Consider the following 51616-nt stretch of genomic DNA (forward strand, 5'->3'; position numbering starts at 1 on the left):
GCAGATATGTTGACACTATTCAACCTTCAAAGCCATGTGCCCATGTACAATGTACGTCGTTGCACCGCTTGGTCTACACCGTTTTGTCGGACTGTGTACCGTTTTCAATCAAGCGCCTATAAACTTCCCTGTTACCTTAACACACTTGAACGGAATAACATCTCACTGGAAGAAATATTGAAAAACAAGTTAGTGTTTTGCAGCTCCTGCACTAATGTATGGTGTTTCGTTCTGTTTTTTTTTTGTATGTCGTGCTATTGTTTCTTACGTCACACAATGTTAACAAATGCACTAAGGATGTTCTCAATTTTGTACGTATATTTCCTTACTGATCACTACTGTATTTTTGCCCTTTTTTCGCAATCTATTCCTATGTTTCCAGTATTTCTCCGCGTTTGTCATGACTAAGCTGTTTTCTCGTCAGACTGTCAGTCGGGCGACTGTCGTGTCGGGCGTATATATATATATATATATATATATATATATATATATATATATATATATATATATATATATATATATATATATATATAGATATATATATATATGTATATATATTATGCGGGTATACTTCTAAAGACCACCCATCCTCCTGCCTTGGCGAGCTATTGATGCACTCAAGAACCGTTTGTATTTATCTTCAGACACGCGACCTTTCACAATCATACCTTTTGAGGAGAGGTCTAGTGATGTGTGAGCCTCTATGAAAATCCTGACAGCCTGATCGCTGTTGCTATCAAAGTGGCTTTGCAGCGAAACAAAGTGTAATCATGCGATCACTGCGACGTGTCTACAGAAAACCTTGCATCTCCAGGCTAGAACGTTATTCTAACATTTAGAAACCCCTTATTTTTTAAAATTTTATTTTACAACTCTGAGTCCCGCAACTCTGAAAAGACAACAAGACAGGAAAAAAGGAAAAGAAAAAAAAACTCAAAGCTTGACTTTTTCCTGCCCCTTGCCAGTTTCTCACCGTGCTCAAACAAACAAAAACAGTCCAAAACTCTCTTGCCGCCCCACTCGCGCCGCGCTACAGTTTGGACTAAGAGAAAGAAAAAAAAGGGGGTCTGGCCTTCAACACTTTGTGCAGTCATCAGGGGACACCACCTCCGTGGCCAGGGGCGTCACTCATTTCTTCTTCTTTACCTTGAGAAACCGTGGCAGCAGCTTTAACTTCTTCTTCTTTGGCTTCTTGCTGGGGCTGTTATTGTCGCCGTCGCACGTCACCATCTGCACGCCAGCCTCGATGGTCTTGCTCGTCGCCTGCACGTACTTGGATGGCTGCGGCTTCTCCGCGCCGTCCGCGCACTGCAGCGCGCACCTGCTGCTTCCGGCACCTTTGTCGCTGGGGGCCGGGTTGTTGATGACGGTCACCTCGACCAGGTCGGCCTTCACGAGCGGCGACATTCGGAAGTGGTCGTCTCCGCTCGACTGGGGGCAGTAGTCGCGCAGCGAGGTCTGGCTCGCCTTCTCGTCGACCGCGTGGCTGCTGTTTCTCGCGGGGCTCCAGCTGGGCGAGGCCCAGATCTCCTTCTCCTCGGAGCGCGCAGTCGAAGAGGCGGCCATCTTGGATGCCGCAGTGCGCTGGCTGCTACTCTGGCTGATGCTGCCTTCGCCCAGGTTGTTCCGGAAAGGGGTCGTCGATTCCGGGTGTGACCGCTCGTCCCAGCTAGAGCGCGACTTGATAAAAGCCTCGTTCAGGTACTGCTGGTCCGCGTCTTTGGGCGTGGAGCCGGCCAGCGATATGCGACTTCCCCCTGAAGACAGTCCCGACGACGCCGGCCCACTGACCATGGGGCTGCTGCTTCCTGGAGAAGGGTCTTCGGGCAGCGGGGACGTCTGTTCCTTCCAGAATGAGGGCAGGCCAGAGGCGGCAGCTGTGGCGCCGCCGACGCCGGACGATGACGCACTGGACTCAGACGAGTTCAATATGCCCATGACCTTGGCGGCGGCAGCCTGTTCACCTTCGGACGTACTTTTTTTGGCTGCCTTCCGTTCGCTGGATGACTTCTTCTGGGAGGCCGCTGCCGTGCCTCCGCCATCCGCCTTGGGCTTGTGCAAAATGGTGTACGGGTTGTTCGCCTCGTGAATGTTTCGCTCGATGTTCGCGACAACCTTGGAGAATTCCGGAGCGTCCGCGATGCCTCTCGAGGCCTTCGAGAAGCACGGCGTGTCTGCTGGCGTGGAGCACTCTTCTTCCAACAGGCCCGCCTTGGATTCGCTGTCTTCGTTCTTGTACGCGGGGAACTCTTTGACCACGGTCTTGTCATCGCTCCGGCTAAAGATGTTCCACAGCAGACGCCGCTTCTTTTTCTCGGGCACCACCGGTTCGACCGGTTCCTCCACTTGGATGGTCGTCGACGGTGGCTCCAGGCTTGGAGCGGCAGCAGTCTCCGTAGTCACGACTTCGGACCTCTCGATGCACTCGATCGTCTCGACGTTGTCGCTCACCCTGTGGAACTCTTCGTACGTTGTTCGCAACACACGGCTCTCGTAGCAGCCGTACGCCTGGTGACAGCTCACCGTCGTTACCTGCAGGAAGACCGTAGAATACACAGTGCCGTACTCCTGTACCATGCTTTTTTGAGCTAATATACGCAAGAAACCTCTTGACGTACCGAACGAGAGTATTCACGCCGGAAGTTGCAGCATAAAGTTGTGTGGTCCGTTTCCTTACCTCGCCCGGTGTCCTTGCGCTGTTTTGACTCTGAATGTATTGATATGATATGATATGAGCCTCGAAGTTCTAAAGTTGGTCCCCAGTCGCACCAACACGCACGAAACAGGTACGAATCCTATATCCTTTTACCTTACTACCTATCAGAAGCCATTTCAAGCAATCAGGTCGCACTTGAGCGCAATTATGCTTGTATTAAGCGAAGGACCTCGACAGTAGGGACGCTATAGAGACCTGCGCAATCATGTAAAACGCATGAATTAGCATATATTCAAGCTTTAGAAAAATGCTGCGCTAAGCCACAGCAACTCGGAAGACAAAGCATGTTGTTCTTGTTCACTTGAAAAAATCTGCGTTATATGGGGCGGCGTTCTTAAACCTCGAGGCCCTTTCCAAACAACCCCGAAGTCGATCTCGCCGAGCGAGCTCACTCTGCGCACCTGCTCGCACTGGCTGGGGCTGTCGAGTCTCGTCGACGAGCGGCTGCACGCCACGGCCGCGGGCACCAGAGGCAGGAAGCCCGAGGGCAGCGGGTTCCGCGCCGGTGCCGCCGCCGCGGGCCACGTGTCGTCGACCTGGCTGCGGAGCCGGGGCGACGAGAACGACCCACGCAGCGTCGTCTTGGCGCTCGTGCAGAGCCAAGGATCCGAGCGCGTCACGCTCTTGACCGACGGCGAAGGCGGGTACACGGCGGACTTCTCTTCCACGTACACGGGAGCGTGCGTCTCGAGCCTGGGCTCACAGAGCCGGCTGTACGGCACCAGCGGTTCCCAGGGGCCCTCGGGCTTGTAGAACGCCATCGCGAACGTTGACACCACCAGCCCCATGATGATGAAGAGGAAGTACATAGCGTTCGTGGTGATGGCGAGCGTGACCGAGATCGCCGCGAACACAAGGAATGTTCCCATCCAGATGAGCACCGACATGAGCACCACGCGGAGGTTGAGCCGATATTTTTGAGGCGGCGCGATCTCGTTCATGGTGGCCGCCTCCGGGGATGCCCCGCCACCTCCTCAGGCCCGGTTGGCAACAGTGCTGGGAACTGCAGACGGTGAACGCAGCGTGGTGGCCTCACTAGGCTGGCGCGTTAATGGCATCATCATCAGCCGCAGCCTATCTTTATGTTCAACGGTATGGGACGGAGGCCTCTCCTGGCTATCTCCAATTACCCCAAAAAAAAGGTGAGGCGTGCAGACAGGACACAAGAGACGAGAAATGGACAACACGAACGCCGACTATCAACTGAAGGCAGCACAAAGGCGAAAAAAGAAAGAAGACACAATACTCATCTGCGCAATCCTTACCAATTAGCTCAGCTTTCTGTCGCCCTAAGCTCCAATTACCCCTGTCTCGCGGGTAAGGGCGGTGGCATGAAGTGGAGGTCGAACATCGGATGTCTACGCTATGGCATACAGGTGACTAAAAATGAAACGCGATCACGACTGCAGGCGCTCAGTCACTTGGTGTATAAGCAATCACGGAACCGCCAATTGGAGGGCTAGGTGAGGTTCGGGTTGCAATGTTTCCTGGACGTTTTAAGTTCTCAGACTGCAGCAACGCATCCCACGCGTGCTACCGCATGTAATCGTGATTCTGCTTTAGTCTTGGGTGTTCATACTTAGATGCATCTCTGCTACAGCACAGGCGGCGAAAGGAAAGTTAAATGGCAACACAAGTAAATCATCTTTCACTCCGGCACTCTGGTAGAATCCGTGCATGGAAGGCTATGTCACCCACTCATTCGTTGATATCCTTAAATATATAGTACGAATGAACAAATTTTGTTGAAACTAATCCAATGTGATGGAAAAGAACATTATGCCAAATATTGCCACTTCGTCAGTCTTTATACTCCGAACACGCGTACAGTACAATATCCTGCGCTAGCTGATACCGAACAGTGCCAGCTTGAATTCAGATTGTTCAATATCAACACTATATGATATCTCAGTGATGTGTACCCTACTTTTTCTGTCATATACTCTGACTGTCTCATTGATAATGACAGGGATGGGATGTAATACCCTGAAAGGGACCCTTATGTCCTTATGTAATACCCTGAAAGGGGTTCTTAAGAGACAAAAAATTATAGTGATCGCAACCTCTGATGGATGTGGAAAGCTGGTGTCGAAGCAAGCATCCAGGTTCGCTCTACCATTGCCTAGACACGAGTTCTGGTGTGCACGCCAAAAGAAAATGGCGCCTGTTGGAGTTCCGAGAAGTTTCAAGAAATTATTCACTTCAAACGCGTAACTGCACGAAAGTCAGCGTAGCTGGAGAATCGAGGATGCTGACGAAAATAGCTGTGTTAGACAATATCGAAGCTTTAAAGGGTGGCAGCTGGTTCTAATCTAAACGTACACTAAAACAACGTATCAAGTTATTCGTTTAGAAGATCAGATTACACGCCTGAAGTAACTAATAGGTCAGTTTTCTGGCACTTTATTGTCAGAAGTTGGCGAAAGCAACATGATTCAAACATAACACAGTGTACCCTCCCTTCTTGTGCTGCATGTATTAGTGCTAGTAAATTACAATACTATTGTCTAGCAGTCTAACAAGATTATATTTTGAATTACACAAGCAGCTTTAGCTCAGAATATACTATTAAAGACATGCCATATGCAGGTACGCTCCTGTTAAGCAACGGCTGCATAATTAAGAGAAAATGAGATATCCACCTAATCCTAGCAACTGCTACAAAGGAACCCCCATACGGGTTCCTTGAAAGAAAAGCCTCGCAGGTGAAGAAAAATTTGCATGGTCCGGGACTCGAACCCGGGACCACCGCCTTTCCGGGGCAGCCGCTCTACTATCTGAGCAAACCAGGCGGCTAGCAGATGGCAGGGTTAGGTCGAATTTGTCAACAACTCGAAGCAAAGGCAAGAGTTTGACGAAATAGTTATGCGGAAACCCGCAAGATAGAGAGAAGTAATTAAGGGAAAGTGAGACATCCACCCAATCAAAGCAACTGCTCCAAAAGAAATCGACGGTTACTTCTCTCCACCTTGCGGGTTTCCGCAGAACTATTACGTCAAACGGCTGCATAAGTTTAGACAGTATTTGGTGAAATCTAAAAGAAAATGTCAAGTTCTTGTAACTCGTATTTGCGAAGTTCTTATTCATGCGCTCAGATATTCATAGAAATGAATGAAAATGACCCCTTAAAAACATACCTTTTCAACTCTGCAAAAACCTTGACACGCCATATTTACATCTTCATGATTCTGCAACAAGAATCTTCTCCGTAGCTGACCGAAAATTTAAAATATTTAGGCGTTTAATACATGTTTTTAAACTGCATCGGTATTTCCGTAAAGTAACTTTTTTAGGAAGCCTAACCTTAATCATGTAAGCAGTAATACATGGTATGCCTGCTGTTGAGTAGCTTTAGCTCGGGCCCAAATCCAACGCGGCCTATTCAAATACATGTAAAACGCAAAAAACGTTTTTGTGAGATAACTCCTGGACCGATTTTAATGAAGTTTGCTGCATTTGAGAGAGAAAATTAAATTCTAGTGACTGTTGGAAGCGGAACTTCGATTTAGGGCCAGAATTTTGTTTAAAAGATTTTCAAAAATTCGAAAGTTTGAAAATAATAGAAGCACGATATTTATAAATTATTAGCTCTGCATCAAGAACAGATATCGCAGTTCTGTAAACGGCATCTATTAGAACATTCAAAGCGGACAAATTTGATACGTCATTTTATATCTTACGCGAATTTGTTAAGCTGTGGACAAGGGTTCTGCAAAAACTGTATTTCCGTATTACCAACTTCCTTCAGATTCATGTGTAAAATATCAATCTTGTGAACTTTAGATTTACCATTAGATGTAATTCACAGAATTGTGATATCATTTTTCATGGCTGAGTTGGAGAGTTGTAAACTTGATAGTTTCGTTTTCAGAAAAATTTGCGATTGTTGGCCCATTTTTAGTAACAAATTGAGGACTTAAATAAAAAATTCGAAACAAGCAGTTATTAGATTTTATGTTTTTCTTTTAAATGCAATAAACCTCGTCAAATTTAGTGCAGTGGTTGCTGAGAAAAACGAATTCTCCTTTTTCCTGTATTTATATGGGAGCACCCGAGCTGAAGCTTCCTCTTACCGGGTACCAGCGCAATAGCAGTATGAACAAGTTTTATGTCAATCGATTCCAAATCTGGGGTCTTACGTGTAAGAACCAAGATCTGATTGTGAGGCACACCATAGTGTAGGACTCCGGAATAATTCTGACTACCTGGTGCAGTAGCGTAGCTAGGTCGTCTGGCACCCGGGGCCCTTAGCTCTTCTGTCACCCCTCCCCCCCCCCCTCCGGGTGTAGTCGAGGAAGGCGAGGATATCGACAATTTTCGGGTGTCTTCAGACGTGTATGACACCCCCCCCCCTACTGTCTCCGTGCACCCAGGGCCCACGCCTCCCCCCCCCCCCCGGGCCCCCGGCCGCCCCTGTTGCTCGCCACTGACCTGGTGTTCTTTAACGGGCACCCAATACATGGTACACGAGCGTTGTTGCATTTCGGTGGCATAGAAATGTGGACACCGCGGCCCGCCTTCGGCCCACGACCTCCGTGTTCAGCAGCGCAACGTCGTCATCACTCAAGGTCATGGGCAAGGTCATGTCAATATCCGGATTTACATGAGCACTTTCTCATATCATGAGGTATCACGTGCGTGAGAAGGATTGGAAGGTAGCTAGGATCGAACAAATCTTAGAACACTCTCAAAATTCATGTAATCTGAAGATAAATTTTCGTTGGAAGAGGTGAGAGAGCTGTTCAGGAGCTTCAAGTTGGCCGTGGTTTTCTACCAGCTGAAACAACAAAAACCGTGCGCTGCGTATTGAAGGATGTCGCTCTTAATTCACGCATCGTTTCCGCAAAGCAGTGGCCTCTGAATGTCCTGGTTCCTAGGCTATCGTCACCAGTCATTACGCCGAGGAACCTTGCGTTATCGACAACTCCTCGGGAGATGCGGGGAGAGTAGCTTCTCCCGATCTTGGCGATCCCCTTAAGCGAGGCCGGAATCTTTATTCGGGCTGAATTTGTCCGCGAGCGGCCCCGACTGGCTCGGTAAGCCCCGCTCCGCCTCCACGAAGCGCCTACACCGGCTCCGACACCGGCGCACGGGGCCCCCACCCGCGAGGCACCAACCAGGCCGACGCGATGCGCGCAGGTGGGCGCCGAGGCGTCGCGGCGAGGCACTCACCGCTTACGACGTGGTCTCCGGCGCCGCGATGGGGCCGCGAAATCTTCATGGCTTGTGGCACCGGGTCGTTGTTTTTCGCTGCGTTTTCGCTACATCGGCTCGCCCCTTGGAACTGTATCGGCGCGTCGCGAGCGATGCGACACTTCGACTTTGTCGGTGCCGGCCCAACGCTGAGCTCGCGTGTGTTAGCAGCTTCGCTATTATCGGCATCGGGTGCGAATTTTATTTTCTTTCTTGTTCCCTTCCTTATTGCGTGGGCGTTGTGCGCAGCCATCGGTATCGTGGATAAATAAAATACGACAGCTGGGAACGCATACCGCCGGTCTGTGCGGAAAGAGCCGCCGGCTTCTCGGCCAATCCCCCCATAGTGGGTGAGCGCCAGAAGTGAGTCGCAACAAGCAAGCAAGCAAGCCGGCGCCGGACGCATCCGCTGATGGCGTCGTTATTCGGCTGCAGTACTGATGAATGCATGCACGGCCTTCCACAGTGAACGAACATACAGATCAGTGCATGCGCCGGAAAAACGCCAAAAGTAATTCTCCTAGCCCCAAGGGGCGACCACATGTTCTCGGGAATAAACGCCTGATATGAAAAACAAATGGCGGAAATGTTTTAGAAAGAGAAACTTAATCAGGATTAAAATGAAAAAAAAACGAGCGAGTGAGAAATGTGACTAAATGAGCAAGAAGAATAAAAGGAAGATTTTAAGTTCGAGTATGGAGTTTAATGGGGGAAAGGGGGAAAGCCAGTTCTCGCCTATGGTTTTATAGTTCGATAAAGAAGAAACGGTTGAATCCTCATATGATTTCCTTGTTATTGTCTGCTGGCTTCAAACAATTTTCTTTATGTAATATTAAAGGAAAATGCTTAAATATGGCAAGACCGGAATGCTTACTTTGTGAACCCCTCATGCACTTTGTTGCAATGAAAAGTCGAAGGAAGGAAGGAAACAGACTTTATTTTTCAACTAGAACCTTACGCTTTATAGCAAAAATATGCGATGGCAGTAGAATCGTTTTTTTTTTAGTTTCGTGCCCTAACCACATCGACAGTGACTTCGGTACTGGTGTTTGCAAGTATTCCATCGGTATTTCCCATATTTGAGTTTCTCTTGAAAGTCGTAACCAGAATACTTTCTGGAGTACAACGTGCCAAAACCTCGGTCTGATTTTGAGTCGCGCCGTAGCAGAATATTCCGAATTTGAGCATCTGCAGTTTTTTTATTAATATTTTATTTTTATTCTTACTTGCAGCTAAATCTTAGTACCCGTGTGTTTTTAACGCGAAGCATTCTTTGCGAAATTCGGGTGCTTTGAGTGTGTCTGTCTCTCTATCCAACCTCCTACGCCGCGGCGCTACAGCGGTGCCTACCATATAGAGTTTCTGACTATATTACCTAGAGGGAAATCCGGCGCTGCTGCGCTGTGGTATGCATGGGAATGCCGGTGTATTGTGGATTCGGATTGGCATCGTTCTCGGAGAGCCAGGATACCTTGAAGACGCGCCTGGCAAGCACCGTTCCCTCCGTCACAAATATTCATTTTCTACTAAAACAGCACGTAAAAAGTTGTTTTAGCTTCATTATTACACAACATCATGTTTTGTTGAATAATGAGAACTTGTTATTGTATGTACAATTATACGAAAATGGAATGGAACGGAAAACTTTATTGGTTCTTTAAGATATTAGCGAGTTGAGGACGAAGTCTTCATTCTTGAAAACTTTGGGTCCTCTTCAGCCTCGGGTGGGCCCCTAGTCCAGGGCACCACTGAGCCGCGGTATCCCACCTCACTTGCGTGTGCAATGAGGGCCCTTTGGACCCCTAGCTCGCAGCTAAAACTGTAGGACAGACGACAAGATTCACGCTCGCTTTGGAACAGTTTGTCGTCGGTCCTTGCTTTTTTCGCTTGGTTATGCATTGCAGGTGAGTGAACTGCACTGGAAGATGTAATATGCGTGAATGAAAACCTTTTGTGAAGATTTTACTTTAAGAACGCGTTATTTGTGCAGCCATATCCACGTTTTAGACGAAGCCTCTTACAACACTAGCCAACAGAAGCCTTGCAGACACATATACCATCATTCCTACGACGGCATAGCGCCCCTTAGGAAACTCCCATATACGGTGGCGCCAGATTTCCCTCTAGGTGTTATAGCGAGAAACTCTATGATGCCTACCAACTTGAGCCGTTGGTTATAAGACGGCTGCTGGAGGAAGAGGATACAATTGTTTATCCAGCGACCGTGGTTATAGGCTCGTGTATGCGATGCCATCGCGATTACGATTCCGGGCTATAACGGTGCAGCTATCAAGCTTTGAAGTGCTGGTGCGCTTTTTGCAGGGCGTAAAAAGTGTAATTGCAAAAAGAAAATTGCACTCCACAGCTGGACAGCTGTACCGTTATATCCCGGAATCGTAATCAACGGACAAAGTTGATTATCAAGCCGAAGTCGATATGTGATTAAATAGGAAAACGTGTCAGTGTAGCGTGTAACTGACGTTGTGAGAAAAGGAATTTTGATTTTTGGATGTCTAAGGAGTGCAATGAGCACGTCAAGTGTCACGTGTGTAAGTGTATTATAAGTGACGACCGCATAATTCAATAAGCGAGTTGAAAGTAGAGTTATACGTGTCTCGTCTTCACTCATCGTCCACGTCTTTTAGGCGCATTCACGTCGCCGTCATGCCAAACCAACTCGCCCTTCTAAGTGCACTGGTCCAGTGCGCACAACCACAGGACAGCGTTCATATTCGCCGCAACAGCCATTTGATCGAAAGCGCTGCGATCTGAGCTCCCATTGCATTCTCACATGCGTGTTGGATTATTAGATTCGTTCTAGCATTGATCAGTAGGCTCACCAGCGTTCCGGATTAGTGTAACTCAGCAGAAATATTAGTTTGTAACGTCTTTAAAACGGCTGTTTGCTCGTTTGTAAGTTTAGCTAAGATTAAACTGTTTGTTCTCAGTATGCACTGGCACTGCGTGGTATTGATGTAGTTCCACCTTGGCAATAATGTGTAAGCAATTAAAGCGTTAACGGTCCTTTCATACGTATACTGAAGTATTTACTGTGTTAATGATAAATCAATATTACCTAAGCGTTTCCGCACATACTCAAGCTGTATGAATGTTCAACCACACTGCTAAATGTCTTGAGAAATGTTGAAAGAAGGCACAGCAAGCTACAAGGTGGTTGATGTTTTTCCTAGAAAATGTAAATGGGAGCATGAAAATGCCGTCTGAAAATTAGTTTTTCCAAAATCTGCGGCACATTTGGATAAAGAGCTAATGCGAGTTTCGCCTTACGTTTATCGATATCAGAAAGCATAGCGCAATTACGCTCTCTGAGTAGTCACTGGCGTGAATCCTTTGTTTCATAATTTCGCGCCACTTGGTGTGGTTCCCGTAATATTTCCGCGGTATAATGCTTGGTCCAAATATATTTATTTAAAAGGGTGTGTACTATTGTTTATCCTTCATTGGTACAGGAATGCAAGCTTTTTTGCACGCATGATTTATAATATTCAGCAGTCATCGAAATTTGAACATTTAGCTTAGGCGCATCCTTCTGTGTGGGACCCAAGACGGCGGCGTCGGTGGCGGTTGAGTGAGTGAAGTAACTTTATTTTGGTGCAGAGAAGACGCAGGGAAGACCCCTGCGCCTCCCGGCTAGTCCCACGTAGGGACCGCCAAGCCGAGCTTGACGGCCCGATCGCGGGCACTCTGGACGGCCAGGGTTTGGTCGTTGAGTTCGGGGCTGCCCAAGAGCGCAGCCCACCTATCCTCGCTGAAGGAGGAGCCGATGGCTTCACACTCCCACAACACATGGTCCAATGTTGCCCTTAGTCCGCAGGCAGGGCAGTCCGCACTGGGATATCTTTCAGGGTATATGGCATGAAGAACCGCGAGGTTAGGGTATGCACGGGCTTGTAGAAGTCGAAGGGTAACCGCCCGCGCCCTACATAAGGCGGGGTGCGGGAGGGGGAAGACCCGCCTTGACAGATGTGCATAGAGGTGGTATTAAGCACCCTAAGACTGCGAATTATTATTATTATTATTATTATTATTATTATTATTATTATTATTATTATTATTATTATTATTATTATTATTATTATTATTATTATTATTATTATTATTATTATTATTATTATTATTATTATTATTATTATTATTATTATTATTATTATTATTCACACCCCCGATGAAACAGAGCATAGACAAATAGCCACCTAGCGTGCTTAATTTAATCAGGTTTTACTGCATCTATCGCCATCTAGTCTTTTGTCTCTATGATCTAGATCTTTCATATTTAAAACTTCTCTTATATTTTACCCGTAACCTATACGCTAGCAAAGACTCTGTCAATATGTCAGTCAAAGACTCTGTCAGTTCTGTCAATATTTTCCTTGACTATTTTTTCACCAATACTCTAAACGTCTCTTACACTTATATGGGCTGCTGACCAGTTAATCCTTCCAACTGTTTTGAATCCCCAGGCTTCAGAAAAGTGAACACTCCCTACGGGTGTCGCTGGGTGAGTATCGTGTTGGCGCAATGCGCTGCCACCACCAAGAACCGAAACTAAAATGCATTTTGTGCTGTTGATAAAGTCCCGAAGGATCTCGGAAATCTATCGTTCATCGTTGTCATTTTTTTCTTTAATTCAAAGTAGGCATCTTCGTTTTATGCATTTTTCAGTCCGTCCTCGCTCCGCGGACCGTGCCTCTTCGTTAATCAATCTCGTGACCTAGTTCCCTCGGCTGCCTCACTGAATGGCTCGAGTAAGCCGCAGCGAGTACCCACGCGCGCGCCACGAACTAATGTCGTTAGCCGCGGCTTCTCCTTTTCCGTTAATCCCTAGGAATGCATCAGGTAGTTCATCCGCGCGTTATCATAAGACCTGGATTAGTAGAGACCGCACAAAGCTTTGCAGCCACCAACGATGCTGGAGCCAACGACCTCCCGCTCGGCCCTTCGACAGGAGTCTCATCATCGAGTCGTCCAATTATAATCGGCTCTCGCTTAAGTCGCCGCTGCACCGCGATTAATCCACGCTACGCCACGTACGCTCCCGTCCTGCCAATATGCAAGAACTCCGGCTTCCTGCATGTGCGAGCTAACAAAAAATATCTCGGCGCTGCCTTTGCATATTGCCTTGCAATACTGCGTGCCATGCCAGAAACGACAGAAATAATAGCGCACACGTTCACGGAGCGGTGATTTCTCGCCGCAGTCCATTCTCGCCGCTCGCAACGACAGCCGATGATAAATGCTCTCGGCACCGCTTTTTCATTACCGAAGGCCCCGCTTCTTTTTCGATGCGGACGCGGCGCTTCGGACGCAAATAAGGCGCCGTCCACTCGCGCCTGCACCTCGCTGCGGCCCCGGCGGGTGATTAACTGCGGCACCGCGTTCGAACACTTGGCGAACAATAACATCGGCGATCACACCTGAAAGCGCGCGGAAGGAGAGAAACAGCCCTCCTAGAGGTGCTCGCAGATAGTTATTAGAAGCATACATATATAGGCGCTCGCGCGAGGTGACCAACCGCGCGAATAAGATGTGCGCGGATTTGATTAATGGAGTTGCACAAGGGATGAACGCATGTGTGAGCCACGCGTTTGTCCCTTTTTCTCCTCCTCCTCCTCTTAGGATCATTATTTGATCTGTCTGCTCTTCGTCGCTCACACGAGAAGAAAAGCGAACAATGCGCGGAGGAAAGTGCTCGCGTAAGCGCAGCAGGTGGGTGTTTATCCCCAAACGGCCGCCTTGTCTACACTCCCTTCATCTCTCTCTCTCTCTCTCTCTCTCTCTCTCTCTCTCACAAGCGCGCATGCACACATACTAGGTGGGGGAAGTGCTAGGCTCACCGCAGATCGATCCCGTGGATCGTACAGAAGGCCGTTCAGCTTCGTCGACGCACACCAGATCCTGGACGACGGAGATATTTGGTTCTCGGAGGATTGCTCCCCTCCCCTTTTATTCTTGTTCTCCGCAAATACTGCAAGGTGTTGCTTTGGCACATTTCTTTCTTTCCTTTATTTTTCTTTTTTTTGCGTTGCCTGTAGCATCCAGGATGCGGCGCCCGTTTTTTATTTGAGTCGCATAACGCGTTGCGGTGGCAACGCACGAAACGCGAAGGGGGCACACGGTGAAATATGGTTGTCATTACCGCTTGCGATACCGAGGGGGAGGGGGCGCAGGGGAGGATACAACTAGTGAACCCGACGGATTATAACAGTGAAAGTGACAAAAAAGACCGTATGAAGTGATTTCTTTTCCTTTTCCTACACATTCTTTATGTCGTTGTTTCCGCTATGAGAAAAGGAGTAGCGGTCACCATTAAAAGGCGACTACGTCTCTTTCTTTTATTTTGATTTCAATGAAAAAAAAAGGAGAGAGGGGGTGATCAGAGATCGATCTGTCAACGGCAAGGTGGCATCAATCGTTAGGTGTGTGTGGCATGAAGGAATGAGCAAAAGTGTTCGTATCTCAGGAAATGCATGTAACTCTGTCTTGATGATACGTCCTATAAGAGCGATAAGTCGGAGGCATGACAAATTCGATACACAATGACGAACGGTCGTAAACTGTCTGAAAAAGGCAAAGGTGGTAAAACTGACGGCGCAGTGATAGGTTTGGTAATGACAAAATGTGTTTCATTGCTGCTGTACTTTCTGCGCGTTGCTACTTAGATATAATGGAACGAGTGTCTTTATTTCGAATTAATTCAAGAGAGCTAATTAGAGTTGCGTGATGGATATCCCAGATTGCGGTAGCGTATTCTAATTTTGAACGCACAGTAGTTTTGTAGAGAGAGAGAGAGAGAGAGAAAAAGAAAACATTTATTCGGACCATCGAGGTGGTTGCTCTTGAGGTCGAGTGGGTGGTGTCCTCATTCCAGGATGGCCATGGCTGCTCGACGTACTTGCTGGACGAGAGCTTCTTGTCCCGCCAGGGTATCGCCGGTCAGCTGTACCTCCCACCGCTCAAATGACGTGCTAGGCGTCTTTAAGTGTTGAGGTTTGCCCCCGCACCCCCACGAGATGTGAAAGAGTGTAGGGCGTGTGTCGCCGCACCAGGGGCAGATGCCGCGATATGTATGTGGGAACATTTTACTGTATCTGTGTAGATTCGGAAATGTGTTGGTCTGAATAAGTCGGAGAGCTACGGCATCTTCAGTGCTGAGCTTTCTGTGAGGCGGAAGATAAATCCTGCGGTTGAGTCGCTGGATCTCGAGTCGGTCGCAGTAATTGGACGGCAGGGGCATGAAGGTTTGTAGGCATGAGTTTTGTAAAGAAGCAATTTGGAATGAGGCTGTGGCTTTAAGTTACGTCGCAGGTATCCCAATGTACGGTTAGCACTGTTACAGATCATATCAATACGATTATTGCAAGTTAAGTTGAAGGTAATACTAATAATAAGTCAAGGTTCGTGAAATCAGCAGCCGCGCGAACGAGCGAACGCTCAGAGTAAACTTCCACGCACATTAATGCGGGGCATCAACGAAAAGAAAAATTATGAAATTGTACTATCGAATATATAGATGCAAATAAATCTGAGTGTGCTAGAAACACAAGCCAATCTCGTAAATATATATAGCCGGTGCTTTTCCAACGTCAGTGACAACGCACCGGGGTGTATCTGAGATAAATTCTTAGCTCCGTCGGCCGTCTTTCTTTATTTGGGGACATTGGCTCGCTGTTCAGATTTCGACAGCAGTTAAAAGATCACCACAAAGAAGGCAGTACTGATAGCGTCAACATGGTGTTGTTGACAGTTGTGCAATTTGCACGTGTTCTGAAATCCCGCAGGCGCTAATGAGTCAGAAAACAGCCAACTCTGGCAGCAGTGCAATTTGAGGCGCCGTCGAGCGAGTGCAAGCTTAATTATTCCAGATCAACGCACGCTATAAAGGACAAGAAACAGCTATTCTGTTGGATCGGCCGTATTATTTTTTTTTCCTTTCGCACAAAACCTGTGCACACGTATAGCACGCACAAGCGTACACGAGTGAAATATGGAGATCCAGCAGGATTTGCCGCCAGCAGACGTGTCTGCACGTGTCTAACGAACCACGCCCCGGCGCTAACTGTGTTAGCGCCTCTCTGCAGACGCTTTAAGCGAGCTGTGCGCGGCCGATTGCTTGTCTCGCAAGTCGCAGATTAATGCGGTTAAGGCGCACTCTTCTGCTTCTTCTCGGTGACCGTCAGGCAGTGCAGGAAGGGAGCCTCGGCAGCCTGCAATTATCTCGCGTGCCGTGCCTGCCTGCGCGCTTCCCGTTATTCTCACCTCGCTAATGGCTTCCGCTCCGAGCGCCCGGCGCCCACTGTCGCCACCAAAGAGAGGAGTGCCATCGCGCATGCCACCACTGCCGGACGGAACACATTATGTAAGACAACAGAGGAAGTGAGAGATTATTGCTAATAAAGGTAAGAACGCGGCTAGCCCGAGGCGCATTCTGCCAGCCAGTGCACCGTGGGACGTGGAGAGAGAGAGAGTAAAGGGAACTGGTTTGGACACTGGACATACATGCCCGTCATGTGCTTGCCGCCCTCTCTGTTTCCTTTCCCTTTTTATCCACATCGTCGCACATCTGCAAGACAATGCTCCCTCATGAAGTCCGAAGAAGTTCCGCTGGCGTGGGTCACGGCTAAGCTTTCCAAACCAACCGTGGTGTGTGTAGCGCATGAAAAAATAGCACAAAGAAAAGAGACGGAGATGGACGTATGGCTACTTTAGACATTGGTCATTAATATTATACGGTCGCCTCCCTTCGAGCGGAAGTTCAATAGCTACGCGCCGAGCTAGCGCGGCTCCCCGACAACTCAATTTCGCTTCTCGCGACTTCTTATAAGGTGACGCTGTCTGCAAATAACCTTTCCTAGAAAGGATCTGAATAAGTTTCTGTGAACTCGCCTGCCTTAATTGCCCTCCCTCTTGGTTGTGCCGACCAGAGGTCCAGTGAGAAAACTAAGATTAGAAGTCCTGCCTCAATGAATGCTTCTAGGGAACCAAAATTAGCTGTTGCCCAAAGACCCAAGCGTCCCAACACCTATTTTATGTCGAAGCTTTCCCTTCTAACCACCCCTGCACACCTCACTGACCACCAGAAGTCTGTCAATGTTACCCTGCCAGCGCCTCAAAACAAAGCACGACGCATATTTTCCTTTCCATGTGGTTGTTGACAACGAGGCTTTTAAACGCCTGACCCATCCGTGTGGCCGATGGAATACACTTTCAGGCTGTTTCGTGGAGAGCTGCGTGATGATATGCTCCCTGCTAGTGAGGGGACCAAAATTGGGAAAAGTGTGTAATTTGGGCGTTTATTATCAGAACGCTCAAAGTCTCCGTACTAACGCGCCTGAACTATTTGCTAACATTGGTTCTTCTTGTTTCGCTATTGTTGTTCTGAACAAACCTGGTTTTCCATTGGCATCTAGTCTTTTTGATCTCTCCTTGCTTAACTACAATGTATTTCGCTGTGACAGAGACATATCCGGATCTAAACAGAAAGTTGATGGTGTCCTAACTGTAGTTCGCAGCTTCCTGAAATGTGTTAGACGCCTCGACTTATAAACTGTAGAGTAATTGGTATGGCTAGAAATAGGTCTCGCACATTGTCAAAAACTAATAATTGGAGCTTTTTACGTACCACTTAACTTCACTCCTGTAAAGTTTGATAAAGTCATGACATCTATTGAACATGTTGTGACCATGCAGTTAAAGCGTTGGTGCTTTAAATGCATGGTCACAACAATATTTGTACTTATTCTTGGTGACTTTAACACACCTGGTATTCAGTGGAGCAACTACACATTCTCCAACTACAATAAGTTCATGGCGAAGAAATGTTGGTTGTTGTTAAAAACTCAAGTATTTGCTTTACGTGCCAAAACCACTATCTGATTATAAGGCACACCGTAGTGGGGGACTCCGGTATAATTTTTACCGCCTGGTGTTCTTTAACGTGCACTTAAATCTACCCGCACTGGTGTTTTTCGATTTCGCCCACATCAAAGCGCGGCAGGTGTGGCCGCGTTTCGATCCCGCGTCTCCGTGCTAAGCAGCGCAACACCAAAGCCGCTAAGCAACCACGGCGGTTGTTTCTTGTCGTTACATTTCCTAGCTACTTAACTCCCTTCAGTAACATAATTTTAATGAGAACTGCAGCGATAATATACAGACTTGAGCCCCTCGAGTGTATAAAATGTAACATTACCGCACTCTGACATATCCGTAGTTCGTGCTGAGAAGTTTCACTCCCGATTTAATTAAGATATCCGCGTCTCTGTCAGCTTTACGCCATAACGGTTCAGATCTCATTAACTTCCCACGCTTTGCTTTCAAATCTGGTGACTATGATTGCCTATTCAAGTATTTCTCTATAGTTGGTTGGCCTCTCGTGACTAGTATATGCGACGTCGACGAACATGTCCATCGGTTCAATCGAGATAGTTCTGAATGTTATGCATGACTGCTACCCCCAGCACAAGTCCAAATGATGTAAATTTACTCATTGGATCTCGGTGGAACTTACTATTCTAGAGCGTAAAAAGTGGGCCCACAGAAAAGCCAAAGTGCAGAGCGTAACATAACAAATAGGAGAATTCGCCTTTTGCGGTCCCTTTGCAATCAAGTGTACAAGCGGGATCACAAGCCTCACATTGAGTCACTGAAGACGAGCGCCTCTAACCAGAGCGCGGACTTTGGGAGACATTTTCGTATGCGCTCCAGCAAACGTGGATATCACATCCGTCTGATCGATTCCTGTGAAGCAGAAGTGCAAGCAGCCGTCGATTTTTTCACTGTCCCTTTCTCCTCTGTATATAAACCGTCAGCTGACAGCACCATCCATCAGCTGCGTTCTTCTTCTGCAACTTTCAACTCGGTACTCTTTGACGAGGATCTCATCAGTGAATGCTTCAGGCATCTGAGGCTATCCTTGTTCTGCGGCCCAGACGTCATCCCGTCCACCATTATCAAGACTTACAGCATTATGTTTGTACCTTCGCTGACATGAATTCTTATTAACTGTCTAACTAATTACACTTTTCCACGTGCTTGGAAGACAGCACCGAACCGATGTCGCAACTATCGGCTGATTCCTCTTCTCTCTACCATTTCCGAGCTTTTCGAATTACCTATGCACAGTGTACTGTTTTTCTGTGTAAAAATGTGTCGCGTTCCGAATAAGCATGGATTTATTTCTGGGAGCTCAGTGACCAGGAACCCTGTGAGCTTTATAAAGCTGGTTTCCACGCCCTTCACGCAAAAGGGTCAAACTGATGCTGTGTACTGCGACCTCAGCGAAGCCTTTGACGTAGTCAATCCTCCCCTACTGCTCGAAAAGCCTAACAAGTACGACGTTGAAGCTCCTACTGTAGCAACTCTACTCGATGAGTTCTGGTTCGTGAGCGTTTATGATTACTCTTCTTTTGTCTATGCGGTATCTAGTGGTATACCCCAAGGTTCCTTGTTAGGTCCGCTTCTCTTCCTAATTTTCTTCAACGACGTTTCCTCAGCAGTCCAGACGTCTCCATTTATTTTTTTACGCGGACGACATCAAAATATTTAATAAGATACATAGTATTGACTACTGCTTAAAGTGAAGTGGTAAATAACTGCTATACAGCTAAATGCAATGCGTACAACGTGGTTTATTTTCATCCCACATGCAACGTGTAATCCCACGCAAATTTTTTGTGTCTGCACCGCCGAGGTCACACATTTAATGTCGTGCAATGTTTATGTTTGCGCACTACGCCGTTCACAAGTTATGCGAAAATGTAGACTTCAAATCAGGCTGATGCACAGTGTGAGACGTCGACGCAGCAATGTCCCGTGAACAAAGGCGATGTTTGGTGTTTGTCAAGAAAAAACTGGTGAGGTAGGGTGTATCCCGAAAAGAGAGAGAGAGAGAGCTTTAGACACAAGACCACATGAGAGTATGTAGCTTCTCCGCACTACACTGGGGGGCCATCTCAGTCAAGGACTCCAGCGGCCTCAGCTGCCCTTCTCCCTCGGTTGACTAGGTTGAGCTGGACTGTCGAGTCGGAGGTGGAGAGCGCAGCCTCCCATTGCCGTCTGTTATGGATGTGAGGTTTGGCGTGTTTGCGCAATCCCATACCATGTGGTAAAGCGTTGTGTATTGGTTGCAGTGTGGGTATATATAGGAATACCGCGCAGGGGGTAGGGCGTGGTAGAGATTCAAGTGTGGAGATGTGTTTGTTTGCAGTTTCCTCCATATTACCGCTTCCTCTCGCGTCAGAGCATTATGAGGCGGTGGTAGCGTTCTTCGTGAAAGGCCATAGTGTTGCAGTATGTTCGTGTAGGTCGGGGTGTAACTGCTCGGCGTGTCCATCTCGCGGCTCCCGGTGTGCATGCGCTCGTGCGTAGGCGTGTGCCTTCTGATTGCGGCGTAAGCACTCATGCCCCGGAGTCCACACGACTTGTATGTATGGCGGGAGCTGGTGCGCTGCACTCAGAATGCGATGTGCTGCCCTGGAAATTTTGGCCCTAGAAAAGTTCCTGTGTGCCGTCTGAGAGTCTGTCAGAACTATGACGCACTCCCAGTGCGGTCTCGTCGTGATGGCTAACGCCATCGCTAGTTCCTCTGACTCCGCAGAGCTCGCTCTGGAAACCGACGATGAATTTATTTCAGTCCCGTGATTGTCGACTACGCTGGTGACAAATGTGGTGCTTCTTGTGCTACTGGCTGCGTCAATGTGCAAGACATTGCGGTGGTTCCCATATTTCCTCGCGAGTGCCTGCGCTCCGGCTTGTCCCCGTCCAATGCGAAAGTTCGGGTGCATGTTTCTGGGAAACGGTGTGACGTGCATAGTTTCCTGTATTCATGTGGGAATATTTACCAGTGTGCCGGTCTTCCGTACAGAATACCCAACATGTTCCAAGACGTAGCGTCCCGCTTTCGCGCGTTGTAGCCTTTCTGGCTTGTCCCATGCCTTGTTGTACAGGGGGTGAGGGTGGTAAACATTTATTACTTGAGCCTTTTTACAACATTACTTCCCCTGTTTCCTCAAGGCGAAAAGTGGCCGTTTCGGGTGGGAGTCCGAGCGCTTGCTTATACATCTTGCTTATAAGCCGGCCAAGAGGTTCCACTTCCGCGTTGCCCATATTTAGATAGGGCGCCGAATACGTAACGTGTCTCACAATCAGCGAAGGATCAGGTAATCTTCCTTGAGTCCCCACTTACGGCTGGTAATTCGTTGAATCATGCGCAAAATCTGCGTGCTCGTGTGTTGTATCTTCTGTACGGCGCATCCATCCTCCGCCCCGTTTTGTCGTTGTTGTTGCTGTCGTCGTCGTCGTCGTCGTTGGTCGTCGTTGTTGTTGCTGTTGTCGTCGTTGTTGTTGCTGTTGTCGTCGTTGTCGTTGGTTGTCGTCGTCGTTGTCGTCGTTGTTGTTGTTGTTGTCATTGTTGTCATCGTTGTTGTTGTTGTCATCGTTGTTGTTGTTGTTGTCATTGTTGTCGTCGTTGTTGTTGTTGTCATCGTTGTTGTTGTTGTTGTTGTTGTCATCGTTGTTGTTGTTGTTGTTGTTGTCATTGTTGTCATTGTTGTCATTGTTGTCATTGTTGTCGTCGTTGTTGTTGTTGTTGTTGTCATTGTTGTCGTCGTTGTCGTCGTCGTCGTCGTCGTCGTCGTTGTTGTTGTTGTTGTCGTTGTTGTTGTTGTCGTTGTTGTTGTCGTTGTTGTTGTTGTTGTTGTTGTTGTTGTTGTTGTTGTTGTTGTTGTTGTTGTTGTTGTTGTTGTTGTTGTTGTTGTTGTTGTTGTTGTTGTTGTTGTTGTTGTTGTTGTTGTTGTTGTTGTTGTTGTTGTTGTTGTTGTTGTTGTTGTTGTTGTTGTTGTTGTTGTTGTTGTTGTTGTTGTTGTTGTTGTTGTTGTTGTTGTTGTTGTTGTTGTTGTTGTTGTTGTTGTTGTTGTTGTTGTTGTTGTTGTTGTTGTTGTTGTTGTTGTTGTTGTTGTTGTTGTTGTTGTTGTTGTTGTTGTTGTTGTTGTTGTTGTTGTTGTTGTTGTTGTTGTTGTTGTTGTTGTTGTTGTTGTTGTTGTTGTTGTTGTTGTTGTTGTTGTTGTTGTTGTTGTTGTTGTTGTTGTTGTTGTTGTTGTTGTTGTTGTTGTTGTTGTTGTTGTTGTTGTTGTTGTTGTTGTTGTTGTTGTTGTTGTTGTTGTTGTTGTTGTTGTTGTTGTTGTTGTTTAAGTGTAATTAAGCGAAGGATACGAAGTCTGTCCACCTTGGGAATTTCTCAGACCTATTCGCAGGTCGATGGTTGGTGCGGGGGTGGTTGATCGTCCTCGTAAGCGCTTCTCGATTATGTGGAGCTCCGACTTCTCCGGCGCGCATTGCAGTCTACTTGTATCCACGTATCTCACTACGACGTCTACTGCCTGCTGTAATGCCTCCTGTTGTTCTCCTATGGACCCTCCAAGCGTCCATATTTGGATGTCTTCTGCATACAAGGCATGTCTGATCCCCAGTATTTTCACGAGTTAGGCTGGGAGTGTCGTCATGGCCACTTTGAAAAGTGTCAAACGACAGTACTGTTTCTTCTGGCGTTCCTCTGTGTTTGATGTGTCTACTAGCTGCAATATCACATTTCCCGGCCCATTGTGGCTGTACGATTTGTGAGAAAAACCCTCACGTAGTTGTAAGTTCATCAGCCGCAATTCGAGACACGAAGATTGGCTAAGATGGCTTCGTGTTCCATGTTGTCAAAGGCCCGTTTTAGGTCTAGTGCCAGAATTGCTTTCGGGCCATCCCACGGCATTGCTGCATTCAGCACTTTCTCTTTGAGCTGAAGTACGTCTTGCGTCGACAAGGTGGGCCGAAAACCAAACACCGTGTTCGGCGTCAGTTGTTCTTCGGGATACATCTGCTATAGCCTGTCTAGGACCACGCGTTCCATCAGTTTACCGAGGCAAGAACTGGGCGAAATGGGTCTTAGGTTCTCCAGGCAGGGCGTTTTTTCCGACTTAGGCATTGACGTAATCTCCTCATGCTTGAATACCGAGGGTAAGGTCTCTAGTACTGCTTGCATGGTTGCACCGTCCAGATTCCGTAGCAACTTGGTGATTGTGTCCTTGCCCGGGGTGGTGTTTCGAGTGAGTCTTGCGATCGCTCGCGTCAGCTCGGAACGCGTTATGTCGCAGTCAGGCTCACTGTTTTCCAGTCCGGCGTGTTCAGCCGCGGGCTGTGCTACGAGTATCGGCCGACCAATGTATCTACTTTGTAGGGCATACAGTAGTTGATCATCGGTGCCCCAGCAGTTGTGTAGTATTACGCTTATCGTGTGCTTGCTTTCTCTCTTGCTCTGGATCGTATCTAGCACATGTCTGAGTATGGCCAACGTCTTCGCAGTGCCCAGCGTTCCTTGGAGTGAGTTACGGAACTGGTCTCAGTTCTGTCGTCCAAGTTGCTCCGCGTGGTGCTCTTCGTCGTCCGTTAGCTTCGCGATGCGAATATTTAATTTATTGTGGTTCCTCTGCCTACACCATCTTCTCAACAGACTGTGACACGTTTCCCACGGATTGTCCATAGGGAGCGCAACCTCCTTGGAGTGTTCGGCAACCGATTCCAGCAGTTATTTAAACCAGCCCGCCAGATCGCTTATCGCTTGGGCTTCTTGAGTTTCTCTTTCATTCCGGAACTTTACCGCATCCTTGATTTTGGTGGAGCGTATCTTTCTTCTTGGGAAGTTTTCCTTTTGTACCGCAATGCCGAGTATGAGGTGGTCGCTTCCTAACGTTTTGTTAGAGTTTTCCCACTCGACGTTCCGAAGTCTGGACGCTTGCGCAAGATCAGGCTGGGCTGTTGCCTACCCTCGTTGGGTATGTCGAGTCCGTCACCATCGTATAAGTCGGTGACGTTGTGTGAAGTTGTGCAAGGTCATTTACTTTTTGGCCTCTTACGTACCCCCGTGCCTCGTGCGCTGCGTTGAAGTCGCGTAGTACGCAGATGACGTTTCGTCCAGCCAGCTGCCTCTCTTGCTGCACCAGGTTGTCTAAGGGACCCAATGTTTCCTTCGGTGAGATGTATATGTTGAGTATAAGAAGACTCGTGTTTGTCCTGCGCTGCGGTGCTATTTTCGTGAACACGTGATCGATTCCTGTGTCCGCGTAAGTGTGGTCTATTGTGGTGAGGTGTTTGCACGTAAGTGTGGCCGTACGTGCTGCTGCCACAGCACGAGTGTGATGCCCGGTGATTCTTTGAGCAAAACGTGAACAAGGTGAATGCAGGAGCCAACGTTTCGACAAGTGAAAGACAAGTCCATTTGTCGAAACGCTGGCTCCTGCATTCACCTTGTTCACGTTTTGCTCATCGTCTTCAATTTCCATCTCCTGCATTCCCCGTCTTTTCTCCGGGGATTCTTCGTAGCTTTGCTGTTTCCTGTAAGGCTGTCACGTCCGGTGGTGTGTCTTGTTTGGCAATGTAGTGCAGCAGCGGTGCTCTCTTGCGAGTGAAGGCATGACAATTCTACTGAAAATTGTGAGCCCTTCGTTTTGATCATCTTGTATCATTTGCTGGAGGGCTGTCTCTCTGCATGGATAGACTCGCGGCTTCTTATGGAGCTGATCACTTACCAGAGGGGTGAAAACTTCGTGCAGTTGCGTTATTATATGTCGGAGCTCACCGAAACTCTTCTTCATTTGCAGATGTGGCTCCTAAGTGGTTTTCCTGTTTTCTTGAATACCTCTTTCGCAGGCCGTTACTCTCGCTTCGAGAAGTTGCGCTGTGGGATCTGGCTTGGGTGGCGTCTGGGTCTTTCGGTGCATCCGGAAATGAGTACGACACGTATGTAAATGCATTTAAGAATTATATACCCTTTATGTCACAGTGGCACATACCCATACGGGGGGCCTGTAAGAATGGGCACATATCATGGGGCACAAAAATGGTGGAAACTTGAGATAAGAAATATAAGAGAGTCAAAGAAGCCGTTTAAAATTATGCGCCATTAAAAGATATGTGTGCCTGAGCCCATATTAGTTATTATGTAGTGTTTTGTTTCATATCGCAGAACAGAGGTGCGCTCACCGGCACTATACTCTTTCGATCAAATACATTGCTTCGTTGTTTGTCTCACTTTAAAGGGAAAGAAAAGAAGAAGAAAAACATGAAAGCTTTGCTTAGAAATTGGCAGATCAGCTTTTTGAAAGCTCTCAAGAAAAAAATTTGTCATCTACCCAACTGTAGCACGAAGCTACAAACGAGCTTCTCTTGAAAAAATGAATGGCCAGAACTTAGCACCGCGAACTCTCTAAGTATGCGACAGCGCTTGCGTCACGGACGACCTTGTTGCACACTCTCCTTTATTGAAGTGACTTTTCTGTATCTCTTACAAACTTGCGAATTCAACACACCTCGAGTTTTCTGTCAAATTTATCTCAACTAGGTGAAGTCCAGCTATAATGTTATAAGAGGTGATCATCTTTAAGTTTTACGGAATTTTGAAAACACCCCTGTTGCAGATAGCGTAATTCTTGTCCTTGAGCTGGATTATTCGAAGAGCCGGGCATTAATGGCACGATAAATCAAAACACGTATAAAACTAATTACCGAAATTTACTAATTAACTTCTTAGTTGGTTACTCTGCGGCACGTATTGCAACTTACGAATTGCAGCCAGTTATCTTGCAAAACGTATCCACTTGAAGTGAATTTCCAGGATGACACTAGTTTCGACATATTTATTCCCCAAGTGTGGGACGAAATACTTGGGCGTTCCAGATACTTTCGTGCTTCAATGTATAAAAAATGGTTTTGTAAGAAATTTAACTGGAACAACAGTGCACCTCTACGGCGAGTTTGATTGCGCATGTCTCCAAACTGGTGTCATTCAGGAAATTCACTTCAAGTGGATACGCCTTGGAAACTCACCGGCTACAATCCGTAAATTGCAATATGAGGCGTAAAGCAAACATTTAGAAGTACATTTGTGAATATATGTTAATTAGTCGAATGTGTGTTTCGATTTATCGTGCGAGCAATGTCAGCCTCTTTGAATATAATCGAGCTCAAAGACTAGAATGATGTTATCTGCAACAGGCGATTTGTGAACAATTCCGTAGAACTTCGAAATGAACACCCGTACGTATAAAAAATTCGAGACCGACGGTGGGATTGAACCTCTGTCTTCCAGCGTGCGTCTGTCGTGACAAAGTCGCTCTTTGAAAAGTCTGGCACTTGCGTCAAGTGCCGGTTTCTCCCATTCTTCCGTCGTGACAGCTACCGATTAGCGCATTGAGGGGTTGTGCTAGACGGCACCGCCTCCCGGATCGGCCCAGATTTTCAGACTGCGCAGCTTTTGGAATCGGCCCACATTCTTCGTCAGACGGATACCTACAAAGTCTGCAGCTCGCCTTCGTAACCCTATAATCGCATTTTTTTTTAATGCAGAGTCAACTCCAGTTGGTATATCTTCACATTACGTATACATGCCACTACATTGGTGTTGTTTGTTGTTGTGATATCCAGTGACCTAAGTTGGGGTCAAAGAGGCTCATTCATGGCATGGCAATCATAGCATGCAAGACAAGCCCCAGTATTCGCTTCAATAAAGAAAAGCACCAAGCAAGTGTGACAACAGAGCCTCCTCTATAAGAGGAGTTGGTCAGAACAACATGATAAATGACAAGGCGTGTTCGAACAATGTGAAGCACGTAGCATTCGCCGCGTGCGTTTCCCGGTAAAGATTACGGTTGCATAAGCTGCAGTTGCCGGGAAGCGCCAATTGTACCACACAGTCTAAAATGGAAAACCGACTAGCCCAAACCATCACCTTTCTATGTTGCATACGAAACAGAGAGTCACGTCACTACACTTTCATATGTAAGAGATTAACCCACCTAGCAACAGATTTCATTTGTGTTGGGTAGCGCTGTGGAAAGGCTACGCATAGTTACGACTCCTGAAGCACAGCTTCAACACAATTAGTGGCAACGAGAACAGCAATGTCAACATGCGCAACGACATCGTGCTCAGTCTAGGCAAGACTCCTGCCCAAAGCAAGCCACGCAGGAGCTAGGACGCAGGGAGAGCAGCGCGAATACGATGAGCGACGAAGGGAACGGCAACGTCAATATGCACAACACCGTTGTCATGTACTTCACCAATCCAAGTGAGCCAACCACTGTGCGCAGGTCGTTTATAGATTTAACTTTAGGTAAGAATCTCTCTCCAGTGGCGAGGAAAACATCAGCGTTTAACACAGTGATCACTAAGCAATTACCGATATAGTTTCAAAGAAATGAAGTTTGGGTACACTGCATTTATTTGTCTTACTGTCAATCATTTCATGTAATGCATTGCTCAATCGTTCAAGGCTACGTCACATTGGTATATCAGATCAGGTGGTATACCACAGCTTCGCTGGCAAACCACCTTCACATCGTAGATCGGTGCCCACTTTTTTTTCCTTGCTGCTCGCAGTTTTCTATACCGCCTTCCGTGCATCTCGCTCCATATTGAGCTCATTTTTGAGCTCTTCGGCCCATTTCACAAGCTCACCCTGGACATCCTCCATTCTCATCGTTCCCCTCGTCTACCTTGAGGAGCCCCCGCACGCTGAACAGCTTTACCGCCTTTCTTGCCATATGTTGCAGTTGACTTTCTCTAATTCTAACACCGAACCTTTCAAAGCCCGTGCCTACAAGCAAAGGCCGATACGCACAGAACCTAAATCCTTAAAATACCTCAAATTATTTATCTGAAATGTTTTAAAAAGCAATGAATGTCGAAAAGATTTGAGGTATGACACACGGTCGCATGTGTTCAGACACGTGGCCACGCACTGATTGTCTTACAAAAGTAACATTCCCGATACACAATCAAGAAAGGAGCTGACAGATGGAATAGCACACTGTGCTATAAAGGTTACAAACAGGGGTAAGGTGCCTCAGAAAGGCTGCCCAACGTTTCGATAGGAGGACCTATCATCGTCAAAGACGGTCTCGTCATCCTCGGCATGATTGTTTTAACGGGTTAGTAGAGTGGCGTCACGTGCGGTTGTTGTCGGTGGCGACTGATTGTAAAGGGAGAGGCTTCAAAGAGAATGAGCGCCGCCGCCTGACGTCTGTAAGCGTGGTTCCTAAGACGAGGGGACAAGAGCAGGAGAGTGGGAAGGTGGGGAGAAAAGGATACCAAGAGGGTAAAACAAGAAAAGGAGGGGCATGGGAGGGTGTTGGGGAAGCGAGAGGTTAGGGAGCACATTCATGGGTGTCGTAGGCGGCATGTTTTTGTGGCTTTAGAAGAGGCGGTCAGGCGGTCAGTGCGCGAGTAACAAAAAAGACCCTAAAGGTGATCAAAAACATGCCGCCAACGACAACCCTGAATGCTCCCTAACTTCTCGCTTCCTCAACACCCTCCCATATTCTTCTTTTTCTCGTTCTTTATTTTTCCTCTTGGTCCCTTTTTTCTCTCTTTTTTTTCTCTTCTTTTCTCCCCGCCTTCCCACTTTCCCGCTCTTGTTTCCTTGTCATAGGAACCACGCTCACAGACGTCAGGCGACAGCGCTCATTCTCTTTGAAGTCTCTCCCTTTACAACAAGCCGCCACCGACAACCACAACACGTGACGTCACTCTACCAACCCGTTAAAACTAACATGCCGAGGATGAGGAGGCCGCCTTTGACGAAGATAGGTCCTCCTATCTAAACGTTGGCCAGCCTTTCTGAGGCATCTTATCCCTGTTTATAACCATTATACCACATTCCCGACACAGAAAAATGTAGAGGACTCTTAAGCTTCGCCTTTAAGAGTGGAACGCGATAGAGTTCAAAGACCCCATACTGCTTTTCATGCTTCCCGGCAACAGCAGCATATGTAACCGTAACGTTTACCGGGAAACGCTGACTGCGAACGCTATGCATGAAGGCGAGCTTTCTGGTAGAAACTCGGCCTCTTGCGTCTGTCGATCTCCTGTTTTTGTTTCGCACATTTAACATCTCACTCTGAGAACAGAGAGATTGCAAATGAGAGAAAGGCAGGGAGGTTAACCAGAGTTAAAACCTCGGGTTGCTACCCTGCGTTAGGGGAAGGGAAAGGGGAAGTAAAGACGGAAAGAAGAGTGGGGAAAAAAGAAAGGCGTGAAAAGAAAGAAGGGGACGGGATAGGATCATTACAGTCTTTCTAATAGGCCACTGCCACGTAAAAAGGTCAACAAAGCCTTGACCGACTTTCGGTGCGACGACAGTTCATGCCGGCATTCTAAGACTGTCTGTTCTGAAAGTGGCCTGTCGTCAAGACATGCCAACAGGGCCGCTAGTGACAGCCGGTGCATGCTGTATCAAGGACAGTGGCAAAGGCTCCGGAATAATTTTAACCACCCGAGGTTTCTTACCGTGCTGTTACCGTGTATCGTGTAAAGCACGATAACAAGCGTTTTTGCATTCCTTCCTCATCTGAATTTAGGCGCCGCAACTGGGTACGGCTCCACTAAGGCGCCGCGATGGGTATCGCTGATAGTTGTAGACATAATTCATCTTGTATATTTACACTAGAGTGTAAATGCGGCGCAAATGAGTGAATACCTTCACTACAATGCAATACAAATATTTAACCAGTCATCTAAGCTGAGTGTCATTTCGGCACCTTGAAAATGTGCATCTTCTGTGATAAACTGTTCCCTTTCAAAGAGTAATAACATTTTGCGGCTGTTTGATCTCCAGAAGAGGCATATTCTTACGAAATCACTACATGCTGACTTAAGGGAACCAGGCACTCGGCAAGAACGCTACGTTGTTGTGCCGGTAAAACGGGGACGATTATACTTTCTAAGCATAGTTCGTAGGTGCTGTCACTTGAAAAAATAGCAATATGCCAGAATTACGATCGCGGCAGTTGATATGCGGGCAGCGCTCTTATGCAGAGAGAACGGGTCGCACGAACATTTTTTGTCAACAGCTCCCACTTCGAAGGCACGGCAGATGTGGGCACTGGCATGCAGTGACGTCACGCTGTTTGCAAAGAGGGAGAGGTCTATACCAAAACATCACGCCGGCAGCAGCGTCGAACCTACATGTCCTGATGCACGCGTGGGGTGCTGTAACATGTGTGAAATATCATACGCTGGGAGTTTTAGCCAGAAAAGCCATTAATGAACAAATTTTAAAAAAAGCGAGAACATAGCAAGATTGATAAGTAACACAGGAAAGGCAATTCAAATCACTAATTGATTAATCGGCATAATAATGTAACAGGGACACTCAACTAAGGCAATATTATCGGCGCTGAAGGACGCGATGTCTTCAGTACTTAGTGCAGTGGCGGGTGAAGTGGCTATGCCATTACCACTCATGCTCCCGCCATTTTATTGGGATATAATGCTACGTGAATCCATCAGAATAAATGCTACTGCACAAAGGGACATCTTTCTTTGTTGCGCTCACTTCGTCCGCTGAGGTTCCGCCAACTTTGCCCGGGTGAAATAACAGTGAACGGTGATGCGGGCGAATGCCAGGAAATAATGTAACAGCGTGGTGCACCAGTTCAATCACGCGTGTTTTGTTTGCCACCAGTTCGCATACGCGCAGCGCCTTTCGCCGGACTCGCCCTCCACGTTAGGTTCAGCGCGTGCCTTGTATAAGAGGTTTAAAAAAAGGCAATAACGTTATATGCGTGAACTACAAATGTTTGTCAGCGAGTATATAACCTGCCAGTATATAAGATGGGATCACATCGTTGCGATCACTGACGCTAGCGGGCGCCATTCCACGTATACTCACGCTAACAAAATAAGCACTTCGAGCATGGCCTGCGCGAGCCACGGAGCCTAAAAGGTCGTCGCACCGGCTGCAAATAACGGGGCTTTGGGTGTTTGCGCTCGCGTTCTGCCCAGATACGCACGTGTCGCCGGGGTGCCCACATCGTGTCCGAGCGAAGCACTAGATGTTTCGATGGTCACCTACAGTTCCTACGTAAGGTCGTTTCTTTTTTATCCCCAGCAGTAGCCTTCGCTGGCACCAGAGCTTCATTTTTCTTTTGTTCAGTGTGGACGAAAAGCACTTGCGTCGAATCGATTGGATAAGTGCGACGGTTCTGCCCATGGTACACGCCAGCGTGAGCAAACGGCCCTGCTGTCTGAAGCGCTTGCAACTTTCGAAGAGATTCGCATCAAACTGATTTGGTTTTGCTATTCGTCTCATTCTTCCGCCGAAGTGACGTCCCTGAATTCGTACTTTAGAATTTTAAATCTAAGGGAAAGACGTACTAGTGTCCGCCCGCTACACGTTGAATTTATGTATATTCCAAGAGAAGAGATGTGGCTGTAGGGTGGTTTCTGTCCTGAATTATTGTTCCACAAATGCAGCAAGCATCGATCCTGCAAACGGATATTTTCTCTCTTTTTGTATACCAGCTCTTGCGGTATTTCTTTTTTTTTTTTGTAGTCCCTTTTTATCATTGCGATCCAGTTTTCTTTAGACAAACAGCCCGACCTCCTTCAAATGCGTACATCTCTTGTGAGCGCTTACCAGTACTGCTGCCGCGACCCCGTGACATTATGCCAGTGGGCACAGAAGAAAAGAGAAAAAGAATTGTTTGTAAGGCTGCTCTTGCGCTGGCAAGTTTCTCACTGCGACTCAGACATTCCTTCTGCTCAACTTGCAGACAGATTGCGCCAGCATGTAGCGGACGTGATTAAGGGACAATGGGATAAATGACGATGGAATGGCAGAACGTAACGTTGCCGTTCGCCCTCCAGGGCGTCTAAGAAGGACTAAAAACAGATTTGGAAGACCGCGTATAAGTTAACTTCTACTTTCCACAATATTTTTTTTTCTCGCTCCCAGAGTGCACATGCAGGATAGGATGTCGACCTCGTCTCCTGATAAAACTTGCGAGCGTCCTAAGGCAACGAACTTGGTAATTTCCGGCCTCACACTTCGGATGGAAGCAAATGAAGGTTTTCAGCGATCGCTGGCGATTACCATTGCCCGCGAGATGAAACGAGCGTTGAGAAACTCAATTTGGTTGCCGCTTAGCAATGAGCTTCACTTTATCACCATCAGGCCTCCGTGTACACGTCACTTCTCTTGTCGGACCCCAGCTGCCTGCTCAAAACTCAGGCGCGGCATAAGCGCAGCCGGTACGGAGAACGACTTTTGGCAACCTAGGCCAATATCTTTTTTTTTCTTGTGTTCATTCGTGGCAGTGCATTTTGTTTTTTTATATATTAGTGAGGCATGTGGTGCATCATAGATGAATATGAGAGAGGAAAAAAGTTTTCCTGGATCTGGGAAGCTTAGCCCAGTCATACGCCTGCCATTCTACTCATTGGATTATGCTGGAAAATAAGAAGCATTTTCTTTTAAGAAAGTAAATAATAAAAAAGAACCAAAAGTCAAGAAATCTTAAGAACGTCGCTCACTCACTTCTTTAAGGACATGTGAGACTCATAAATAAATCATTTACACGAGATTCATGAATTCCCATAACCTGGATCAATCCTCTGCTAGAGAGGGCGAAAGTGATGAGAAAAATTGCGAGAGCGAACTGACGAAACGTCTTAGTAATCATCCTAAATACGGAACATTACGATAGCAGGAATAAATATACGTATACCAAAATCAAAAGAGTAAAAATGTGGATTTGGCCAGTTATTACAATCCAAGAGAACTATAACTACTCGTAACAGCGCGCGCATTAACTGATTTCGTGCAGTAAAAACAGACACGAGTTCAAAAAAGAAAGGAAAAAAGAAAGCTCGGGAAGCTTGACAACCACGCAATGTGTTTCCGTTATGAAGTGGTCTGTTGGCACAGACAAGCGCATTTTTTTTCTTTTTGTCAGAGGCATTCATACAAGGAGCTTACCACACATGCGAAATTTAGTAACAAACAAGTAAAACTATTGGAATAAAAAGCCTGGTGGTTACGTCGTCGCAACATGCTTCGTTGCTAAGCAAAAGAAATAGAAGTTTAACTAATACATTTACCCGCCGTGGTTGCTTATGGCTATGGTGTTGGGCTGCTTAGCGTGAGGTCGCGGGATCGAATCCCGGTCAGGGCGATGGCATTTCAATGGGGGAGAAATGCGAAAATACCCGTGTACTTAGATTTAAGTGCACGTTAAAGAACTCCAAGTGGTCCACATTTCCGGAGTACCCAACTACGGCGTGGCTCATAATCAGATCGTGGTGTTGGCACTTAAAACCCCATAATTTTCTTACTTTCCTTTTATTTATTTACTTACTTCAGAAGTACCACCAGCGCCTATAGGCCGTGGGCTAATAAAGTAAAAAAAATGTTTAATATCAATAAAGTTTACGTAAAGCGAGGCAAGAAACAATGTATCAAGTGCACAGAAAACATTGCATCAAATACATCTGAAACAATTAAAAGAAACGCTATTTGAAATCACAACAACGATTATGATGATGCTGCTGATATGCGTGGCATGCTTGAGCGATACAGAACATAACAGACACTGCGCACATATGGCACATTAGTGAACTGCCTGGCTCATGCAGATTAGCGGAAAAGAGCAGCCGATGCCTGTAACGCGATAGTAATGCAAAAAAAGGGCGGGAAAACAGAGCTGCGTGTGCATGCTGTATACGCAACTGTGAATCCACATCAAGATATTCATTAGACGTCCATAACAACATTGCTTCTAACTGCGTTCCAAAAGACCAGCAGTTTTATTCGCCATACTAGGTGTTTGGCAAATGAGTGAATCTCGTTCGCACGACCACCACGGTTCATGTGCGTGTGACGCACATGTATTCAGTGGCAACCTAATCATTCAATACGAGCTCAGCCCACAAAAAAAATGATGCACCTGACCTCTGCGTCTTCACGCTACAAAACATAATTCCTGATAGACAGCAATATTGAAAAAAGTTTGACTCTTCCGTGATGTCACGGTAATGAACAGATGCTAACGCATCCGCACAATTTCTGGGTCGGACTACGGTGTACTTGCCATTTTAATGTTAAGGCTGCCAACGGCTATAGCATCCTTTGTGTCTGTCCTCGCTTTCGCGCAGGAGGTGAAAGCGCAAGGGCAGATTCGAACAGTTGCTTTAGAACGAAACGCAGATAATTGTGTACACACTCCGGACTAACCCGAGATTCACTCACTAAGTCATCGTTCCGATACATCCATCTCCACTAGCCCAATCAGACTGGGACGTTCTGCTGTATTTCAGTCCTTACATCTATAAAATCATTCCTATTCTGCACCCACGACAATACTTGCCTTTCTCCAGACAACTGACAGTTATCGGATGACCTCTGGCTCCTTCTTGACGCAAGATGGAAAGTTGGGAGATTTAGTACTTATTTTTGGTAATAACCGCATTCGGCATCGACGACGACGACGATGATTACCACAACAACCCGTGGACTCAGAGGTTGGGTAACGTGCAGGTAGCCTTCGCGTGGCCTCCCGAAGGCTTGCATGGTTTACCGCTCCCCAATCAAAACTATCCAATCATGCACTGGCAGCATCTTTCGGCGAACTTTTCAGTTTCAGTCGGCCGTTTCGAGGTGTTTTTGCAGTGCACTCGATGGCGCTGCCCTCTCTCGAATCGTTGGATCATCACAGGCCCCTGGCCTGACAAATGAGAGAAAAGGTAACTCTTCGATACTCGCAGAAGTGGCTTGACCTCGGACAGCAAACGACGCGAGTGTCTCTGGGTGGGACACATTATTTGTCTTCGCCTAGCTCCGGCATACAGCAGGAGCCGTCCATTCCAGAGCTCTAAGTGTAACTGGATCCAGTGTGCTGTATCAACAATTCATATACCGTGTCTCAAACAAACCGCGTTAGCCGCTCTGTTAGCGCTCGGTTTCCATGTCAAGTAATTGATGTCCTGCGGCTTTAGATGGAACAACCGCCATTAAGCTCCCGCTATACTTGACCTGTTTGTAGCGGGCTCTCTAGCACTTCGCTCTCAGTATTTACAAAAGCTAGGGAGTCAATGACAGCTGAGAGCAAAACAATGCTTCTCGGTACTTCTTCCCCCAAAGCCATTTGTAGCAGTCTGTTTCTCCCAAGTTAGAAGATCACCGACGGATCATCTGCTCTTGGTTTATTTCTTTAGGCGCAGAGCAAGTTTTATGAGATACTTACGAGGTACTAAGAGATATTTTTTTTTCGATTGTGTAAGAAAGAAGTACCTATGTTGTCTTCTTTTTTTCTTTGTTTGTCTTGAGTGAAACAGTCTTTGCTGACACTTCGTAGCTGAAAGCACTTTGAACCTTTGAGACATGTTCAATACCACTTAAAAGCCTCGGTGCCTTTTTAAACGAAAGTGGCTAAGCAGTGCAATCCTCCACCACCTCCCCCCACTGTCTCTGCGGCGCTGGGCAAACGGTGCACGTTTTCGCTGGTATACGACCGTACTTGTTCCAAAGTTTCGTAAAGCGGTTGCAACGCGCGATATTGCAGCTCGGAGGTCTCCAAACTCTTTTGGCCAGAGGGCCGGATCGGCAACCAGGTCTGGTGTCGAAGGCCGGACGATCAATAATTAAATAAACATTAGGGAAAATAAATCTGTAAACATAACAGTACGTAGTGCTAGCTAAACTTTTGTTGCGATTAATTAACGTGCTTTTTTTTTCGAATACTTTTCTTTTATTGTCATTTGTTGTTTTCAGCTGTTGGCATAACATCCAGGAAAAGAGCAAAATAACTACTTTGCGAATAGACTTTCGCTGTCATCATCTAGTCTCAGTGGGTGCATCGATTTGAAGTAATCTTAAACATCCGTCGTCGTAGGCGCCGACTAGGAAAGGGGGGGGGGGGGGAGGAGGGTCACCGGAACCCGAGCCCCCTCCCAAATTTCCGGGGGAGGGAGGCAGAGCGTACCCTCCCCCCAAAAGTGTCATTACCAGAGTTTTTACCCACATCCTTCAAGATTTCCTTTGAATTCCCTCTACCTTTTCTCTTAAAATTTTATTGTGGCTGAAAGCTTACTGCATCACTGCTGGCGCGGACGTGCACGGCTTTTATTCATACTCTCGCTTTAGTTCTGCAACTCCTGGCAATAGGAGGACAAGCGTATTAGAAGCACCAGCGGCTGCTACTCATCCGTATTTTTTCGCTTTAACATATCTTTTGCTAATTTCCAGGACAAACACCATGCACATACACTAGTTAAATGTATACAGAGGAAGAAGCTTATTATAAAGAGAAAGAAGCAACCAAGTAACAATTATTTCTAAATGGTATGGATAGTATATGCCTATAGGATGAATAGATCGCTTCAAATTGCTTTGCGTGCTTTTTTGACGCTGAAAAAAGCCTGCGGGCTTCAGTGACCCTTCCGGCAGTCTTTTTTTTCAACGACGTGTGAAATGCACGTGAATGATATTTGTCTCAGTATGGCCTCTCTTTCCAGTAAGCAATACTAACGATTGGTGAAAAGAATGAGCTCTTCTAATAATTTACATGTATTGGGGACGGAAACATCGCCACTTGCATGCAGAGGTCACAAATTATATAATTCACTCAGTAACCAAATGAGGCCAAGCCGGATTCGCTCGAAATCAGAATCCATAGCAGTCATGCGCAGCAGCGCTTATACACGGACTGATAGTAAAAAAAGATGAAAAATAATACAGAAGCTGCAGTTTCGCCGAAAAGGTGAAGCAGCGTGATAGCGAAGTATAAGACAATTACACGTAGGAAGATTACACCGCCGAGGTACGCCAGAATCTTGGTGGTGCGAGAGGACTCAGGCTGTGAAATTAACTGTCTCCTAATATGAAGTCTTGTAAATACGCATATAAAACCGTCACTTCAGTGAACAGTTCTCCGTGGTCAGCGGAAGTTGCTTCAAGTGCAACTGCTATTAAAGGTTAGCTATCTATCCATTTATCCATCCATCCATCCATTCATTTACCCATTCATCCATCCATCAATTTATCCATCTATCCATCCATCTATCCATCCATCTATCCATCCATCTATCCATCCGTCTATCCATCCGTCTATCCATCCGTCTATCCATCCTTCCTTTTCCTTTCTTTTCCTTTCTTGCTTGGTTTCTTGCTTTTTCTATCTAGCTATATGTTTTGCATCTTTCCTTTCCTATCCTTCTATGTGTCTTTCCAATTTTCTTTCTAACTATATTTTCCTTCCGCTCGAGAAATTCAGCCCCCCGTGGTTTTTCTCTGCACTGGCGCAAAGGAACCGAACCTGACGCCACAAGCACAGGTCGCGAGGCGCAGGAGAGAGGCGGGACCAGTGTTTCGGCGTCGTTCAGAAATAATGGCCCCCGCGCAGCCTTTATTTCGCCGCAGACAGTGGCGGAACGCCAGCAGCGCTGAACGGATCCGGTGGTGGTGGTTTATGACGGGTCCTATGGAGACAGCGGTGCGGTCGATATTTTCTGCCGGGGGCCTGGCGGCGTGAGCGAAAGGAAAGCCCAGACCGCGTAATAACGCACGCCTTCAGCCTATCGCCACGACGACTCGCAGGTGCAAGTGTCCAAGTCGATTTCTCCGCTACAAAACAGGGCGCAAGCCGTCCGCCTCGGTTTCTTGGTAGACGGTGGTGCGGCGCTCGTAGCACTCGCTTTTGGGGCGACACTGCCTATAATGATAATTAAAGAAAACATCAGGCATGTAAATCAACAACAAGACTAAAACTGCATGTCAGCTGACTTCAGCGATTCCTCCGACTCTGAGTTCATATACTGCGACAGCATAAGACAGTTACAGCGGACACCAGCGTCGCGATTGCTGGCTTGCTCCTTAATAATGGTTCTGAGAGAGAAAGAGAGAAAGAAAGAGAGAGAGAGTCAAAGCAGGGAACTAGGTTAGCTAGACAGTCCACTATTCTGACCGACACGCGGAGAAGGGAATGGAGAGAGATGACAACAGTTCAGATTATGCACATATGACGGAGCACAACGTTCCCGCTCTCGGACACTCAACTCTGTCGCCGTCAGGTACAGTCAACCACAAAATTTTATGGACCACGGGATCTCAGAAAACGTTCAATTTCCGAGTAGCCTGTAATAATCATCATCAGCAGCAGCAGCAGCAGCCTGGTTAAGCCCACTGCAGGGCAAAGGCCCCTCCCAAACTTCAACTACCCCGGTCATGTACAAACTGTCACCATGTCGTCCTTGCAAACTTCTTAATCTCATCCGCCCACCTAACTTTCTGCCGCCCCCTGCTACGCTTCCCTTTCCTTGGAATCCAGTCCGCAACCCTTAATGACCATCGGTTATCTTCCCTGCTCATTACATGTCCTGCCCATGCGCATTTCTTTTTCTTGATTTCAACTAATATGTCATTAACTCGCGTTTGTTCTCTCACCCAATCTGCTCTTTTCTTATCCCTTAACGTTACACCCACCATTCTTCTTTCCATAGCTCGTTGCGCCATCCTCAATTTAAGTAGAACCCTTTTCGTAAGCTTCCAGGTATCTGCCCTGTACGTGAGTACTGGTAAGGCACAGCTGTTATCCACTTTTCTCTTGAGGGATAATGGCAACCTGCTGTTCATGATCTGAGAATGCCTGCCAAATGCACCACCCCAGCCCATTCTTATTCTTCTGATTCGTCTACGTAACTGCCGCGATCACCGATGAATGCGCCTATATAGGCGGCCCCAAGTCATCTGCATACGCTGACCTTTCGCAGGATAAGAGGTTTCCAGTGATATGCTCGCTATCGTTCGGGAGCGAGTATATGCGTTATGCGCCACGCAAATGAGTGTGTAGGCATAATAAAGGGAGCAATCACTACGAATACCGGCAAATCAGCGTGAAAACACGGACGTAAAGGGGCATGCAAGGTCACACACATCTGTAAGGGACATGTGTGTTCGTACGTTTTCCCTCGTGTCCATTGTTTTCGCGCAGCTCAGTTCTCTGAAACCGGAACAGAAAGTGTTAAACTTAACGTTACGAGACAGAAAGGCAGCACTACCTTTTAAAGAAAAATTCCGGCTAGCCTATGTAGCTGAGACTAGGGGGCAAACTAAGTGATGGTTCAATAAAGCGTGGGGATGAGCAATGGTTTAGCAACAGACAGAATTGGCGCTTCAGGAGTGGAAACACCGTTAAAAATAAATTCTGGGTTTCTACGTGCCAAACCACGATCTGATTATGTGTCACGCCGTATGGGGGATTCCAGGGTTTTCACCACTTGGAGTTCTTTAACGACCACCCAATGCACGGCACAGCTGAGTTTTTGCATTCCGCCCCCATCGAAAGGCTGCCGCCGTGGCCGGGATTTGAGCCTGCGACCTCGTGCTTAGCAGTGCAGCGCCATAGCCACTGAGCCACCACCCCGGCGGGTGGGAACGCAGCTGAGAATGACAAAGGGTTAGATGAAGGGATGCGACAAAAATAACATTTAACATATGTTTTATACTGACGTAGCAATCATATTATACGGACGCTCGAGGCGCATTCAGGCCGCCGCCGCCGTGAACTGGCGTCATCAACGGAGCAGGCGCGGCCCGCGCGCGGAGGGTTACATAGACGCGGAGTGCGCTTGATTTGAAAAAAAAAAAAAAAGGATTGATTGAAATAGACGCACCGCTCAATCGGGTCAGCGGTGGAGCCACCGCAGCGTTCTGCGTGGCGCTGCTGGAGCGAGCGTTGCGCGCGCGCACGCACGCACGCAAGCATTCCTGCCGAGCTGCTGTGTGTGTGCGCACTGTTCCGATTTGCACGAAAAATAAACGTCACGCTAACGTTGTTTAACATTTCACTGGGACCCGCCGTGGTAGCGCATCGGCTATGGCGTACGTGGCTCTGCTATAAGCGCGAGAAGGCTGACATAGGTGTATCTACCGCGAAATCGGCGTGGGGGAGGGGCGGGTGGCGCACTTCCAACTTTAGAAGTGGCGAACCAAATGAGGCCGTTAGCTCCCCCCCCCCTCTCGACCCCTTTTGAAAGGGTGAAGCCGAGTTTTTCTTTCAGAATTTGTCAGAACATTTATTACGCACACATCCTCTGCTCGGGCAGCTAGGCGTACGTGTCTTTCGGACCTCACCGCGACCCGTTGTAGCAGTCCAGCTAATGTACGCTCGAGCCGCCCATCGCCGCAAGCCGCACCGCACGCGTGTGGTCGCGCGAAAGATTGCACCTATCAAACACTTGTGCACAAATTTCGGTTTACAATGTGTAAGGTATACACTGTGCACACAGTGTAAATGGTAATTTGTGCACAAGCGCTGGATGTGTGCAATTTTTCGCGCGACCGCAAGCGTGCGGTGCGGCTTGCGGCGCGGCTCGAGCGTCCCGCGCTTGCCAGCCATGCGCCGCGCACCGCACGCGTGTGGTCGTGCTACAAACTGTACATGTCGCACACTGGTCCACAGCTTGCGATTTACACTGCATGTGCGGGCACAGCATAAACCGAAACTTGTGCACAAGTGTTCGACATGTGCAATTTTTCGCACGACCGCGTGCATGCGGGCGGCGCGGCGTGCGGTTCGGGCGTAAATCGGCACTCTCGGTTCCCCGCGATCCGAGACGCGCCTAGCACGCCTGCATTGCAGAGGAGACCCCCCCCCCCCTCCCCCCGTCGCCGGGTGATCCGAAATAAGTTTTGCCTTTCGCCACTTGCTTTATGCCTTGTTTGTTCGGGCAGTCTAACTTAGCCATCTCTGAAAACACAAAATTAGCGTTGCGTTTGACAACTTATCGTTCTGTAATATTTAGTATTGGCATTTAAACAATTTTGTCGCTAGATTTATCGACCTTCCTTTCTTTTTTGCGATTTTTCATTTAGCGACCGGCGACTTTGGCAACTTGAATGCGCAACTGGCGACATTTTAGCGACTTCGATGGCAGAAAAGTTGCTTAAGAAATAGCCTTTTAGAACGCACTTTATTATTCGAAGACTACATGTAAGCGGCTGTAACTAGCTCTACGACGCATAGGCTCCGTGCATGAAGCAACGGTTGCCTTCACATTGACAGTCTTGACATTGTGTTTCATAACGCAGTGGTCATCACAGAGTTCACATTGTGCTCACAAAATTTCCTTTTTTTTTTCTTTCTTTCTTTTTAACAAAACCGATTTGAATGGGTTTAAACGCCTCGGGTTCAGCGTTATTACTAAATGCAGCCGATTGGTGAACGTTCGCAAGCACAGGAGTAAATTAATTGGCCGATCAATACTAATTGGACTAAATTTTAAGTTCTTATTTAGAACACAGCAGGTGAAAAACACCCATCGACTGCCTGGAAAGGGGTAGATATCGGAGCGGCTGAGCTAGTTTACGCGAATCTGAACTAATCACTTCCTTTTCTCGCGGCTTTCGAACTAATCGATACTTCACGGCAGCGTTGGGATGGCGGAAGCGTCGTATTTGCCCTCCATAAAGCTTCGGTAATCGTCACCGCCGTGTTAACAACAAGCGGCCAAGCTGGTTCCACAGAATTCAGTTCCCCAACCACGAACGTCCAGAATCAGAAAAATGAAGGTGTAATGTAGATAGGTGCTTTGTGCGTGTGCGTGTGCGTGTGCGTGTGTGTGTGTGCGTGTGTGTGTGGGGGGGGGGGGGGGGTATTTTAGGGGTATTTATGTTTACCTACTAGAAATAACCCTGGGAGTGTCGGCCAGCGCCATCACTCACAAGCTTGGGTGGTGGATGTGGAACATTCTTTCTGCCACAGGCATCACGTGTACGTGAGCTTTTTTGGGCGACGGCAACTGCCCAATAAACCCACACATGCTACCTGAAGGCATCAATGCTGCCGGATTCGAGACCCTCGCTATGTAATGAACGAGGAGAAAGGAAACAAAGGGACCCGATTTTTTTATTAGTCATTTCATAAGAAGCCAACAAAGACACCAAGCACAGCAGAGGGGAAATTATTTATACTTATGAATTTAATTAAAGAAATAGTAAATTAATGGAAATGAAAATCGATAAATAAAACTGGCCGATTCGAAGTCTTTGCCGTACGCATACTCCAATGTATATAGACATAAACATAGGCGCGGGGGGGGGGGGGGGGAGGGTGCGCCTGTTACCTACTCGAAAAACAGTTGGTACGCCACTGGGCGCGGGATAAATCCCGGCCACGACGCCTGCGTTTCTACGGAGGTGAAATGCAAAAACGCCCGGGTACCGTGCCTTCCATGCACGTTAAAGAACACCAGTTGTTCAAATTTAATCTGGAGTCCCACACTACAGCGCGCCTCATAATCATATCGTGGTTTTGGCACATAAAACACCAGGGCCCGTATTCACAAAACGTCATTACGCTAAAGGCGTTCGTGGCAGCCAATAGTGATGTAGGACATTATTAGGGAAGGCGATCAGCCGATGAAAAATAGCACTTACAGACGAAAAGCTTTGTGAATTTGGTCCCAGAATCTTTTTTCACTTGGAGCTGTCTAAGGCCAAAGGTTCCCCGTCGGTCTTATCTCGTGCACCATTGGTACACTGCATAGCGAACTGTAGCATCGAAGCGCGACGCTTTCAACGCCCCTGGCGGCGCTCCTCACCGCGTCGGCATTGTGAGACGCCTGCTAGCTGCCGGGGCGCTGTTCCTTCTGCCCAGCAGCAGTGGCCGCGCGTGCTGCGTCTCGCCAACATGTCGCACCCCGAGGAGTCCAAGAACAACGCTAAGTTTTGCTATCGCTTTCGTCGCTTAGCCCTTCGGACGAAAGTGCCAGTTTTCTTTGATGCCAGTTTTTGTTTTCAGTTTCAGAGTGCGAACCTATGTAGAACAGATAAGCGAACGTGTCGTGGTAGTAGACAAAACCATTGAGCAGTGCGCGAGATCTCCGTAGCTTGTGTTTATTCTGTTGTGTTGTTGTTGTGTCAATATAACTCCAACATAGGCTTCAATGCGTCTCAGTGTTGCTCTCTTGAATGTTGTGACGTCACGGACACACTATACAATGCGGTCAATTGAATAGCAGCACTGAGTCACTTTGTTACGCTTTTATTTTTCTTCGTAGCGGGTGGGAGGCTTTGAGAAGAAGCGATTACTTCGCATCCTGACACTTCCGCACGGGCGCCCTGAAAACTTACGTAAGAGGTCAGGCCGCCCGCACAGTACAATTAAGATCTCGCGTCACCCGCAGTTTGGCGCCTTCAATATGCAGGAACTATAGAACCATATATCTGGCAGGGACAGCTATAGGGCTTTGGTCACGTATAGAAGATGCCGCTCCGGAGAAGCCACGCTTAGAATAACTGTAGATGCTCTCTCCGAGAGTCATATATACAGTGTAACTCTCACGCCGGCCACATTGCAAGTGTTTATAGCGGACCGCGTGTTCGAGACATCTGCTCGAAACACCAATGCCTGTTGTTAAGAATGGCGAGCTGCGAAACAAGATTGCCACACAGTTACGACAGGGCGACACGACGCGCACCTCTCCCTCTCCGTCGCTGCAGCTGGGGGGCGTTCGAAGAAGCGGCCTTTGCGCTGGAATCCGCCGCCTTCCTCCAGCCCCTTCGTCATTGTGACGGAACTAGTTCGGTGCGTGAACAATGATTCCGGAGTTCCCCAACGCGGAGCTGATTTGACACGCATGGACAAGCTGTCGCGGGAACGACGTATTTTTGTGCTTCTCACGCTTCGGTGTGGCACGGAACAACGAGCAACCCTCGATCGGCACCGATAGTTCCCGGAACGGCACCCCGCCAACGCCGTCGTCGGGCATCAGAGCGCGGTTGCCTTTGTGTACGTAAACTGATCTGCAGAGCAGCGGCGAGGTGGTGATGAGTAATCGAACAGTCGCCGCCTCGTATGACCGGCGGATCGAGTGTATAAAAACTGTGGTTGTGCGAGTGCTGGGGACACTTCTCTTGAGCAGTCATGTTAGACTGAGTCACTTCTCTCATGCAGTCATGTTGGACTGTTACTCTTTTTCTCAAGCAGTCATGTTAGACTGAGTTAATTTCTGTAAATAAACCCCCTTTTCCTCGTTCTCGATGAGAAGCAGTTCTTCACTTCATCAACGATCTCAGCGTAAATAAGTTGGACGACGGCATGGGCCAGCTACCTTCGAATTCATGCCGCACTCCAATCTTTGCAAAGGACCACGAGCGATGGGATTGAGCCCCCAATCCTGACACTGTATTGTGCAACTTGTTCGGGCTTGCAAAGGCACTGTTACCAGCATTCCCGACTAGATCCACATAAATCATGCATTCATAAGCGCGAGCTTGTCTGTGACCCTTGTAATGAACACAAACGAGTTGCCCTAGGGCAAGGACGTTTTGTGGCCAAGTCGGCACCCATATAGTCCTTCTATGGGCTGCGAAATATGTAAAACATGCGACGTCAAGTATGAAGTCTCCACGCAAAAATAGGAACCCGTACTTTTTTTAGTGCGAACAGTGCCTAGAAATCAGAAGCAGGGGGTAGCACACTTACGGTAAATGCATACAGTTTATTGCTGAACAAATTTTGGTAGCATTGTAGGCAGGAATTGGGAGCTTTTTCCGGTAAGAGAGTCGGTGCTTTCAGACACCTCTATTTCATATGTTCTTACAGAGAAAAAATAAATACCGAAAAAATTCAGTTCGAGCACATGCTCCTACAATTCGCAACGCAAGTAGGAGCTGGAGGATTTGTAACAAAAATTAAGCTGAGTAACTGACCGGGCTACGAGCTTAAATTATAACCTTACTAGAAAACAAATATATTCATCTATGTACCGACGTGGCCTCGTTAAAGTTACCGTTCTAAGCGTCACATTTGAGTCCAGCACTTTATCTATGAGTTTATTTCTAAGAACATATATAATAAAAACATACATTGTAACTAACATTTGCACATTGCGCACATGCGCTTGCCTCACCGCCTCAAGTTCGAGCTCGCGTATTAGCGTGGGTGTTACAAAAAAACCGGTCACTGAGGTTGTTTGATTTCCTTTCCGCCAAACTCCTGTACCTCTATAGGCGTTTTGCTTTTCGTTTCTCTTCACTCCGGAAAGAGGTTTTACAAAGCACAGTCACGTTCTCTTTAAGTGTGGCAGCTACAAACACCGCCCCCACATTGGAAACTTGTCGGTAACAGCTGCGTAGAACGTGAAATATGCTCCGAAGACAGAGCAATTTCCCTACGAAAATACCTCCCCGCAACATTACCTGTCCTTTTAAACGCGTTTGTTATTTTGTTGTTTTCCTTCTAGTAGGTAGTACCTATCGCAATGCATATTTTTCTTTTCTTTTTTTTCCTGACGAAAGCCGCGCAATCTTACCGTTCCAGCAATAACTTGGGCGAGCGGCCAACTGTAATCTTGACCTGTGGTTAAGCAAGGCGCGTGCAACGTTTGAAGCCCCATATTACGTCGGAGCCCCAAGCTTCCTGTCGCCATTGATTAGAGCGACTGCTTCGATATATGAAGTCGACTCCGACTCAAATTTCAAAATTCCAGAACCCAATTCGCCGGCTTAATTGGAGAACGTGTTATAGAAGACCACGCCGGGCCATGGTGCCAGCCTCCTCGAGGAACAGCTCCTTGCGACATCGCCGTCACGACAGCTAGCCTTCCACCTAAGGTTGCACGGAATAAATTGTACCATGCCACGTACACTGACGCAACGCCCTCGGTGTGTGAGGGAAGGATTTTAAGCGAAAGCTGGTGGTGCAATCGTGATACAAATAAGTACATGCAATATAAAAGTATGTATAAGTTTCTGCATGTCATCGTTAACTCCAGGAACTAAAACTAAACTAAACTAACTTTCAGGAACTAAAAGAACAGCTCATGGTCTGCCCGTGCGTGGAAAACAGACGGCACCAGGGGTTATTGAAAAAAAAAAACGAAGAAATCTTTGCCGGTTTTTGAACAGAACTTAAGACCTTGTCAATTTAGCCCCTTTACAGTAATATACTTTCGCCTTTCAATTTAATAGATCTGTAATTAATACGGTCACCTCTTCTCCGCTTGATGAATATAGGCCTCGTGGTCAGTTAAACATTTTAGCCGAAACAGTAATCGTCTAATCGGTTAATCGATTCTGTTGATTTCCAAACGTGACGTCTGAATACCGAGATCAACACAGATAACGTTCTGAAGGCACTTACGAGATACACTAAATCACTTTGCACTAGTAAACCATCGTTTTAGAATTCGATTCTCGTTAATTTTGCCGTAAGCAGTTGATTATGAGCATAGAAAATGAATGTCCCTACGCCGGTACGTCTGTGTGACGTCACGGATTTCAAAGTACTACTTTCACGTATTTTGGTCGTTGTGGCACAGAACAACTTCCAAATTTTAGTCTGGCTACTGTAGAAGGCAACGTATATAGTCGATGTACGTAGATAAAAGGTATGCCTCGGTCCGAGCAAACGCCGTCAAAATCCATGACGTCACGCAGAGCTGGCGCGGTAACTTCAAAGAGGCGTCGACAGGATTCTTTCGTTTTTGCGTCTTTTCTGGTTTACCAAGCCCTCTCACACAGTAAGAGTGGTTTACAAGTATACCTCAACTTACTTTTCTCTTTCGTCCCTTTAAATTAGATATAAGAGTCTCAACGTGTCCGTATAACATAATGATGATGTTTACTGGCATCCCCTTTGAAAGACTATGAAAGTTGAACTCCAGATCAGATAGGGAAAAGACTATAATAGCGTTAGTTGTATTATCTATCGCTATCTAGCCTTTTCCTTATCTAATTTGGAGTATAATTTTCACATTCAAAACCTCCATCGCTATATCTGTACGATTACATACGCTTGCAATGACTCCGGCTCTATCAATCTCTTTCCTGCTTTTTTTTTTTATCCTCCGGTACTCCAATTGTCACTACTTATCTTGACTGCTGGGCAATTATTCCTTCATCTTCTTGGAATCCCAATGCTTCTGGAAGGTGTACATTCCCTACGGGTCTCGCTTAGTGAATATCTTGGCATTCCATTACGATGTGCCAAGTAATTCTCGTCTTTTTTTTTTCAGCATACGTTTCATCCTTTAGCGTACATTTGCTCCGGTATGTTTTTGTCCTCAGGCAGCCAGCTCGGGCCTCAAATAGCAAGGCACTGCTCTTTGCGTAATCATGCATATTTTTCCTGGTTGGTAACATGGCTTATTCTGAAGAAACAACGGAAAGAGGTGACACAGATGAAAAGGAAAATACAATGAAGCACTGAGCTTCGCGACGGGTCAGCAGTAAACAAAATTTTTTGACGCTTTGTCGTTGAACAAACTGCCAGGAGATGATGCCAGCGCTGCTGCTACAGTCCGCGTCACCGGAATTCCATGTTATGCATGGGCCCACCCAAACTCCCCGTTGTCTTAAAACTGAAGCCATGGTGCATTGGACACCACTAAACATCGCTAAAGGTTGCGGCAGATGGCAGACCGGAGAATAAAAGGCTTCCGCCTCGTGGTGTTTCCCTTCCTCTCTGTGTGGTGTCTCCCTTGCTCTCGTGGTGTTTCACTTGCTATATAACTAACATTTTAGCATGGGTGACTGCGCTAATTAACGCTCCCCACAAGCACAGACAAGGCGCCGCCGCTCGACAAAAATGTGAAAAAGGACATGGCGAGCACTCATGCTCTGAATGTCTCTGTGTGGTGCTTGTTCATTCGCGTGTTCACTCACGTTAACGAAGGCGCATCAACACCACCAATCTGTCCGAATCAGCTGATTACTAATGTCCTGAAGACGACAAGTCCCCTTCTCGTAGGAGCAGAGGTTTCGTCAGCTTCCGCAAAGACAAACTAATAAACTACAGCGTCAAGAAACCGGACAGACGGATGGAATACGAGGTAGAAAAACGCCGACAGTCCTGTTTGTTATGTCCACTAACGTTTCTTGGCACTGTGTTTGATGCGTCAACACCTATCAACATTTGCTCATAATAACCGTGGCTGCCCAGAAATTTTGTGCAAGCTTGATGACGCTCGTCTGCTGATTCGTCGCCGCGTACTCAGGCAGCATCCAGACGAGCGCGTCGCCAGTGGAACGTTCCCGCCCCCTGTTCACGGTCGAGGCTTGCCACGCCGCGCTAGAGCGCAACTGCTCAAGCTGAGGGTTGGCTGCATGAGCGTGCACAAATGTTTATGCAGACAAGGACATGTGGCCAGTCCATCGTGTACGTCTTGTGGCTGCTGCGAGACTCAGTCCCTTATATTTGAGTGTCCCGTTCTCAGTGCACAGCGCATGTCGCTATATAGTGAGAGACTATCATCTCCTTGGCCTCCGGTGTACGATACTCAACGAATATTTGTTGTACCCCAGTGGTTGTGCGTCTAAACGTGATCAGGCTCATCGCGCTCTACTTACTCTTCTAGAGTTAACTAACTTAGGTTCACGTTTGTGAACCTTAGTCACCTAAGCGTCGAAACTATTCTATTCAACATTCTGTAGTAGCGTGACCTTCAGTGAGCGGCCATACTGTGTGTGATCTGTACTGTGTGTTCTACTTTATTCTTTAATTTGTCCTGTTGCTATTCCTTTCCTATTTCCTCCCCTCCTTCCTCTCTTCTGTTGCTGTGTTGCTGTCACCTCCCTTCTGAAGAGTAGGCAGGACTTGTGCCCCTTCCGGTGGCAGTTGCCAGCCTGCTCCTCGCTTTCCCGTTAATTGTATATTTGTGTTCAAAACAAATAATAATAATTGCCCGAGATTATCTCTCCGAAAGCTAATGGCGAAATCCGTCAGTCCGATCTGGAGCACCTTTTCCTCGCGACGGCAATTACGGACGCTCGAGGCGCAATTTCGCCGTCGTCGCCACCATACGGTCCCGCGGCGTCGACGATGCGCGCGCGCTCGGATGGTTACGGAACGCCTCCAGAGAGACGACAGGCGCGCAGTGTGTTTGCCAGCAAATGCGACGAAGCCTAGTCCCGATCGGCTCTGAGCTTCAAAAGTGAGCTTCGGAACAGAATACTAAAGTGTATAACACCGTAATCGGCGAGCGCTCACAAATGCAAATATAGGAAGCAAGTTGTAGTTGCACTATGTTACTCGTCGCACGTCGTGCACCAACGAGGCGTGACGCCCGCAACGCCGTTGGCGGCACTCCTCGTGCCCGCGCTGCGAGGCGCATGGTAGATGCCGGGGCCCTGTTTCTCCTGCGCAGCAGCGCTTGTCTCGCCCGCGCTGCTTCCGCGTATTGTTACAACACAATCCGTCGAGTTCACGCACAACGCTGAACCTAACTTGCTGTCGCTTTCAATGCATTGCCCTTCGGGCGAAATTGCCCAATTTGTGTTCTGTTCCACGGTTGAGAATTCGCGTACCTTTGATTGATGAGAGGCGAGATATCGCGTTTCATTTGTACAGCAGACGAGATCTACATTCAACAAACTATCATAGCAAATCATATTGACCGCAAAAAAGACGGGGACATAGGAAGAAAACCGCCTGTGCTGTTTATGTGTTTTCTTCCTATGTCCCCGTCTTTTTTGCGGTCAATATGATTTGCAGTAAATACCAACTAGGCCAAACTGAAGTTCTTCTGAAACTATCATAGACGTCTACGATACTACTACACGGAATTATTTCTGCTACTAGCCACTACAATATAAATCTGTAGACCAAGCGAGCGTCTCTTCTGTCCGAGGGAGCAAGAAACACTGGTTCATCTATTCGTCCCCCCAACTGTATAGGGTAGCCAAACGTGCACGTCCTTAAATAACCTCCCTACCGCTCGCTCTTCGTTTTTCTCTCAATGTATGCAAACCAAGCAGCGAAATTTGCCGCAATAAAAATAGCAACAAAGCACGACACGTACCTTTGTCACAACACAGGCAGCCCTCAGTGCCAACGACGGGAATGACCTCGCAGTTCTTCACGGTCTGGAAGTTCGAAGTGCAGCCGCCGCAGGTCGGACAGTGCTCGGGCAAACAAGTGGGCAGCCCAGCCGCCGACATGGTCGCAAGCAAAAACACGGCGGTGAATAGAAGGAAGCCGCGAATCCTGGCACCCATGACACCGGCTCGCTTGTCTTTGGACGGCACGTTCAGAAGTGACGCTAACACGCTTAACAGTGTCTTCGCACCTTCCAAGCGTACGTCTGCAAACCTATAAGCTGCCGTTAATGAACCGACGGTGTATGCTGTTTGCTGCAGTCCCCGACCTTGGCACGCTGTTATATAGGACGTAAGATCGCACGTATAGGCGGGGAAAGAATGCGAGTGCGCACCAAATTGTAAAGGAACACTATGATACTATACCAGACTGGATTCTTGCGCCCTCTGACGAAGCAATTGAGCGCCTGGTATCGTAATGGCAGTAATACGAGCGCGAAAGAACGCGCATGTGAAGTGCCATATCTCGACAACAGGCACCTGCTTCGTCAGAGGGTGCAACACTGCACTTCGGCATTAGTTTGGCACATGTTCACAGATCCCGCAAAAAAATATTTCCTTTCCTGTGCACCTGCTGCGAGGACGGCAATTTCAGCTTAAGAAACATATCAATACGCCGTGGTTCAGCGTGTGTAACCCACTACCACAAAGCTGTATGGTTATAGCATAAACCTTGCAAGCGTTCAAGAAACGTGCCGCGAATTCGCCTTCGCTTTGGGCGGAACACGAGAAAATGGCGCACCTATACGTCCCTTGGTGTAAAGGTCGAAATCCAGATCGCCTGCATGCTTCGTTTGCGGTCTTTAGGAAACGAAGTGTCGACGTCAGTTGGTATCGGCTGTTTACGACAGAGCGACTTTTCATGTCCCCGCACTATCATCATGAAAGGGACGCGTGAATTTCGCAATATAAATAATAATAATAATAATAATAATAATAATAATAATAATAATAATAATAATAATAATAATAATAATAATAATAATCGGTATAAATTCTATGTACTTGCCGACTTTAGCCTCGCAGCGAAGTGCAAAACATACGCAACCTCAAAAGTCTCTTAATTCTGTATTTATAGTTCGTACTTTGGAGCAGTAGCAAAACAGAGCAGAGTTTACGAATTCAGCTCCTTAATTGTCTATTTAACCGTCCGTGGCCCATGTGCGCATCAGTGAGCAGTCGACGCACTCATGTGTACGGCAAACGGACAAGGCAACTTGTAACAACCCGGAATCTTCTTACTACAGAGGCTTCTCGTTTGGTAACTGTAAAAAAAATGAACCAGTCGTCAAGCATTATTACAGAAATTGACCATTTAGCCGATCACTTACACAGCCCTGCAGTGTGTCCATGGGTAACCTAGCCAGTCTGTTCCACGATTTTAGGTGAAAGATAAAGGCTTACGTCCGCAACAACTAATTATTAAACAAACGGCTTTCGTGCAGATATTATTCTGAATTCCTAACCGGGTCAACGAACATAGGGAAGAAAGAATGAAGCGCAAGAGCGAATTCACGAAGAATGTCGTGTACTCATGGGTCGCCTTCTTTCATCTGTGCATGTAGCCTTTGCACTGGGGCACGCTGTGCGATTGCATGGCCTCAGTAAACCGAACAACCTCAGGTCGACGTTTTCGTGCATTGTAAAGCTGTATCTCGTCAGGGTGCACGGTGTTACACTCGAGGAAACATCCAACGAGTCCGAGAAGTAACCGACATCGATGTATTAGTCCGAAACTTAGTCGATCACTATCATAGACCAGATATATGGCCATAATCGCTTGTCTTCGCAACAAAAGCGGTTCCTCGTTGGAGATTATTTCCGAGCGGTGCAAAATATATGGTGCAACTAACAAAGCGTCACCACGCTAGTGCTTTTTCGAAAGCGTTCGAGGTCTGGGAAAGATTTTAACGAGCGTCCTCATAAAAAGAGGCGCGGCTGGCAGGTGCATTCCCGTCGTCGGCGTAAAATTCTCCGCACACGGCATTGTTAACGGG

General features: G+C 47.3%; 1 protein-coding gene and 1 long non-coding RNA gene across 2 annotated transcripts; both read right to left on the reverse strand.

The window, feature by feature from the left end:
- Positions 1–846: 846 nt before the first annotated feature.
- LOC135917486 (mucin-21-like) lies at positions 847–8058 on the reverse strand. Its single transcript, XM_065451051.2, has 3 exons — positions 7889–8058; positions 3118–3719; positions 847–2532 (listed from the first exon to the last, which is right to left on the reverse strand). Exons 2-3 carry the CDS (start codon positions 3655–3657, stop codon positions 1129–1131), a joined length of 1944 nt encoding a protein of 647 aa, XP_065307123.2. The 5' UTR covers positions 3658–3719; positions 7889–8058; the 3' UTR covers positions 847–1128.
- Positions 8059–37107: 29049 nt separating this feature from the next.
- Positions 37108–50428, reverse strand: LOC135917485 (uncharacterized). Its single transcript, XR_010569292.2, has 2 exons — positions 49544–50428; positions 37108–37452 (listed from the first exon to the last, which is right to left on the reverse strand). It is a non-coding gene; the product is annotated as an uncharacterized lncRNA (long non-coding RNA).
- Positions 50429–51616: the final 1188 nt, after the last annotated feature.

Source organism: Dermacentor albipictus, chromosome 3 (assembly GCF_038994185.2).
Source record: "Dermacentor albipictus isolate Rhodes 1998 colony chromosome 3, USDA_Dalb.pri_finalv2, whole genome shotgun sequence".
In the NCBI taxonomy this organism is placed as follows: Eukaryota; Metazoa; Arthropoda; class Arachnida; order Ixodida; family Ixodidae; genus Dermacentor; species Dermacentor albipictus.

Bases quoted from the DNA above. Each gene is read 5' to 3' on its own strand.
- LOC135917486 (XM_065451051.2), bottom strand. From the start codon at position 3,657: ATGAACGAGATCGCGCCGCCTCAAAAATATCGGCTCAACCTCCGCGTG. The intron at 2,533-3,117 runs GTGCGCAGAGTG...GTCTTCCTGCAG, and splicing joins GCCCCAGCCAGTGCGAGCAG to GTAACGACGGTGAGCTGTCA.